General features: G+C 48.7%; 1 protein-coding gene and 1 pseudogene across 2 annotated transcripts; both read left to right on the top strand.

The window, feature by feature from the left end:
- Positions 1-10526: 10526 nt before the first annotated feature.
- On the top strand, positions 10527-14866 carry LOC308271081 (alpha-1-antitrypsin-like; annotated as a pseudogene). Its single transcript has 3 exons — positions 10527-10565; positions 13042-13502; positions 14635-14866. The product of its transcript is annotated as an alpha-1-antitrypsin-like (transcript).
- Positions 14867-26621: 11755 nt separating this feature from the next.
- LOC308271080 (uncharacterized protein) lies at positions 26622-60652 on the top strand (the record flags this gene model as incomplete). The annotated part of the gene is made up of 13 exons (XM_080707219.1): positions 26622-27252; positions 28422-28692; positions 29798-29945; positions 30702-30886; positions 39381-40021; positions 41123-41393; positions 41911-42058; positions 42912-43079; positions 43515-43606; positions 43897-43914; positions 44029-44156; positions 51755-51806; positions 60496-60652. 13 exons carry the CDS (start codon positions 26622-26624, stop codon positions 60650-60652), a joined length of 2910 nt encoding a protein of 969 aa, XP_080563345.1.
- Positions 60653-71334: the final 10682 nt, after the last annotated feature.

Here is a 71334-nt window from a genome sequence, read left to right as displayed (position 1 = left end):
AGACTTATTACTTTTAAAACTAAAAGAAACTTTTTAAAACAGAAATTTTATGATGTGAGCAGGCTTTAGCATGAAGTGGCTTCAGTAAATTTCAGTGTCTTATCATATTAGTCAGGATAGCTTATGTGGTGCTTCAGTAACAACTTTCATGACCTTAGTGGCTGCACAATACCATTTCTCTCTCATGTGAGTCAGCCATGGGATACAACCACTCTTAGGCTTCTGTGCTTCAGCACATCCTGTGTGAAGAGACACCGTGGGCTGTGGGCGGAGGTCTCTATTTTTATGACTTCTCATCCCTGCACAAGGCCCCCCTATGGAGGACTGTGGGGTTAGACATACCGAAGACTCACTCAGGCCTCCCACTGCATCAGTACAGATGGGATACACAGAATTTCTTCTAGCCTCTCTTGGGCCAAAACATGGACCTGCCAACAAGTTGGCCAGGAAGTGTTGCCTCCTCTATGCCCAGAAGGAAAGGAGAACCAGTGTAATATCTCCCACACCCAACTCAAGCCCTCCCTCTTGCAGAATTACTACTCAGTCATCTGGCTTCCAGAACATTCCAAGAATAAGATGCCGGTGCTCTGATATGAGTATCGATAGTTTCTTCACTAGAGTCAATTGACAGTCTTTGGGATCTGCAAGACCATCACTTAAAATGGTCTAGTCCTCTCGGTGCTTCCCAGTATAAGCATTTGACGTGCACATTCCTATAATTGCTTTCAGGTGAGAAGACATCAAGATGTTACCAGTGTCCTAGGCCAGAATCCTGATTCCAGGTTCCCCAACAGCTCCAAACACCAAACAGAGAAGGTCATGGTAAAAAGCAGAAAAGGCACTTCAGTCAGTATGGACCTTCCGGAATGGCAAAGAGACCTGGTGTCTCGGCCCTGTCCTCGGGTGCTGGCAGGAACTTTGGGTTTAGATAGAGGAAGAATCGGGGCAGAAATCAAGCTGTGCACATCGAGTGGCCCCGGTCACACCACGGGCTGGCTGATCACTCTCTCCGCCCTGGTTGTGCAGGAGGTGGCTCTGGAGAAGTCCTTCTGGCTCAGAGGGCCGATTCCCACGTGCTGCTCAGGGCATCTATCAGACCTGTGATCCTGAGAGGAGGCTAGGCACCAGCCAGGGCCTTGAAACAGTAGGCTGAGAATCTTACCTTGGTCTTCAAGGGGAACAAGACAGGTTAGGTAAATTCAGGGCTGATACACCTTGTATTACTTGTGCTTAGATGTACACTCTTTAAATGATTAACACGCCTACGTGCAGAGCTGAGCAGGGACGTGGCCCAAAGATTTAGGTCATAAAGCAGACAGCTGCAAAATGAAGGGCGAGAGGCCGAGCTTCACCCCACATTCAGTCACCCACAGGGCATCTGCAGGTCTAGGTAAGGACTCACTGCTTTTAGCAAGGGCAGCCTCTTTGTTGTAAAGCTGCCTGTTGTCGGGGCGATTCTGAAATTGGCTATCGCCACTTTACTGTGTCAGCACCTGGACCAGATGTGGGAAGTTTAAGAGAAGTGTGTGTCTTTATCCTCCTTGGCTTCCTTTTCTACTGCTCCTATGGAAGCTGGCCTATGTCCCTTGCCACAAAGGCAGGGTAGGTGTGATTTCAAGGCATTTAAATGCCAAATGCTGAGAGAGAGAGAGAGAGAGAGAGAGAGAGAGAGAGAGAGAGAGAGAGTGTGTGTGTGTGTGTGTGTGTGTGTGTGTGTGTGTGTGTGTGAAATTTACTATAATGACTCACAGCTCATTATAGGTTGTGACTAACCCATGGAATGAAACAAAGGAGAAATGGATATTTCAAATGTTCACATAAATCCTAAGACAGAAGTGATCTTCCTGGCCGTCGTGGGAAAATTCCCTGGCAAAGATGTGTGAGAGATTTATTAATCACACTTTTTTGCATACAAATGACAAGTATAAACTGGCTTTCTGCCAGGTTCCTCACTCACGCCAAAGCAAAGCAAAAAGAAAAGAAGTTTCTGCAAAGATTCATTTTCTCTTACCCACCAGCCTCGAATCCTTGGAACTACAATCTCATATGGACGGGGGCACCAATGCTGGCAGCAGGAAAGTGACCTGCACACACTGAACCAAGTGCTCCTGCCTCTGGCTCTGTCCCCAGATCCCAGGATCTGATCAAAATCCCCACTGTCCAATGGGTGTCAGGAGTCTCAGAGTGCTTCATGCAAAAAAGGGGCACCCCCAGAGCCAGGTGTGGTGCACGATTGCAATCCCAGTACTTGGAAGCTGACACAGGAGGATCGCGCAGGTTTGAAGCCAGCCTCAGCTACTTAGTGAGGCTCTCAGCAACCTAGTGGGCCCTGTTTCCAAATAAAATATAAACTAGGTCTGAGCGTGCAGCTCGGAGGTAGAAGGCTCCTGGGTACCACCAAGAAAAAAAAGAGAAAGGGGCACCCCAAAGTCTTGTGTGGGAAGTAGTGGTGTGTGTGTGTGTGTGTGTGTGTGTGTGTGTGTGTTTATATGCATGCACAAAGGAACTGCTGTTAACCCCCAAGTGTCTCTCCTCTCCTAGAGGCCAGAGGGCTCCAGCCATGGGGGATAGGCACCTCTCTCTGCATGTGTACTTCTTATCCCATCCATGCAGCTTCCCGTAGCTGAGCCTGAGCTCAGCAGAGCCTTCCCTGCTTGCTTCTTCCCATGTAGCCCCATGGGGGGCACAGGTGGCGGGATTAGGGCAGAGAAGCCTGGAAAACACACATCCTCACTGTTTACTCTGCAAGGAGGCACTGCTGACCTGTGTATTTACCTGGCTTGCCCAACACTCCGCAAGCAGGTGAAGAGCTGAATGCCAGGCCCCGAGAGCAGGTTCAGTACAGTAGAAATCATTGATTTTTTAATAAATTCCTAGAGTCATTTTGTTTTTTCGTTCCTAGCCACTCCACTGCATTATTTCGCTAGCATTATTTAATTTCGATTTGCCTGCTCTTAAAAGGAGATGCACAGTTCCAAAGAGGGAAGAAAAGGGTGAAAGGGTGGTGGTGGTGGTGGTGTGTGTGTGTGTGTGTGTGTGTGTGTGTGTGTGTCACTGAGCCAGGCATTCACGGCTGGCACCCCATGTAATCCTCTGTACAGCCTGATTTCAGGATTTCCACCTCCATTTCACAGATAAAAGATGATGTCCTTGGTCCCAGTTCTGGGATTTGCAGTGTTTGTCAGACTATGTCTCCCCGCTATTCCTGGAAGCCTTCCGAGGCGGCAGGACCAGGGGAAGGTGCAGATGAGATGGGGCATGCCCATGATTCCAGTGACTTGGGAGGCTGAGCCAGGAGGATCACAGGTTCAAAGCCAGCCTGGGCAAATTTTTGAGACCATATCTCTAACTAGCTAACTAAATAAATACATAAATACATAAGCCTAGGTGTGGTGGCATACACCTGCAATCCAGTACTTGGGGGGCTGAGACAGGAGTATTACAGGTCCGAGGTCAGCTTCCAATAACACAGTAAGATACTTTTTCAAAATAAAAAATAAAAAGGGATGGGGTATAACCCACTGGTAGGACATCCCTGGGTTCAATCCCCAGTACCATTGAAAAAAAAATTTAAATAAACAAAAGTGAATGGGGGTATAGCTCAACAGTAGAGTGCCCCCGGTCCAATCCACGGCACTGCCACAAAACAAAACAAAAGTTGCTTATATCCTATAACAAGTAAAATGAATCTCAGTAATATGCCTTTGAACTAAAAAGAAGACAGAAACAGAAAGCCACAGAGTTATATGCCGTCCTAGAGAAGTCAAGACCAATCTTTGCAGAGCATTTGAAAACAGAAGTTACCGTCCAGCAGACTGACAGAGGGACACCAGGGACTTCCTGGGTTTGTCCTGTTTTGCTGAGTGATGGTTACCTAGAAGCACGCACATGGAAACATTTATTGAGCTGTGCATTTAGGATTTATGCTTCTATTTCACGTGCATAACACCTCAGTACAAAGAAATCAATAAAAAGTAAAGGCAGAGGAGAGACAGACGTGAACATAGCAGGTGGGAGTGTGGAGGAAAGGAGGACGAGGGCCCTCATGGAGGCATCTCCTGCAGCCTCCCAAGCCTCACCTGCAAAGAGGAGTGATAGATCCCCTCTCCCTGGATTTTGGGGAAGAACAGTGTACACAAATTGCCTAATGGGGTGCCTGTCACAAGGCCACCATCAGAAAATGGTCAGCACCTGGGGAGGGAGGCCAAGGTGAGAGGCCCTGGTACCATCCAGGGGGTGCCCAGGAGAGGCAGGGATCTGATGCAGTCTCCTTCCCATGGGTGGCATTTCATCTTTACAGGGAAGTCCTGGATTTTTCTACGTGGAGGTCAGTCAGAGGTGGTGGTGGAGAAGCAGTCTTGAGTGTGGAGGAGACCCAGGCTTGGCCACCCCAGGCTGGCAACCTGGCCTCTGCCTTCTTTCCAGGCCTTCTGGCTCAATTAACAGAGCAACTGCTTGTTTGTGTGTTTGTTTGTTTGTGTGTGTGTTATCAAGATTGTGTCTCTCTGTGTTTCCCAGGCTGGCCACAAGCTCATGACATGATCCTCCTGCCTCAGCTTTCCAAGTAGCTGAGACTGTGTGCATACCCAGGTAGATTGTGTTTATTTCCATCTAAGAAGTCACCTTCCCTGCACAAAAGTGTTCTAGCTTTGCACACTTTTACCCTGACAAGACACCTTAACCATCTGATCAAAGAAACCCTCCATTTCCTCTCTGCTTGATCAGCAAGTGCTCAGATGGCGAAAGCAGAGGTCCTGCACCCAGGGAAACTGAGGTCTGGTGAAGCAGCCAAGCTTCAGGGTTATAGGCCCTTGTCCTGCAGTCACACCGCTGGGCTTGAGTGTCCTCTCTATCCCTCCCCAGCCCCGTGATAACTTAAGGTAACTTCTAGACATTTATGAGCCTTGCTTGCTTCATCTGCAAGATGGGGACCACAGAGGGATGGACCTCATTGGCTTGCTGTGAGGACAGCGAGTTCATCTGTGGAAAGTGCTCTCAACAGCATTGGGCAGGTACTATCTGCCCAATATTCTCCAGCTGTTATGATCATGTTATGAAGGGGTGGGTGCAAGGTGTTTTGGAAGCAGAGAATGAGGAGAAAGAGAGAGAGGGAGGTGGGAGAGAGGTATGCATGTCAGCCTGGTGCAAGCTCTGTGCTCAGGGTCCTCATCTGCTCTGGGCAGGGATAACCTAAAATCAAGAGGTTGCAGAGTGGTCATAAAGAGCGTGACATCACGTTGGGAACTGAATTTGCCATGGAGAACTTCTGAAATCTACCAATAACTTGAAAAATACTAGATTAGCCAGTGAGCCTCTTGACATATACACTTAAGCAGACTTGCAAAAATTGTGACCACCTGGTTCAAATCAGCTTCTGGCCATTGAATCCAGTGGGTCACTTGCCTTTCCCAAAGAACCCCCCTTTTGATGATAAAATATTTGGTTCTGCTTAACCCTGGTGGAGCATGAGCCCCGCTTCTAAACCTAGCGTGTTTTCCCAATTTGCACACCAAAATAAAGCTATGTCTGTTTTATTTTAGCATCGTTTATGATTTTTTTGGTTCCTGGAATATAAGATGGTGCCCTCCACATACCACATAAAGTTAACACAGAGTTAACACACAGCCTGGCACACAGTAAGTGCCCAGGAGGTAGCAGGCATAGCACAAGAGGTCACCATAGGGGTCAGTTTGAAGATTATTTTTTATTGTTAAGTGGCAGCAGCAGTCTCAGTAAAACAGAGCAAACAGAAATGCTCAAAGTCAGCATGAGAAAGTCAACAGGGTGGACTCGACCATTTGCAGTCCAGGTCTGAGTTGGGCAAGTTCTGAGAACCTTGGCTCTCTGCTGTCTGAGCCGCCCACGCAGGGCTGGTGATTCTGAATAACAAGTTCCAAAGGCCACTGGCTGTCTCGGTCGATGCAAGGGTGAGCCCTGCACACCCAGACCTACCTGTGGCTCCAGAAAGACAGTTGCCCCCCCACCCCCCCACCCCCCGCATCTTGACAGAGGACAATGGCAATGGTCCTGAGTGTGGTATCACTGCCTGAGGTGTATGTTTTGAAGCCTCAGCAGGGATTGCTGCAAAGAGAAAAGAGATCAGTTAAAAGGTTTCTTTTGACCTCAAAATGACAAGTTTGTCTATTAAGAAGAAAATCCCAATTATAGTTAAAAAGGACGGGTGGAATCTGTTAAAAGCTGCAAGTCGATAATAATGACCACCATAGTTCAGAACTTAAAGTCTAGAAGAGGTTAGTCACAATAAATCATAGTTTCACTCATTTTAGCCTGGAGGCAAAGCTCTGGGTCTGTGTGTTACGCCTTTTGCTGACTACGTCGCCATTCATGGTGTACACATTCGACTTGCTTTTCTCTGAGTGAGAATACAAAGTGGAAACAAGAAGCCATGCGTAGCCAAATAGTTCCAGAAACAAGCAGAAATCGTCCCCACGGAGGCAGCAGCCCGGGGGTTTTGCACAAAATGAAAAAACTCGGCTAGGATGTTGTAAGTTGGTTGGCTTGGAAGATGCCAGTAGGAAGCAAAGAAAAGAGTTCCAACTCATCGCCCAGAATATAAATCCCGGAATGTCCACGTTTAAATTAGTTCTAAGAAGAAGATGCAAAGCTCAACTGTACTAAAAGAGCAGGTTCACTGCTAAATACTCCACTAGCAGCCTCACAACAATCCGGTTCTGCTGGTTTCAGGCACCCCACATCCTCTGCCAGGCACAGGTACTCAGAAATATGCTAAATATACCTGAGCCTGTGCCATCAGTGAGCAAACTGAGCCCGGATTTCCCAAGAGGTGTTGCGGCAGTGTTTCTGGCTAAACGGAAACTTGAATGTGAGAAGTTGTCCTTGGGAGAGTGTTGCTTCCCTATCCTGGGGCCAAACATGGTGGCCACTCTCCTAAGCAGATCCCGGGATGCCTCTGGAAGGTTCTGCGGGCCCAGACACGGATCCGCAGGTACCATGGTGGTTAACATTGATTTGGGGCCCCTCATGAGCCTTCAGGACTCACAGTCCTGGAGGAGAGGACTATTCTTAGTCCTGTTTCACACATGAGGAAACCGAGACACCGAGAGGTGAAGTAGCTTCTTTGCATCCCACAGTGAGTGGCAGAGGGAAGGCTGGTACCCACATGCTCAGCTTCCAGCCCAAGACCCACTCACTCACACTGTTCCCCACAGAGGGATCCAGTGCCTGGAAGCCCACATACAGTGGGGCGAGTGTGTGCGTGGAGCGGGCAGCCACAGGCCGGTTGCACACTCCAGGAACTCTGCCAATGGCTCAGCTCCCTGAGGTCCACTCCTGTCCCCCAGGCAACCTCCCATCCTCGGTCCACTTGGCCCAGAGCCCCTTGTATGCACACATCCTGCCCCAATCCCTTCCCTGCCTCAGACCTCACGCAGGCCTCAGGGTTCAGCCCACACCACAGGGCTCCCATCTGTGGAGGCCCCGCCTGTAGAGGGCGGATTCCCCAGGTGTCCCTTACAACCAGCCTGCAGGATCTCCCCATGAGTCAAGGCAGGAAAAACTAACTGCAAGACGGGAGAAACGAGACCTGTCCGGCCTCTTCAGTGTTAACAATGTTTTCTTGGTGCTCATGCTCAGCAACCGTGAAACTTTAATCAAGATTGTGAGGTCCATAAGAAATGTTCTCAGATAATTTCCCCATCGTACGTTCACTCCCAGGGCATCAGTTCTGATGATGAAATAGATAATTCCAGAAGTAACCAGTATCCGGCACTTTCCCCTGTGTGGTCCAGGATTTGTGGAGCAGTCTCCTCGAGAAGGGCCAGGTCACCCCAGTCCTTCCTTCCATGATGGGTGTCCTAAGCAGAGCAAGGGCTGAGCACGGAGCCCTTGACCGGAAGGGCAGGACCCCCAGATCCCAGCCCCGGCTTGTTATTCCAGCTGCTTCCTCGTGGGCCTGGTCTTCATCCCCCTCCAAATGCCCCTGGGATGCCCTCTGCACCCTGCCAGGGCCTGTGACACCAACCTTCCCCATACACACTGACTGTTCCAGGCTCCCGGGCTCCGCTGGGCACTTCAAAGTGGATCATCCCCTCCCCTCTGTGCTGGCCCCGGAAACCTGCTAAGAGGCTGGTGCCGAGCTCTGTGCCAGGAAGGCGAGGCCCGCAGTTCTAGTGAAGCCTCTCGGCCAGTGAGACTGTTACAGAGGTGCAGGGGACTGGTCCTCTAATGAGTCAATGCGGATGCCACAGCCTGCTCAGACCCAGCAAGTAGAGTAGGTGACACGCAGGTCTGCCTGGGTCTGGCATTCACCTGGCACAGGGCAGGGCACCTCCTGCCCCAGCTCCTCGTCCTTCCCAGACCTGGTGCCTACACCATGCAGAGCTTCCTTCCTCCAGGCCCAGAGGCCGGGAGCTCAGGCCCTGGGCTACAGCCTGGAGCCGCGCAGCTTCCAGGAGCAGCCAATCTGCAGGTGCAGGGGCATGGCCCGCAGCACTGCCAGCCCAGAATCCCAGGTAGAGGGGCAGTGACCTCCCATGGACTCCAGGTGACTGCCTGCTGGAGGCAGCAGGGTTAGCTGACTTTGAATGTGGCATTGTGCAGAGGGGAAACGGAGGCCCAGGAAGGGGAAAGTGTGCCCAGGGAGCATAGAGGGCAGGTCTCACCTCAGGCTCATCCCACTGCTCCAGGTGGCTTGGATACAAAGTGGGCATTCCCTGGGGGAGTGTCTCTGAAGCTGGTGAGGGAAAACCAGGGCCCTGACGCCAGGTGATGGGGAAGGGAGGGCTGGGGGCCCTGAGCTCATCTTCCCACTTCCTGTAAGGGGTGGGGGCATGCTCACTCCCCCACAGGGTCACTGAGAGTGCTGACGGAGAGGATGCCTGCAGAGAATCTCCCAACACCCCCCACCATGACACCCAGAGACCACTGACGGGGGCGCCGTCATAAAGGGCTGTCTGCGCTCCAAGATCCTGCTGCCTCTCGTCCTCCAAGCAGCCCAACAACAAGGTAGGTACCACCGAGGTCCCATTTATAGACCGCAGGTGGCCTTTGGATAAGACTGGTCTTCCAAAAGCCAGTAGCAGAAAAAGCCTGGGGTGCTGACCCCTCAAACCCACCCCAATGCACCAGGCATGTCAAGGCACCTGGCCCAATAAATGGTAGATGTTGCTGCTAGAGGTGGGGGCAGCCTTTGAGAATTCCCCAGTGGGGCCGTCTGACACATGCCACGGCCCCTTCTTAGACACAGGATGCTGAGGTCCAGGAGGCCGGCCCAGTGACTTCCCGTGGGATGGAGCTGAAGCCAGTGTGCTGCCCAGCAGAGCACACAGTGTATGGGCAGTGGACTTAGCCCCTGTCTGTTTGCTCCTATGATAACTAGGATGACCTTGATTAATATTCACTAACAGTCTTCCCCCTCGGTCCTCTGCATCCATTACTTAAATAGCACCAAGGATAGGGCTCTGTCTTCTTGGCCTGGGTCTCTACCACAGGCCCTGGGACAGTGAGTGCTAAGCACGCCTTTCCCTGGGGGAATCCCCAAAGGGTCCCCCATGTCCCAGGCAGGCAGCAGGCCTAGGGCCCAGGGTTTACAGGGTGGAGAGAGTCAGCTGCAACTGGGCCCCTGTGGTCATAGTAAAAGCAGCCACAAAGGCCCTTCCTGTCCCAATTCCCGGCCACTACCTCCTGGTGATCATCCAGCCCTCATAGGCAGAAGGCGCAGAAGGTATCTTGCTCTGCATCCTCAGAAGCAGGGGCAGCCATGCCAGCACTGGCACTCTGGTCCTGTCCCCACAGCTCCAGCGTCCATCCAGGAGCTGTCCTGCCATCACCCCTGGTCAGTCTCCCACCACCCACTGCGGGGTGAGTTTCTCCCCTTCTCCAGAAGCAGAGGTCAGGCCAGAAAGGGGCAGGAGGCACCGTGCTCACACCCTTCCTCCTCTCCAGATCTGCCCTGGATGAGAACTGAGCCAGGTCTCGCCTGGAGGTGCCATGTGGGCCTAGCAACATCAGTGGCGTCTGAGTGCTACCTGCGCATGCTGGGCGATGAGCGTCAGTGTGCCCAGGGCCCCTCTGCACAGGGCATCGTCACCCTCACCGGAAGTTGAGCCGACAGACCTGAGTGACAGCTCCAAGCCCATCTTCTATAAGCTGTGTGCATGAGCCAACACACTGAAGTGTCTCAGCCGCCCTCTGAGGTGGTTGTTATGGTTACTCCCATTGTATAGATGAGGAAACAGGGAACAGAGAGCTTGATAACGTGCTCCAAGTTACACACCACCCAGGAGTCTCACTGACTCCAGACCCTCTGCTCCTGCTCCTGGCCCAACCCTGACACCTTTTTCCTGGGTCTGCGCCCTGGTTCAGGAGCAGGAAGCCTGGACCAGTCTTCAGGCCTCGCTGATGCTTTGTGCTCTTGGACAATTGCTCAGCCTCTCTGCTCTGTTGGGCAAAATCATAGATAACCTTTGCTCTGTCCTCACCCACCCCACTCAGCTTGATCGCTGGAGTGTTGAAGGATTCCAGCTTTCTGTCACTGGTGTTTGGAGATGGGGGCCAGGAGCATGACCAGGACCAAAGCAGGCCAGGTACCACAGCATGCCTGTGGGAGGCCTGCAGCAAGAGGGAGCGGGGATTCTTGAGAGCTCACTGAGCACCAAGTACCTGGTGCATGTTTAATTTGCACAACAGCCCCATGAACAAAGTGTTCCTGTCATCTCCAGGCAAGGAGGTGATAACCTCCAGGGAGACTGACTTCCAAGGTTACAGAGAGCCAGCGGGCCTCCAGCAACCTGGCCACAGAGCCACTAATTCCAGCCAGAGCGATGCTGCCTGACTTCATTTAGCCAGCCCACCTCTGAGGTGTTCTGTTTCAAGTCTTATGCCTTCTATTTTATAGAAATAGAGAAGGCTTAAAAGAAGCAGTATGTGTAGGACCATATTCTAATTTTATGATTCAATTGATTCAGTGATTTTTGGTAAGTTGCTTAACTTGTTTGGGCCTTAATTCTTCCATCTATAAAATGAGACCAACCATTTCTACTTCATAGGGTAAGCTCTGAGGTAAGATTAGAGAAGACAAGGTATACAAAACCCAAGAGTGGGTTGTAAGTCTATAATCCCAGTGCTTGGGAGGCGGAGACAGGAGGATCACAGTTTTGAGGCCAGCCCCAGCAACTTAGTAAGACCCTATTTCAAATTAAAAAGTAAAAATGGCTGGGCATATAGCTCAAAGGTAGAACATCTCTGGGGAGAGAGAGAGAGAGAGAGAGAGAGAGAGAGAGAGAGAGAGAGAGAGAGAGAGAGAGAGAGAGAGAGAGAGAGAGAGAAGAGCAAGAGTGAATGACCCAACATTCATGCACAGAGGACCCTTTCACTGGTCTCTCCCAACCCTACCTGGGCAGCTGGGAAGAGCACAGCCTTTGGAAAGCACTTGTTCAAACACTTGCTCAGGGCCTAGTGCAGTGCAGAGCAGTGGCCCTGTCTAAGCCAGAAGCCACCACCTCTGGCCCTGAGGACACTTACTGTTTCCTGTCTCCACCCTGTAGAGATCCCCATTACCCCTCATCCTTGAGCCCTGGGAAGATGGGGAATTTTCATAAACCACCAGAGGCTGCACAAAATTCCAGTTGGGAAGAAAAAAAGAACTCTAAGGAAGGTAGAAATATAGACATCTAAACTTAGCACCATCTTCAGCTCTAACACCCTGGCTAGTTAAAGAAAAATATAAACACAAATTATGCAATGTGTGCTTTGCTCTCTTGGCTCATTAGACATGAAGGCCAGAACGAAAAATAAGTGGTAGAGAAAGCCCAGTTGTGTGCTTTATTTTGTTGTCTTGGGAAAAAGTATTTTAAAAGGTTATGGCAGCAAATGAAACTTAACCTTCCTTATTCCCAACTCTCCCCCCTTTAGGTTTTATATCCCAAGTTCAAGACCACCCTTCTCTCTATGTTCTATTAAGATGGTGATCTTAGCTATGGGACAGATAGTTGACTATGTGGCCTCAGGCACCTTCTCCACAGTCAAGAAGTTAGTTTCCTCATCTATAAAGAGAGCAGAGTATACTTCAGGGGCTGTAGACTAACTAGTGGTTCCTGGCCTGGGTTTGTCTGAGTAGTGGGAGCTCAGTGGGGTTCGGGTAACCCCAACTCCTCCACTGCACTGTGGGAACATGACTAATGGTAGAATGGCAGGTGAGCTAACTGTAGGGACATCTGTCCAGGCTTGTGACTGACATCACAGAATAAAACTTCTAAGGGTTCATCTTGCTGTCATGTTGGTTGGGGACACCATGTTCTCATGTGTCATGTGCAAAACACTCCTCCTGCCTGTCGCAGATGCCTGGCAGTCATGAGGTTGAGTGGAAGCCCTCCCAGGGCTATTTTAGCTCATGGTGGTTCTGACCCTGAGCTTACCCAATTTTCCTGGTAAATCTTGGGTAAGTCCCCACTCTTCCTGTACCTCTGCTCCTCTTAGTAGAAGGGGGCAGAGCAACGCTGGCTCGTTGCAGTCCCAGGTGGAGCTGGCGTGAGCAGGGACTGCGTTCCAGACTGCTTGGTGTGTACTCTGGTTCTGCAACCCTACATGCTTGTGGACCTTGGAGTCGTAACTTCCCTGGGCTTTGGCTGCCTCTGAAGTAATAGAGGATAGTGATAGTCTCTCTTACCAGGCTGTGACAAGATGGAGATAATACATGGGAAAACCCAAGACCATAGATTTCATATTGTTGATGCTTTTCTGATTCTTTTCAATCAGAAATTCTTTCCTCATTGTTTTCAATATCAGTGATGTAGAAAGTGCTTGGTATCAGTTGGGTACCTGTCAGATATTTAATAATCCACAGTGGCTTTTGCAGGGTGTCTGTCAGTCAGTGGCCAATGAGAGTCCTCATTGTGTCTAACTCAGAAATTGTGTCCCCTTCTGTCTCATAGGACAATGCCATCTTCCACCTCATGAGGTGTCCTGCTGTTGCCTGTGCTGCCTGGTCTCCCGCTCCCTGGCCAAAGATGCACAGGAGACCAACATAGCCAAGCTTGACAAGGAACACCCATTTGATTACAGATTGCACTGAACCTGGCCGATTTTGCCTTCGGCTTATACTGGGTGGTGACCTGTCAGTCCAATAGCACCAACATCTTCTCCTCTGTGAGCATCACCATGGTCTTGGCCATGGTCTCTCTGGAGACCAAGGGTGACACCCATGCCCAGATCCTAGAGGGCCTGAAGTTCAACCTCACAGAAACATCTGAGGCCACATCCACAAAGGCTTCCAGCTTCTCCTCCATGCCCTCAACAGGCCTGACAACCAGTTCCAACAGTCAGCAGGCAATAGCCTATTTGTCAACAAGAAACTGAAGCTCATGGCTCAGAATCTTTCTCTGTCAACTTTGCTTACTACAAAGCAGCCAATAAATAGATCAACAGCTACGTGAAGAAGGGAACCCAAGGAAAATTTGTGGATCTGGTGAAAGACTTGAACAGCAACACAGTTCTTGCCCTGGTGAATTATATCTTCTTTAAAGGTAAGGCTGCACTACCAGCCTGAGCTGGTTCCCATGGAAACTATGAAAGCACCAGATCATGGATGTTCAGAGTCTCTCTTGTCCTGATGCTCATTGGAAATTGCTGGGAAGGAGGGCATAAGATATGAAATGTTTTTCTAACCAGAGATTAAGAAATGAAAATTGTAACAGATGGTATGGAGGGAGTAGTGTCTTGTGGAACATACTTTGGATCACTTCAGAGTCGGGGAAGAGTGTCTACTTTGCAGTATGCAAGACCTGGGTTCATCTGTATCCACCACTCCTTAGCCTTGATCTTGGATAAGCCATCTCACTCCTTTGGGATGTGACTGTCCCATCTTCTTATGAACAAAACAATATCATTATGTTCTGAATTTGAAAGGATTAGTCAAGTTACACAGAACAAGGGACCATGTGTGGATCTTAGTAGCTGATCACAAACCTTGATCCTCAGCCTTCACACACCATGGGCCCCCAGCTCTAAGGCCTCTTACACTGCCCCAGATAAACAGTGTGAGGGAGGATGGTGAGAGTCCAGGCCAAAGGCAGTGTCCTCCCAACCCTGGCTCCCTTGTTCCTAGAAAGAGTCCTGCAGGGGAGAGCACCCAGGCCACAGGTCAGCACAACTGGAGTACAGCTCTGCTGTGACCCAGGGGAAATCTGGAGTCCCCCCAGCTCTATGACTTCCTCCTGTTCAATAGAAAAAGTGTCACGAGTCCCTGAGGCAAGTGTCTATCTTGAAGGTTGGTGCTGTTCTACCTCAGAGGAGAGCTGTGCTGCACTGCAAATTAACAAGAGGCATGGGGGAATACCAAAACATGACCAGGGCAAAAAAAATTTTAATTTATAATCCCTATGCTTCCTTTAAATAAACATATTCCAAATAATAACACTTGTTAGACACAGTCAATGTGCATCTCAGCCTCTGATCCAGAGGCTCTGGCTCTTCTGTGGTTGAGGTCATCCCGCGCTGCCCTCTCTGCAGCCTGGGAGGTTGGGAGACCTTCTTTTGCACAAAAAGAAGCTGAGGCCCAGAGGGAAGTGGCACCCCAGGAGTATCGGTGCTCCTCCCCTCTGCCTCTTACCTGAACCCCATTCCTCTCCTGCCACTATCCACTTTCCCTCTCTGCATGGAAATGGGAGAAACCTTTTGATCCTGAGAAAACCATGGAGGAGGACTTCCACGTGAATAAAAAGATGACAGGGAGGGTGCCCATAATGACCCACCTGGGCATGTTTAACATTTTCCACTGCAGCACACTGCCCAGCTGGGTGCTGCTCATGGACTACCTGGGAAATGCCACTGCCATATTCTCCTGCCTGACAAGGGGAAGCTGCAGCACCTGCATCCTGGGTGTAACTGACAAATCTTTGCTGGTTATAGTAAGTATAATTTATGTAATCTACATTTTTATTGATTGTGTCCCACCACAAAAGAGACTCAAAGCCTACAGCTATTTAGTCTCTTGCCTTAAACTTGTCTGAAACTTCTCTGAGTACCCATACAGCATCTGTGTACACTTAGGGTCAAAGGACCCTCCTGGTCTAGGTATGATCTCACACTGGGCCCCATGAAGACCCTGCACACATTTAACCTCGAAAAGCAATGATGAATGAAACAACTAGCTGAACCAGTGCACAAGTTCCTTCCAAGAAACTTATCAAGGATGAGAATAAATTCGAGCCACAGTACTACCATATGTCTGTCTGAGCATGAGATAACCCAGTTTTTTCAGTGTATAGTCTAATCCCCACACAGGTCAGGTTTCCAAGGAAGAACTCCCCACTGGTGTCTCTCTAGTGAGATGTGCTATAAGGCTGGCTGGCTTGGAGGAGGGTTGAATAGCCTGGGAAGTTTCTATAGGACTCAGGGAAGAATATTTGGTCATCTTGGTGTTGGTATTTAACTCAAGGAATAAGAGAACCAAAGTCTTACAAGTCCCATTGGGAGTGTTTTTGTTTTCCTTAAAAAGATCTAAAAGGCGCCTTAAACCAGCCTCAGCCAAACTCTACCCCAAAGGAAAATGAGCAATTTATGCTTGTGGCTGGCCAGAGGCACATGAGCAACATTTGTCTTGCCAGCAGTCTTTGCAGAATATTTAACTAATTCCTGCTACATGTTCATGTCTCCAAACCCAGTTTCTATTTCTAGAGTCTGTCTTAGATTTTTATCTCTTATTGTAGTTACCTTGGCTGGGTTATGTTTAGCTTTTCTTAAAGTTGTAGGAGAAAGGGTTTCTGTTAGCATGGCTGTGGGTCTATTTGGCCTAATGAGCTATAATCTGAACTAGCCTATGAGATTTCTTCCAAGAATATCTGATCCTAGCCCATAAACCCTGGTGGTTATTACTGGTTCCTGGAATATTGTATAGGAGTATTTAATAATTAATGTCACAGGATTACACTGATTGATTTTTCAAGCTTGGAGAGGTTTTGCCTGGATAATGTAAATCTTATTTTTAGAGTCCTCTGTGATGATGGGGTCACCTGTTCTATATCAGTTATCTTTCCTTGGGGATTGGTGGTTCACCAGTCATTGCCCCAATAAAGACAGGGCCTAGTCTCAGTATAACTTGAACTCGATTCTGGGCAGATATGTTTGTCATCCTGGGAGAGTTGTCCCTGGTTTTCTAGGACACCACAAGATATAATTTGAAAGGAATCAAATATGACAATAAAAGATTTGTCAGTTTTGGTTACATTAATGATGAAAATTACAGAGACTCACTATAACAACTCTATTAGTCCTACCCCCAGGATGAGAACTGCCAATTGCTTTTTTGTTTGTTTATTTTAGCAATGCAAAGTCAAATTGGGCAGACACTTTAGTCTTAAAAATTAAGACTACCATAAATTCCACTAATAAAGTCAGTCTTAAATTACTTATGACATAAAACTTAAGAGTTCAATTTTTGTGGCATGAGATGTGATGCTCCTCAGTCTTCTGTTGTGCCTTGGTCTGTTCACTTCTAGGAGTAACTGGAGCAGGAAGTAGTCTTTTTCAGGATCAACTTGTTTGCCTCTCCAGGAATGTGTGTGTGTGTGTGTGTGTGTGTGTGTGTGTGTGTGTGTGTGAGCAGTTTACTGGGTCAGCTTTGGGACTGTTGGCTCTGGGACTGCTGGCTTCAGGCAGCTGTGATGAACCCAGGAAGAAATATTCTCAACTTTTACTGTTATTAGAGTGACAAGAACAGTGAAACGTCTTTTTCATTTTGCCTTGAGAGAAGCCTGATTTTAGCCTTTGACTAAAACTAAGGTTTTAGGCTGATAAGAATGTACTGGGGTAGCCAAACTGATTGATGTTTTGCCTCATATCTATGTATGCATTTTTAACATTTGGGAAGCATAAATATAACATTACAGTTGCACAGGAGTTAACTTTCACTTTTCAAGTAAAATTTAGAATCTATGGCTTAATAAGATAACCATAGAAAACAGAAGAAAACACAGGAAATTATCTTAATAGAACCTCACTGTAAAACTTTTAAATAATTTTTAATTATAACCATCTTTATCACACATACAATATGTGTCTTTTTATAAGTTTTAACTAGCACAAACATTCTGTGATGTACTCAAACCTTCTAATTTTACCCTAGTCTTTCCTTTCCCATTTGGGACATTTTAGAATAAACTTTAGTTCATCGTACAGAATCTTTTCTTATTCCTAAAATATTATTTTTTTATCCTTCCATACTAAATTTCTCATACTTACTAAATTTCTCATACCTTCTTTACATCTCTCTCATTTACATATTGGTTCCTTTCTTCCTTGATTTTTTTCTTAACTTTATATTTTGAAACAATTTTACAATTTTTAAAAGTTGAGATAAAATTATGTTCTTCAAATAAAAATAATGAAGTCAACATTGTATTTTACAACAAAATAAGAAACAAATCAAGATCATCTATTTAAGTCTTACAATCGTCTGGACTTTAAAGAGCTACAATTTGTCTATTCAGATGTTTACCTTTCAGCTTGGACTGACTAAAATAACAAACATCCAAACAACCTTGAATAGCAAAATATCTTAGTAAAAACAGAAAAACAGGAGACAGGAGAAGGGCAAAAGAGAATGCAGAAGTTTAAGGTTTTTTTTTTTTTTTTTTTTTTTTTTTTTTTTTTTTGAGCTTTCCTGGAGGAACAAAATGGTCCTACCAACAAAAGGGGTAGAATTTTAAATGAGACCAAAGATAAGGCTTGAACCCAAGTTATCTTGTTTTCTTGACATTTTTTTCAGCACAGTTTTTTGGCTGTCTTTATTTTGCCCTAACTCTGTGGCTTATATGTGGAGTGCAGTCCCAGGTGATGTCCAGGGTAGCTGTCATGTCCTGGGTGACTTCTGTGACAAAGGCTAGTCCATAGTTTGCTCTGAAGTCTGGCCTGCCTGAGTGGACTTGTGTCAGCAAATATACACAATCATGTATCGGTGGATAATTGCTGTGTGGGTTCAAGGTATGTGCCACAAGAGTTCTCATACAGTAAGCCTTGGCATCCTGTAAGCCTGGTGTTGGTTGCTGGGCCAGAACTCCAGTTGCTGTTTTCTTTTTTTCCCCCTGAGATTAACAAAGCAAAAGGCTTTTAGCAGTTACCTTTTGAGTTGTTGAAAGACCTGTTGTTCTTTTTCCTTCTTTGTGGGTTACTAAAGAATATTTGCTGAGATAGCAAAGTTTGGAATCCAAATACAACAGAACCCTACCACCCTCAAAAATTCCCAGAGGTCCCACTGATTGACAGGCACAGAGACAGCTTTGAAGACACCCCCACTTTACCTGCTCCCAATAGCCTTTTTAGCAGACAGACCAGGGCCTCTCCAAAACATAGTGGGGGAGTTTTTAAAGTCTTGGGACAATTGAGTCCAGGCGTATCAGTCTTTGATTCCAGTTTTGGATGTTTCCATTTAAAGGCAGTTTTTGGCTTTCAGGACTCAAACAGACACTGAAGAAAAACATCTTTCAAGTATAGGCATGCAAACCAGGATGCAGTGGCTGGGAGCAAACTTAGAAGATTTGGGGTGATTGTGGCATGGTTGATAACCCACAAGTCCTGTACTGGTCAGTAGTCCTGGGTTCCTGGATTTTTGACTGGCAAAAGAGGAGTGTTCTTCTGGAATTGGCAGGATGTGATAAAACCATTTTATTGAAGTCTCTTTAAATGGGGTTGAATTTTCTTCAGAGCCAGTGTGGAGACTGGGTGCAGCCACAGTCACTGGTCAGGCATGAGGGCCTACAGCTTAGCTATTTCAGGTGGATTGTCTTTGGCTCATATGGTGGTCCACCGGGGTTCAATGTCTGGGCTGATGGGACCCCTCTTTTTGCCCCTCAAGCAGTTTTTATTCTTTTTTTTTTCAGGGAATTTGCAGGAAGCAAATTAGCTGAGAGGTGGCTCTGACAACTTCATTTCACTCTCCTTTGGAAAGGTGATGATCACTTTGAGTTTGCTGATGAAGTCACAATCTAGCAATAAAACTGGGCAGTCTTATCTCTAGAGTACACCTGCAGGGAAGATGAAAAATGTCTGCTGGAAAGATGTTTCTGTTGCTTTAATTATGTTGACATGTTGGTTAGTGGTGGGAAAAGGTATTGGAGTGGTTACCATTCTACCATTCTACTGTTCTACCCTGGTATTCACAGTGAACTGGAAATTGTGCCCCCTTTCCACACACACTGCCATTTGGACCCATGGGCCTTTTGGAGACTTTGAGGCCCAATCCAAAACAGCCCAGTCAACTGTCAGGAGAGGAGATGGAAAGAGGTCTGATGGTTCCTCATGGGTACATGACCTCTCTTAAGGCATTTATTTATTTAGTGTTTGATTCCTTGCAGAATGCACATTGGTTATAGCAGAGAAGAGACCTCCTTTCTTTGGGTGGCCCTGGGCATTAGGAATGAGGGGGCTCCTGACCTGTTGGTTGGACTAAAGGCAGTCAGCTAGGGCCTGCTTATTTTTAGTTGTTTGTTTGTTTGTTTTGAACAGAACTCATCTACGGCTCTCTCAGATGTTGTTGGTGGGGCTGGCATAGGAGAATGGTGGATTCAAGGTCCTGCTTTCCAGACTAGATGGCTGTCATGTCTGGGAGACATATGGTAGTTACAGGTCTGATTTTTCTGAGGGACTTTTCAAAATGGGCAGTGGTTGAGCTTTACCTGGTTGCTGCCTTCGATTTTCTAACTGACCATTAGAGCCCTATATTTTAGTAACTAAGGTCTGGGAGATGGAACTTAAAGCCATGGGAAGGAAAGGGAAAGTTCTAAACCAACTACAGAAAATTATCAATGTAAGAGAAAAGATTTGAATGTTCTGGGGTACCTGTGACTTGGTCCCAAATGCATCAAATAATGCCTAGATCTAATGAGTCTTTTGACAGCTAATCCTCTCCAAAAGTTGGCAATTTCATCTTGCAAAGGGTTTACATCCTTTATGAGTTAGTTTGGATTTATAATAACCTGTATAAGCCTCTCTTTTTCTGAACATGTGGCCTACAGGAGTGGGCTTACTCTGTTTCTCTCTTATTTCTACCTAGAGATTATGGACTAGTGCCAGGATACCTAAAACAGATAATAGACAAACAGACAACAAACAACACTTGCTTTATCTGTGCCCAGCCATCCTCCTCACAGAAGTACTTCAGCCATCCCTTGGCATAGGCAGAGTGATATACATGCTCATTCTGGTCAGAACAAGGACCTTTTAGGGTCTTTGCTGGACTATCACTTAGCCGATACAGGATGGCTCTAGATCCAGGCAATGGACTCAGCACTCACTTTGGCCCTGTGGAATCCAAACAGAATTCTGATCCCAATGTCCGTCTCATTCACACACCCTCACTCACCATTCACACCAACCAAAATCCTGAATTGAATTCTGGTTTTGTGTCCCTCCAACACTACTTGAGGAATTTTCTAAAAGGGGGTGATCAGTGCTCTCTTTGGCTAATCTTATCATGGGACCTGACCAGACTGAACCCGGAGGCAAGCTACCATGATTCAAATATTTAGACATTAGTGCTGGTTGGAAAATGACCCATTTCTTCTCTGGCCTAAGGCCTCAGTGGCTGTTAGCCACATAGTCAGCCACCTCCAGGAGAAGCCTCCTGCATGGTGGCAAGAGGGCTTCTGGCTCAGGGGACCAATGTTTGTGATGGGGTAGCCGGATCCCACAACACAGACTGGAGGAAGCAAAATGCCCTGTATGCTGTCTCCTGGTCCATACCTTTCTGAAATTGTCTCCTAGCTGGCTCGCCAAAATGTTGCAGGAAAATTAGGTCCCTGAAGTCAGGATACAGAGACCAGAGTTGGAAGCAGGTTTCTTTATTCACTACTGAAGTCTCGAAAGCTAAGCTTTTGGTTCTTGTATGCCCAGTGCTCTTTTATAAATTTGGTTACTTATTTTTGGGAGATGAAGGGTATGTAAGAGACGTGTGTTTCCTAGCATAAGCATGATGACATAAGCAGACCAAGCAATTAATCATTATGTCATTTTTCTTTTCATAATTGTTTTGTTTATATTTGAGAAAGCCTGTTCTGGACAATACTCTGAGCTATCCAGACTGACGCTGCCTTGTTTATGTCTGGGCTATCTTATCTTTTGAACTGTCTGGCTTGCTTACATCTGTGAATAAGCTTTATTCTTTTCCCTTTTTAGTTTTAAGGACAAAGTCAAGGGTCCTATCTCAATTACAGCAGGTTGGGATGTAAGGGCCCTGATCTTGGCCCTGCCAAGCTCCTGTGGATCAGACACTCTGGGGAACACTTTCTCAGCTTTTGCTCATTTAATCCCTCAAGGTAATCCTGCCATGCTGGGAACAGATCTGCTGTGCTTTCATTTACTCAATCTATGCAGGAGGAAACCGGAGATAAGGAAGGCCACCTGTCTCCTACAGAGTCATCTAGCTAGCAGTAGCAAAACTGACCTCCTGAGCTCTACTGGTTCCTCTAACCACACCACCTCACTCCATCATCCCTTTAGTGGAGCAAGCTAGCCTCATACAGACATGATTCTTCCTAAGGCATAAGAATCGCTGGCAGCCAGTCATTCATGCCTAGGATGCCCCCACAAGGAAAGCCTGCCACTGTCCATCATGAAAGCAGCTGGTCTGCTGGAGCCCATTCTACCCGCAGAGTGCTTCAGCTGCTTACTTCCCCTAGAAGCAGGTGCATAGCTCTATTCCTGCCCTAAGTTGGCATTCTGTGGGTTGTGGGAAGTTCCCAAGAGTCCCAGAAGGGGAAGAAGCTGGAAGAGCTGAGGGCCCTCACCTTTGAGAGAAGCATTTTTATCTCACAGAACTGCCTCTCATTAAGTGAGTCAGGACTCTGGGTAATCCAGGTGTAGTTGCACACATCTTAACCCTAGTACTTGGGAGGCTGAGACAGGAGGATCACAGGTTGGGAGAAAGCACACAGTAATTTAGCAAGATCCTGTTTCAAAATAAAAAATAATTCTGGGCATGGTGGCACACACCTGTAATTCAGTACTTGGGAGGTTGAGATAGAAAGATCACAGGTTCAAGGCCAGCCTTGTCATCTTGGCATGACTTTCAGCAACCTAGTAAGACTCTGTTTCAAAAATGAAATATAAAAAAGTTCTCTGTTGTGGCTCAGAGGTAGAATGCCCTTGGTTCTATCCCCAGTAACCCCACCCCCAGTAAAAGCTTAAAATCTCTAGAGAGGAGGTGCCTGAGGCAGCCTAGCTCTTCTCGCAGACATACTCTCTGGCCTGTCTCTGTTCCGCGGGCACTCCCGGCAGCTTACAGTGTCCCCCTTGGTCATTCCCCATTTTTCCATCTGGGAGAGCGAGAGGGTTTTTGTAAAGCTGTTTTGGTGACTTTGGAGGAGCAGCTGTGTTACTTTGATCCTCAGTTTTCCCACCTGTCAAGTAGGCCTATGACCCCCTCTGCCAAACCCTCCAGAACACCAGGCATTTTGAGGCACCTGGCCTAGTGAATGGTAGATGTTGCTCCCAGGAGCAGAGGGCAGCCCCTGAGAATTCCTCAGTGAGGCTGTCTGGGGAACTACCCCAGAGCCCCTCCGTAGACACAGGCTGCCAAAGTCTATAAAGCTGGCACGATGACTCCCCTGAGGATGGAGCGGAGGCCAGTGTGCTGCCCGGCAGAGCACACAAGGACTTTGTCCCTGTCTGTTTGCTCCTCTGATAACTAGGATTACCTTGGTTAATATTCACTAGCAGCCTCCCCACCTCGCCCCTCTGCGTCCACTGTTTAAATAACACTGAGCACAGGGCTCTGTCTCCTCTGCCTCGGTCTCCACCACCGGCCCTGGGACAGTGAGTGGTAAGTACGCCTTTCCTTGTAGGGAGCCTCTGGAGGGACCTCAGGGTCCCTGCATGGCCCAGGCAGGCAGCAGGCCTAGGGCTCAGAGATTACGGGGTAGAAAGAGTCAGCTGCAACTGGGCCTCCTGCGGTCATAGTAAAAGCAGCCATGAAGGTCCTTTCTGTCCCTAAGCAACCCAGTTCTTGGCCACTACTTCCTGGTGATCAACCAGCCCTTATAGGGAGAAGGTGCAAAGGGTATCTTACTCTGCATCCTCAGGAGGCAGGGGCAGCTGTGCCAGCACTGGCACTCTGGTCCTGTCCCTACAGCTCCAGCGTCCATCCAGGGGCCGTTCTGCCATCACCTCTGGTCAGCCTCCCACAACCCACTGCAGGGTGAGTTTCTCCCCTTCTCCAGAAGCAAAAGTCAGGCCAGAAAAGGGCAGGACAGGGCCCAGCTTGATTGCAGTCCCTTTCAAAATCTCCACCAGACTGCAGTCAGCCTCCCTCCTCTCCAGATCTGCCCTAGATGAGAACTGGGCCAGGTCTCTCTTGGAGAACTGGGCTTAACAATGTCAGTGCCGTCTGAACGCTACCTGCACATGCTGGGCGATGAGCGTCAGTGTGCACAGGACACCGTCACCATCACCGGGGGTTGAGCTGACAGACCTGAGTGACAGCTCCAAGCCCATCTTCTATAAGCTGTGTGCATGAGCCAACACACTGAAGTGTCTCAGCCGCCCTCTGAGGTGGTTGCTATGGTTACTCCCATTGTATAGATGAGGAAACAGGGAACAGAGAGCTTGATAACGTGCTCCAAGTTACACACCACCCAGGAGTCTCACTGACTCCAGACCCTCTGCTCCTGCTCCTGGCCCAACCCTGACACCTTTTTCCTGGGTCTGCGCCCTGGTTCAGGAGCAGGAAGCCTGGACCAGTCTTCAGGCCTCGCTGATGCTTTGTGCTCTTGAACAATTGCTCAGCCTCTCTGCTCTGTTGGGCAAAATCATAGATAACCTTTGCTCTGTCCTCACCCACCCCACTCAGCTTGATCGCTGGAGTGTTGAAGGATTCCAGCTTTCTGTCACTGGTGTTTGGAGATGGGGGCCAGGAGCATGACCAGGACCAAAGCAGGCCAGGTACCACAGCATGCCTGTGGGAGGCCTGCAGCAAGAGGGAGCGGGGATTCTTGAGAGCTCACTGAGCACCAAGTACCTGGTGCATGTTTAATTTGCACAACAGCCCCATGAACAAAGTGTTCCTGTCATCTCCAGGCAAGGAGGTGATAACCTCCAGGGAGACTGACTTCCAAGGTCACAGAGAGCCAGCGGGCCTCCAGCAACCTGGCCACAGAGCCACTAATTCCAGCAGAGCGATGCTGCCTGACTTCATTTAGCCAGCCCACCTCTGAGGTGTTCTGTTTCAAGTCTTTCTATTTTATTCATCGAGAAGGTTTAAAAGAATCAAGACTAGGACTAAATTCTGTTTCTATGAACAACTGATTCTGTGATTTTTTAGTAAGTTGCTTAACTTGTTTGGGATTCTATTTTTCCATCTGTAAAATTAGATTAGAGAAGACAAGGTATATAAAACCCAAGGACTAGGACTGGTGGTACACACCTGTAATCCCAGTTATTGAGAGGCTGGGATAGGAGGCTTGCAGTTTTTTGGCCAGCCTCAGCAACTTAGCAAGTTTTAAATTAAAATAATTCAAATTGAAAAATATAAAAGGCTTGGGTATAGCGCTATTAAATATCCAACATTCAGCACCAAAAGAGAGGAACACACACACACACACACACACACACACACACACACACACAAATACACACACACATGCACACACACACAGAGGGAAGGATGTAGGGAGGAAAAGGGGAAACAGAGAGAGAGAGAGAGAGAGAGAGAGACAGAGACAGAGACAGAGACAGAGACAGAGACAGAGAGACAGAGGACCCCTTCATTAGGTCTCTCCCAACCCCAAACCCACCATGGGCAGCTGGGGAGATGTGGGCTTTGGACAGCACTTGCTCAAGGCCCAGTACACAGCAGCGGTCCTGCCCAAGCCAGAAGCCACCACCTCTGGCCCTGAGGCCACTTACTGGGTTTCCCGTCCCCACCCTGTAGAGATCCCGTCACCCCTGATCCTGGAGCCCTGGGAAGATGGGGAATTTCCATAAACCACCAAGGGCTGCACCAAAATCCAGTTGGAAAAGAAAAGAGAATCTAAGGGAAGTGGAAATATAGAAAAGTAATTTTAGCACCGTCTTCAGCGCTAACACCCCGGCTAGTTAAAGAAAAATATAAACACGCATTATGCAATATGTGCTTTGCTCCTTTTGGGTTATTTAGAGACACAAAGATCATGAAAAAAATAGCTGGTAAAAAAAATAGCCCAGTTTTGTGCTTCTTTTTTTTTTTTTTTTTTTTTTTTTTTTTGCAAAGAAACTTAAAAGGTCAAGACAGCAGGTAAAACTCTAACTTCCTTATGCCCAGATTCCCCTACCTCAGATTTTGTATACGAATTCAAGGACGCCCTTCTCTCTGTGTTCTATTAAGGTGGTGATCTTAGTTATGGAACTGATAGTTGGCTATGTGACCGCAGGCACCTTTTCCACAGTTCAGGCCTCAGTTTCCCCATTTGTTAAGACAGCAGAGTAGACTTCGAGGACTGCAGACTAGAGGCTCCTGGCCTGGGCTTGTCTGAGGTAGAGGAAGCTAGTGGGGTTCTGCCCCTCACTATTGCCTCATTCCCAGCCACAAAACACGTAGCCTTCACCTGCCTATCACCCAAGGCCTGGATTTTACACCACCTGCCAGCCGCTTCCTGGAGAAACCATCGTCTCAAAGCCCTTCAGTGTGGGGTTTGTGTCTAGACTCTGAATTCTCTCAAGAACACCACTTTATCTAGCAGGTAAAACAAGGACCAGGAAGTTGAAATGACTTGTCCTAGATTACCCAGCCAGTGGGCAGCAGAACCAGGGTTAGACTCAGGGCTGCCTGAAGCTCAAAGAGAGCTCTTTCTCACCTCCATGCCTCTCACACATACACCCAGAGCCCCACTTTATGGGACAGACAAGCAACCCCAACTCCCCAGGATGGGGGCTGAGTGGTGTGAGGATGGCCAGCGAGCTGACTGCAAGGACATCAGCCCATGCCTGTGGCTGAGATAGCAGAAACAGAGTGTAAAACACACAAGACAACTAGCTGTCATGTGGGATGGGGACACGTGTTCTTGTGTGTCTTGTGTAAGAGGCTCTTCCTATGTGCCACAGATGCTCAGCCATGGTCCTCCAGGGCTGTTCCAGCTCACAGTGATTCCGATCCTGAGCTTACCCAATTTCCTTGGCGACTGTGGGCAAGTTCCAGCTCTTCCTGTGACTCCGTTCCTCTTAGGAGAAGGGGGCTGGGCAGTGCTGGCTCACTGTGGCTGGCATGAGCTCAGGCTGCATCCCAGGGATGCCCTGAGTGTGCTCTGGTTCTGTGCCTCTCTTTGTTTGCTGATCTTGGATGTGTGCCTTGACCTCTCTGGCACTAATGGAGGGCAGTGATAGTTGCCCCCCCACACACTATGACAAGACAGAGTTAATACATGGAGGAACTCAAAATAGTAAATGGGGCCATATCTGTTTTTGTTGTCTTTCTGATTCTTTTCAGTCAGAAATTCTTTTCAATCAGAAATTCTTTTCTCTTTGTTTTCAATGCCAATGATGTAGGATGTGCTTGGTACCAGTTGGATATATATCAGGTGTCTAATAGACCACAGTGGCTTTTGCATGGTGTCAATTGGTGGCCAATGTTAGTCCTCATGGTGCCTTAGACCTTGTGTCCCCTTCTGTCTCGCAGGACAATGCCATCCTCCATCTCGTGGGGCATCCTGCTTCTGGCAGGCCTGTGCTGCCTGGTCCCCTGCTCCCTGGCCGAGGATGCTCAGGAGACCGACGCATCCAAGCATGACCAGGAGCACCTGGCCTCCCACAAGATCTCCCAAAACCTGGCTGATTTTGCCTTCAGCCTGTACCGGACAGTGGCCCATCAGTCCAACACCACCAACATCTTCTTGTCCCCCGTGAGCATTGCCACGGCCTTGGCCATGGTCTCGCTGGGGACCAAAGGTGATACCCACACCCAGATCCTGGAGGGGCTGAAGTTCAACCTCACAGAAATGCCTGAGGCCCACATCCATGAAGGCTTCCAGAATCTCCTCCATGTCCTCAACAGGCCCGACAACGAGCTCCAGTTGTCCACCGGCAACGGCCTGTTTGTTGACGAGAAACTGAAGCTGGTGGCTAAGTTTTTAGAGGATGTCAAGACCCTGTACCACTCGGCAGCCTTCTCTGTCAACTTTGGTGACTCTGAAGGTGCCAAGAAGCAGATCAACAGCTACGTGGAGAAAGGAACCCAAGGGAAAATTGTGGATCTGGTGAAAGAGTTGGACAGTGACACAGTTTTAGCCCTGGTCAATTACATTTTCTTTAAAGGTAAGGCTGTGCAACCAGCTTGAGCTGGTTCCCATGGAAACTCTGAAAGCACCAGCTCTTGGATGTTGCCTAGCAGGGCCCTCTGACTACAATATGCAGCTCAGCCTGCATTCCCCCATGTCACCTGCACGGGCACTGAAGTGTTTCCCATCATCACTTAAGTGTAGAGACAATGGGCCGAACAGTCAAAATGGTAGAGCTCTGCAGGATTAGTCAGTCCTTAATGTCCTGATGCTTACTGGAAATTCCAGGGACGGAGGGGAGGGCATAGGATATGGAATGTTTTCCTAACCAGAAATACAGGAATATTAATTGCCACAGATATTAAAGGGGGAGTAGTGTTTAGCGGAAGAGTGTCTACTTTGCAGTGCATAAGTCAAGGGTTCAAATCCTGCCTCCACCACTTCTCAATCCTGACCTCGGACAAACTGTCTCACCCCTTTGGAATATAACTGCTTTATGCTGTTACAAACAAAATGGTACAATGGTCAGAATTTGAAAGGATTAGTCAATTTACACAGAACATGGGATAGTGAGTGGATCATAGTAGCTGATGAACTAATCTGGATCTCAACCTTCCTTTTTGCCCAGGAGTGATCAGAAGACAGCCCCTCATCCCCCTGCCTCACACACCATGGGTCCCCAGGTCAAAGGCAGATTAGGCCACCCCAGGAAACAGCCTGCGTAGGGAAGACAGTGGGAGTCAAGTTCAAGGGCAGCTTCCTCCTACATGGCTCCCCAGCCCTTAAAAGAGTAAGGAAAACAGTGTGCCCAGGCCACAGTAAGCACAACGGAGGTGTCAGGGGCTCCAGAGATACCTACCCTCTGCACCTACGCATGGAGAATTGATACCAAATTGGTATCCAGGAGAAGGGATACCAAAACATAACAGGAACCAAGATATTTTATGTATAATCCCCAAGTCACCATTAAATAAACACATAGTCCAAATAAAAACACTAGACTGCAGAGATCTCAGCCTCTGATCCCTTCTGAAGTTGAGGTCAACCCGTGCTGCCCTCTCTGCAGCCTGGGAGGTTGGGGGGACCTCCTTTTGCACAGGAGGAAGCTGAGGCCCAGTGACACTCCAGGAGGATCAGGGCTCCTCCCCCTGCCTCTTACCTGAACCCCATCCCACTTTGGCCACTGTCCACCTTCCCTCTCTGCAGGCAAATGGGAGAAACCATTTGATCCTGAGCAAACCACGGAGGAGGACTTCCACGTGAATGAGAAGACCACGGTGAGGGTGCCCATGATGACCCGTGTGGGCATGTTTAAAATCTTCCACTGCAGCACGGTGTCCAGCTGGGTGCTGCTCATGGACTACATGGGCAATGCCACGGCCATCTTCCTCCTGCCCGACGAGGGGAAGCTGCAGCACCTGGAGGACACGCTCACCACCAACATCATTGCCAAGTTCCTGCGGAACAAGGACGTCAGGTGACTGCCCAGTCCAGGAGCTGCCTGGCCTCAGAACAGCCCAGTGACTGGGAGGGAGGACTCCATCACCTGGGAAGCAACAGCCAGGTGCTGTGAAGAGACAGTGGCCAGAGGGAGGAAGCACAGATCCTGTTTGGGGAGGACTTCCTTTCTCAGAATGTCCATAGTCCCTTCCCAATATCCAGGGCCCTACGCAGGGACAGCAGTACACAAACATGCTGTCAAGATCGAAGACAAAGGCATGGGTTTCCAGGCTATGGCAGCAGTAGAGGGAGGGGTGAGGTCCAGAGGCATCCATCCATGGTGCTCAGGGGAAGATCCTGCAGGGAAAGGCCCAGAAGAAGAAAGAGTCAGCACAGAACAGTCTGCCGTGCTCTGTCAGTTCTAAGTGTGGCTAGTCAGGTCCCAGGCACCAATTGAGCTCACACATTGGCACAGAGCAGCACACACTTGTAATTGTAGTGACCTGGGACCTCGCAGCACAGAATAGGACACACACCATAAAGAGATGTGAACAAACACAGGTATAAGGTTAACCCATGAACAGAAGTGCTCCTGCCCCTGCCCACGCAGCCGGTGCTCCTGAGGTACCTGAAACAGAGCACGAGGCCAGGCTGGAACAGCACCTGGTCACCTAGGCCAAGGCCCTCCTGTCACCTGAGCACAGGCTCTACTTCAGTCTTGCCCTGTTTTCAGGAAGGACTTGAGCTGGGCCTGCAGCCTGGTGAGCTCTGAGCAGATATCACCAAGCCCTGCTGCTGTGACCAGGTTTCCCTGGGGAGGGCCTGGCTGCAGCAGAGGGATCAGGACAGCTGAAGGGCAGGATGAGACCTGCTTCGAGCAGGACAGCTGTGTGCCTAGAGGGGTCACCAGAGGAGAGGTAGGGCCAGGGCTGCCGGGGAAAATAGCACCTTCAATACCAACCTTCCCACTCCAGATGTGGAGGAATCTGAGTCCAACAAGCCAAGGCGACTTCTCCTCCTGCTGTGGGTGGGGACAGGGCACTAGTGAGAGTAGCATCCAGGAGAGGAAACGCTAACATATGCTGGATCCCAGCAACCTCAGAAATGGTGAAAACTCCTTCATTTTCTTCCCATTTTTCCAGGTCTGCAAGTTTATCTTTCCCCAAACTCTCCATTTCTGGAACCTATGATCTGAAATCTATCCTGAACACACTGGGCATCACCACGGTCTTCAGCAACGGGGCCGACATGTCAGGGGTCACAGAAGATGTGTCCTTGAAACTCTCCAAGGTGAGTCCACCCCAGGATGGTGTGGGCTCAGGTGTCTGCAGGGGTGCAGTGCCCAGAGCTGAAACATGAGCTGAGGAAGGGTCCAGGGAACCAGCAAGGTGCCAGATGAGCTCCTCCAGGGTGCTGTGGTCCACCAGGATGCATGAGGTCCAAGGACAGAGCTGGACAGTGGATTCCTGTGCTTCTGGCCCTGCAGAAACCTCTCCTCAGGGGCCTCACTAACCTCTGAGTCCTTGGGCCTCCATTGACTCATATTTATGCAAAGAGGCTTAGGTTTAGTGACTGCAGAAAATGTTTTATAATCTTCTATCCATGAGACTTACAGCTACTGGTGACTTTTCCCCCAATTCTGAATGAATTCAGCCAGAAGCCCCACATTCAGGGAAATTCAGGGTAACAAGAATGACCTCCATTCTGCATGTGTTGTACCCCCTTGGGGTCAGGGCAATGTCTTTGTCCTACAGAGTTCACAACCTCACCCTGGGAAAGGGAGACCTGTGGAGGAGACGTCAAGTGCACCTGGCCACCCCTCCTGAGGAGGCGATGGCATCAGGAAGGGAGCAGGAAGGGGGTGGCTGCGTCTGGCAGAGGCAGAGTCTGGGAAAAGGGCTGCATGGCCAGCAGGAAGTGATCCATACAGGGGCAGCAAGGCTCTCTTGAGGTCCTGAGGGGTAGGACTCCCACCTGGGTGATGCTGCAGCTGAGGGGTGGGGATGGGGAACCACCCAAGAACCGGCTCTGCTTCTCCCTGTCCAGGCCCTGCACAAGGCTGTGCTGACCATCGACGAGAAGGGGACAGAGGCTGCTGGAGCCACATTTTTGGAAGCTATGCCCATGTCCCTGCCCCCCACCGTGAAATACGACAGGCCCTTTATGGTCGTAATCTATGATCGATACACTAAGAGCCCCCTCTTTGTGGGAAAGGTGGTGGATCCCACACAAGAATAACTGCTCTCAGGCTTTGGCCCCTCCTGTCCTGGCCAGACCATGCCCCCCATGACATTAAACAAGGCTGGCCTGGTGCACACCCGAGTTTGGCCTGCGATCCCTCACTCCCTGGCATCTGTCCTCCTTTGCGTCCTGGGGTCTCTGAGGGCTCCAGGCCTCAGACTCTTTCTCCAACTGTGGCCACATCTGTACGAGGCCTGTGTGTTGTGGCCTGTGCTGACAAGGCTGACTCTGGCTGAGACTTGGCCCTGTGGATGCTGGGCCTTTAGTGCCCCAAACTCCAATCCTGTCTGGGAATCCTGAGGGCGGTGCTGTGGCTCAAGACTATCTCAAGTCCCCAGGTCCCTGCCAAACCCTCCTCACACTGCCCTCGGTGAGTCCCTCCTCTACAGGACTGGTCACACCCACCCAACACCACCCCTCCTGTGCTCCCAGAATTGCGCTCAAACCCTGGAACCCGGAAGCACCTCTTGCCATAAAGGGAGAGAATCATGTCTCTCTCATCCCACTTTGTCACCTCGCCAGGCCTGGCCCCTACATCTCACAGGGTGTTTCCTGAGAATGCTTGCAGGAGGTTGTTTGTGGAGCCCTTTCTCCACGGGGTGACCAGTACATTGACATAGTCCTCGTCACCACCTCTGCCCAGGAGCCTTACACACAGCTCCCCACAGAAGAAGGGCATCTCCCCAGTGAGCAGGAGGGTCCCGAGTCTTGGACTCTATATCTCCTTCTCAAACACACCAGCAAAACTGGCCCTGATATTGAGGTATTAAAGGGGCAAAGAAGACATGACCTGACAGCAGGGAATGGGTTTTATTTAGGAATAAAACCTGGAAGGAGGCATCTGACTGGAGAGAGAGCCCGCGAGAGTCAAAAGCCAGCCTCTTACAGGTCAGGGGCTTTTTAGGGGGCAAGGAAGAGGTGATAACAGGAGTTGTGTAACCCACTGGTTGGTGGGCTAGTGGCCAGGTCATCTTGGGGAAGAGCAGTGGTCATTTCTCTTTCTTTGTTCCTTTGTTCTTGGTCCTCTTCTGGCATGACCACATGACCAGACCTCACAGTGCCCACACCCAAGGCCACATACTTGCTGTCCCCTTCTCTTCCCTACTCATGTATTTGTGGTGCTAGGGTAGTTAGGGTAGCTCTAAAGGATTCCTCAGTTATGGGGGCTACTGGAGGGAAGAGCACCTAGGAGAACCCAAGTCCCTCTCTGCCCTCCCCTACCCAAGCTCTCACGGGGCCATGAGCCATGGCCCTTCCTCCCATGTCCTCTCATGGTCTTCCAGGGACAGCCATAGGTCCTTGGACATGGTGCTAGTCTGCCCCAAGAACAGCCCTGGTCATTAGAGTATGAGGCTCATTCTCCAAGCCCCTGCTGAAGTGCTACTGAACCAGGAGCCCACTGGGCCCCGCAGATGGGCCTGCTGCCTGAGCTCTCCCAGATCTTGTCCTGAGCATGTGCCGTCCATCTCAGGGTAACCTAAGAAACACAGTCCCCATTCATGGCATGGATAGAAACACAATGCACGAGTCTGGATCCTAAAACATTGTCATCATCTTTCAAGTCTAAATGGTCACATCTGTGCAAATCTCAGGCTGCCTTCTACCAGCAGATTCCAATTGCTTGAGGCTCCCCACTGGCAGCCCCAGCCTCCACACGGGACATCATTTATCGCCAGGAGCGATGACATGCCTGAGGGTCTTAGGACCCGGCCTGCGTGAGGTTGTCAGACCGCTCTGAGCCGCCCTTCCTCATCACTGATAGCACAACTGCACTGCAGTCTGCCTGAGAGTCTAGTCAGGTACTGACTCTGAGTCCACAGAACTGTGATTGCTGCAGGTGGGGACTTAAGGCCTGGCTGTTGGCCCTGCTGAGCTGCTATGGATCAGACACCCTGGGAGCACATTCCCAGCTTTTGTTCATGTAATCCTCACAGCAGCCCTGCTGTGCTGGGAGCAGACCTGCCTGCTATCACTCACCCAAGCTAGGGAAGGCAGAGGCCACCTGTCTCTTACAGAGTCAACTAGCTAGCAAAGGCAAACCAGCCTCCTGAGCTCTACCTGTTCCTCCAACCACACCACCTCACTACATGCTCTCTGTAATGAAGCACTCTGGACTCGTGCAGACATGAGTCCTCCTAAGGCCTAGGAATCACTGGCAGCAGCTGGCTCATGCCCAGGCTGCTGTCCCCAGTTGAAGCAGCCGATCTGCCGGAGCTCACTCCATCCACCAGATGCTTCAGTGGCCTGCAGCTTCTAGAAACAAGTGCATAGCTGTACCCCTGTCCCAAACCATCGTTCTTTGGGCTGCCTGAGGTTTTCGAGTTCAGGGAGGGAAACCAGCCAGAGAAGCTGAGAGACTTCACCTTTGAGAGCAGCATTTTACCTCCAAGAACAGTCTATTACTAAGGGGAGTCAGGACTCTGGGCAAACCAGTTTAGCAGGGTTTGGTGGCAGAGGCCTGTAATCCTAGTCTTTAAGAAACTGAGACAGGAGGATCAAGTGTTTGCCTGTGGCCTAAGCAACTTAAGGAAAACCTGTTTCATAATAAAAAATAAATAAAATAGGCCCAGATTTAATAGTGCAACTGCTTTTAATTCTAAGATTACTTTCAGCACTAAATTTTCAGCTTGAAGATGCTAAGAAATAGGCAACGAAGGGGAATTCCAGCACTGCCTCCTGCCTAGCACTGACCCTGAGCACTCTATTGAATCCCCTTTTGCCTGGGTTTCTTCAGTTGCAAGATGAGAAAATGCAAACTACCTGTCAGGCCTCTTCAGTGTACAGTGTCTTCTTAGTGTTCACACTTAGCCAACCACGAAACTTGAATGGAGATTGTGGGTTTCATAAAAAATGTTCTGGGGGCACCCTGGGTAGCTCCTCCTGTTTATGGTGAGTATGGCAGAAAACTCAAGAAATGAGCTCAATGAATTATTGATGTGTGCACATTAATTATCAACCAGCCTGATCTAGGTGTCAGACAACCTGGAGGCGTTCAGGGGATCGGGAGGAACTGATGTGGACATTCTCCTAAGAGTGGGCACACCAGGGCCAGGGCCAGACCAGAGACGCTCCTAAGAGTGGGCACACCAGGGCCAGGGCCAGACCAGAGACGCTGGTGCACCTCCTGGAGGGGTGCAGATTCGTAGTGCCCTGACTGAGGGCCCCTGCAGGTGGCAGGCAACTGCAGACTTGAGCCTAGACCTCAGCCAGCAGGCAGATTCTAAATCAAAGATGATTTCAGGAGGGACCTGTGTGCACGGCCCTAGGGTCAAATTTTGTACCACCTCCTTGTAAAAACTTTATAATAGTTTCTATGTCATATGTTACCTGTTCTAAGCAAGGAGGACCCTCCCCCCGCCCTGCCAAGTAAGAAGATTTGCTGGACAGGGAGAAGCACTGGGAGAGGAGGTGGCAGGATCCTCCCTGAGCCTTGAGGGCCTCCCTTGGAGGAACACGTGACTTCCCCCCACCTCACCAGCCCCCGCAGCCCTTTCTTCCTCCAGCCAGGGACACAGTTGCTGTTTCTCTCTGAGATCACAAAAAAGGACTAAAAGAAACTGCTGAAAATCCAGCAATAAAAGCTCCTCCCAATGGAGAGAAAGGGATAGTTTTGAGTATCATCCCCGGTCCTATGGCTCCCAGCTTTCTCCATTCTTTATAGTTCAGGAAGGACTGTTCTGGAGGTGATTTCCCAACAGGGGAGGCGCATTATTCGTGGGAAAGTTCAGCTCAGAGAGACAAGTTGGTGGCTGGGAAATCTCAGGGCTACTGGCCAGGTGGACTGGTGTTCATTGCTAGGGGAAGGTGTGGCCCTGGCTCAATGCTATGCCTTTGTCCTGGCAGACAAGTCATGCCCCTGAGCCTCGCTGCTCTCCCTGGCAGAGTAAGAAGAGAATCTCTGTCTTTACCTTGAGAGCACACACTCTCACTCCATGTTGCCATGCCAGGCCACCAAGTCAGCCAGTGGCCTGTTCTGGTGTGTGTGTGGCCTAGAGAGACAGGGCTTCAAGGGTCCATACATGTGCCCGCCCCTGAGTCTGTGTGTGTGTGTGTATGTGTGTTTGTGTATAACTATATAAAATTTTACATATATTTATGTCTGTTAGTGTGTTTCTTTGAGTGTGTGTATGTGTTATATGTGTGGAAATTGTTAGACTAAAAACAGAGTCATTTGTGTAAAACCTGGCCAAATGGAACTAGGGGGAGGGGGGGTCTCTGGGGCTCTCAGGAGCTGTTTGCCTGATAACAAGAAATATTAGATTTTTTTTAGCATTACTGGGGTTGGAACCCAGGAGCATTCTACCTTCTAGTGATACCTCCAGCCTTGTTTTTATATGCTTTATTTTGAAATGGGGTCTCACTGAGTTGCAAAGGGCCTCACTAAGTAGCTGAGGCTGTCTAAAAACTGCAGTCCTTCTGTCTCAGCCTCCCAAATGCTGGGATTACAAAGCATGCACCATCATGCTGGGCTAGAAGAAATTTTTGAAGCTGCAACATATTACAAGAGTCATCAGGGACAGAGGCCTCTTGTGTGGGGACACTCACCTGTGACCCCAGTACACTCTGGCCCAGTGCTGACTGCTGCAATGACCCTGTGAGCAGCGCTCACTTGATTAAAAAACACTGACGTATGCTTTTCCCACGGCTCCCTCTCTGGCCCCGAATGTGCTCACAGTGGCCAGTGAGTGCAGATTCCCCCTTCCAACATCCAACCTACCTCCGAAAATTTCATTTTCCTCAGTGTTCCCATCAGATTCTCTAAGCCACAATCTAAACACCTGACCATGTAACTTAGGGAAAAGAAGATTTATTTTCTTAAGGTTTCGGGTCCAGTCCACGTAAGGCCAGGTACCGCGGATCTCAGCACATGGCAGTGGGACGCAGAGAGAAAAAGAGCACATAGGCTGTGCGCTTCACATCATGGAGGCCGGAAGCAAGAGGAACCACATTTAGTCTCCACAGCCGCATCCCAGGGATCTACCCCTCCAGCCACACCCAGATAAATCCCACTGCTGGGATCACAACATTCACGTCTCAACTCCATCGACTCCAAACATTAAGAAATGAGCTCTTAGGGGACATTTCATATCTAACAGTAACACTCAGAGAGGCTCTCCAGCAGTTAGGTCAACACAAGGAACAGATGCGAATGGTAGTTAAGTATGTGAGTCAGGGTGCTTCTTAGGTCTCCAGAGAGCCCCTCCTTATGGGACTGTCGAGAGTGAGTTCCCATGGCACTTAGCTGCTTTCTTTCTTCTATGTCAATACAGATCACCTTCTAAGCTGGAAAGAACCCCGTGTGCCACCATCACCACCAGCTCCCGCCTTGACACTCCCCAGGGCAGGGTGCAAGAAGGCCAATAATGCCAGGCAGGCAAGGATAATTGAGTGTCACCCTGGACCAGGCGCACTGCTGAGCTCTGGACATGAAACATTCACTGTCCCTTTGAAGGCTCTCGGAGGTGGGACCAGTGATGCGTCCCACCTGTACGCCAGGATGTTGTCTCGCTGAAGTCAAGACGGAGATCACAGACAGCCAGGGCGGCACTCAGAGAAAGATTTTATTTAGCAAGAAGCAACACTGAAAGCCTAAGCAAGCAAAAGCAAAACACCCTCAACAAAGAGGGGCACCTCGAGCCGCCTCCATCTCTGCTCAGGGTTTTTATCCAGTTCTAGCCCTCTGACCATTTCCCCCCACACCTGGGTTTACTTTTTTTTAATTTAACTTATTTTTTCCCCGGAGCTCCAGCTTGGATTTCCTCCTGCACATGTCTCCTTTCATCACAAGGTGACTTATGGATGGCTTTGGAATGTGCTTTGCCCACACACCTCTCCCTCTGTGCCTATGTCTTACTAACTCCTCACTGGGATTCATGGCCACCGGGCTCCTCCCACCTGCCCTTTCTGAAGACCTGGCACCAGCTGGTTCTGCTGGATCAAACCAGATCGGAGAGGACAGCGAGGCCGCAGCTGGCAGCAGCTTGCAGGCAGACACATGACCAGGCTCTAAGGCACCCCAGGCTCATTGCTAGCACAGGAGCTTCCTGGTCACACAAGAACTCAATGTCCCCATACCCCCTGCAGTGCTCACTCTACAAGGGTGAGGGGCAGGGAGTCCAGCCCACAAGCCTCCTGTGGCCTCCAAGGGTTCTTCCCAGAGAGTCCTGTTCCACCAGCCTCCTCCTGAGCCTCCTGAGAGCCTCGGTGTTCCCTGGCCCTGCCCTGGTTCTCCTGGTGAGAAATCCTATTCCCCCAAAGAGCAGTGTGTGTGTCAACTCTTCAGGTAACACGGTTGCCCTCCTGTCCCTCCTCCCTCTTTCTTATCTGGGTTTCTGGCTTTGGCTCCCATCCACTGGCCCCTTACTGCTGAAGGCTGCGAGTTTGCAAAACCCACCATCTCTTCTACCTCTTCCCCCAGAAGCCACCCTCTCAGGTCACCCCTGGGTGTAAATCTTGATATCTGCATTTGATTTATTTAATTCCTCAACATCTCCATTTGTATAAGCTCCTTCCTTCCTTCCTTCCTTCCTCCCTTCCTTCCTTCCTTCCTTCCTTCCTTCCTTCCTTCCTTCTTTCCTGTTATGCTGAGTATGAACCCTGGGGTCTGGTGCATGCTAAGGAAGTTCTCTACCAGATAGTTGCACCCCACTTGCCACCCTGTTGAAGGTGAGGTTCAGAGAGGTTTCGGTCTTTGTGGTGAGTCACACTGACTCTAGTGGCCGAAGCCACTTAGGCTTCCAGGGGTTTCCACAAGGGTCACTCAGCAATATCTGGAGTGTTTTATTGTCATACCTGGGGGTTTTGATTGGAAGTTGGGGCCACAAATGTCTAATATTTCTAAGATGCTGCTAAACAAGCAGAAACCTCACCCCCCCACACACACAGGAATGCACACACTGCCACAACCAGGAACCCTGCACTCCAATGGCCCAGGTGCTGGCCTCAGAGGACGCCATGCTACAGGCTCTGCCCACACAGCCCCAGATCAGAGGTGCTGTGTGATTTTGAGGGAGTCATTGAACCACTCTGAGCCTCCCTTCCCCATCCTGTAGAATGGAGAGAACAAGACACATCTTGAAGCCAGAGGGGGTGCTGATGTCCACTTCAATTCTCAGGGCAATCTCCTGGACAGTTACCAGGACAGGAATGTTGCAGGACTCAGACATAAGTTAAATCCATGTTCAAGGGGCCAATAAGTGCAGGCTCTTCAGTTGGGAGAAGACAAGTGTGTGGAATGGTGGAGCCCAGGCAGACATCAGGCAGGCTGCAGATCACACGTTCCGGCTGTGTGTCTTGTCCCAAGGTCCTGCCCTTTCTGAGCTTAAGCTTCTTTGTCCATTAAATAATGGGGAACAATAACTTTTCTGATGCATGGAAGTCCTTCCTGAACCCGGTCCAACCCACCTGCTGGGTAACCTTGGGAAGCTCCCTTATGAGCCTCCCCTCAGTTTCCTCTTTGCAGAAGACTGACAGTATCATTGCATTCAAGATCACGGCATCTTCAGGTGAAGTTGGCGGGCCCGTGGGCTCAGGATGCAGCCTGCCTGGTGCAGGATTCTGTTCTATTCCTCCACTCACTGGCCGACCTGGACCACGTGCGCTAACTCCTCTGGGCTTTGGCTCCTATCCATCCATGGAAGGTAGTAGCCGTCCCCTCACAGGACTGTGACATGAAGCCAGGAGCTGCTACCTGAGCTCAGTTCAGTGTTTGGTAGAAGGCTAGCACCATCTATGTTTTATTATTTTTCTGTTTTTTTCCCCAATGATAATGTCTTAGTATATTGTGAATAACACAACACCGTAGACTGGGTAAATTATAATGAAAAGGGGTTCACAGCTCTGGCCCCTCTCTTGACACGGCCTTCTTGCAGGCAGAGTCCTGAGTCAGCGTGGGGCATCCTGTGGAGAGAGGCGGAGAGCTCAGGTGTGTGACTCTTCAGGTCTCTCATAAAGCCTTGAGGAGTCACTCACGGGGCTGCACCTTGGTGACCTTATCTAATCCTGAAAGGCCCACCCCGGCACAGCATCATTAGATTACACTCCTACTGTCTTAATGGATGTCTCAAGGGGGATGGAACTCCAATGAGTCTCAGAGGCAACATGCCCTAACCATCACTCGGACAATGATGATGTAGATAGTGCCGGACTCGGGCTGGGCACACTGCAGATGTTAAATAAACCACGGTGATCCAGGCATGGTGGTGCACATCTGTAATCCCAGAATTTGGGAGCCTGAGAGAGGACGATCCAGGCGGGAGGCCAGTCTCAACAATGTAGCGAGACGCTGCTCAGCAACTTAGACCCCATTTCAAAATGAAAGAGGAGTATACCTCAGAGGTAAAACGCCCCTAGATTTCGTCTCCAGTACCATTAACTAATGAATTAGTTAATTTCAAAAACTGTAGTGCTTTTACAGAAAATCAATCATTGATCAGTCTCCAGGGGCTGTACTCAGGGCATGACCCTCCCTCCTTTGTCTTACAGGACCATGTTATCCTCCATCTCCCGGGGCTTCCTCTTGCTGGCAGGTGTGTGCTGCCTGGTCTCTGGCTTCCAGACAAAAGATGCCCAGGAGCTGTATGCCTCTGTCCATGATCATGAGCACCAGGAGCATCTAGCCTGCTACAATATCTCCTATAAAGTCATTGACTTTGCATTTACCTTCTACCGAGGGCTGGTCAACTCGTCACAAACCAACATCTTATTCTCCCCAGTGGGCATCACTGCCGCCATTGCGATGCTCTCCCTGGGCGCCAGGGGTGACACTCACACCCAGATGCTGGAGGGCCTGAGCTTCAACCTCACAGAGATCCCTGAGGCCAAGATCCACGAGTGCTTCCAGCATCTCCCTCGCACCTTCCGGCATCTGGACCAGCAGCTCCAGCTGACCACAGGCAGCAGCCTGTTCATCAGTGAGCGTCTCAGGCTGGAGGATAAGTTTGTGCAAGATATTAAGAAGCTGTACCACTCAGAAGCCATTGCCATCAACTTCGGGAACACCAGTGGTGCTCTGAAAAAGATCAACGATCACGTGGAGCAGGAGTCCCAAGGGAGAGTAGTGGATATGGTCAAAGATCTGGAGAAAGACGCAGCTCTGGCTCTGGTGAATTACATCGCCTTCCATGGTAAGGGGATTGCCAGCCTTGGCTGGTTCCAGAGAAACCACCACAACAGGTGCTCAGTCTTCCATCTCTTCAACTTCCTTGACCATGCAGCCTGAAACAGGGCAGGCATGTCCATCTGGCTTCTGCAGTCCTCCACTGGGACACCACTCAGTCATTTCCCTGAGCCAGTGAGACTGGAGAAGAATGAGTTAAATCCGGGAGTCTTTAGTTTCTCTGCAGGGCTAGTCAGAACCTTTATTGTCCCATTGCTCATTGGAAATCCCTGCAAGGGAAGGGCATGGAATATGAAATGTTTCCTTTTCTAGATAGCAAGAAATATAAATTATGACAGATAGTGTGGAGGGTTTCATTGAACATACTTTGAACCCTTCTAGAGCCATGGAAGAGTATCTGCTTTGCAGTGTGCAAGATCTGGGCTCAAATCCTGCCTCCATCATGCATTAGCTTTAACACTGAACAAGTGGTCAGAAGGTCAGGGCCTCCACCCCCACCCCATGGGCCCCCAGGTTCTTAGACAGCTTCTTAGACCACCCCAGGGAAAAAGACTGGAGGGGGCACTAGGAGTCCAGGCCAGGACAGCCTCCCCCCCCCCTTGGCTCCCTGGCTCCTTGGCAGAGCCCTGCAGGGCAGAGCAGCCAGGCCACAGAGGACAACTGAGGAGCAGCTCTGCTGTGACCTAGGCAGGGGTCCTCCCCTCCAAGCCCTGTGGCTCCTCCTGTCCAATGAGAAAACGGTGTCAGGGAACCTGTCACTGCCTTTCTTGATGGTGCGGTACTATTCTACATTGTGCCCCTGCATTGTGCATTCAAGCCTTGGACAAAGACATAGGTGTGCTTAGAATGGTGGCTCTCAATATAGACTGAACCACTTGTGTGCAAGGGACAGAAAGCCTCCAATGAAGAGCTGTTCAGTGAGACTTAAGGGCTTCTGATCGTCCCTTTAATGTTCATAAGCATCTCCAGGCCACCCTCCAATAAACATAAAATGCAAATAGAGATGCTGCTTTTTGGAATCAGGCTTTCACAAATCAGTTTGGGTATATCAACATTCTAAACCTCACCCTAGCTAGCCCTGGCTGATGTAGCTCTTCTCTCTCTCCAGGCAAATGGAATGAGGAATTCCAAGCCAAGCGTGATATCGTAGAAAACTTCCATGTGGACGAGAATACAACCATTGAGGTGCCCATGTTCAACTTCCTGGGCATTTTTTTCCTGTACCGGGAAGAGGAGCTGTCCAGCTGGGTGCTGGTACAGTATTACCTGGGTGATATTACCACCTTCTCCATCCTGCCAGACCCCGGGAAGATGCAGCAGCTGGAGGAGAAACTGACCCACAAGCACTTTGAAAATATCCTCAGACACATTGGCATGAGGTGATTCCCAGTCCAGCAAATATACAGGAGCTTCCCAACCCTTGAGCCAGGCAGGACTGAGGCATCCCTTGGGCCACAGCTACGGTGCATGATCTCAGGCATCCAGAAAGACCAGCGCCCAATTGCATTAGTGCTGGCCAGGCTCAGTGAAAGGCCAGTGGCCAGAGGAGGGCAGGCTCAGACCTCGTCCTAAAGGACGTCTCTTCATTCCCTGCACAGTGGCCCTGTCCCTCAGCCAGTGCCCGGGGTGGGACAGCAATGGCCCTACAGGCTGGGTCAGTGCTCAGGACAAAGGCACGGGACTCCAGGCTCCAGGAGGGCCTGTCCTTGTTCACGTTCCCCACACCAGAAGTGCAGGAAGCTGAGTCCAAGAGCGCAGGCGCTTCCCCTCCTTCCATGGGTGGGGACAGGGCGCTAGTGGGCGAAGCAGCCAGGAGAAGAAATGCTCTCACGTTGTGCGCCCCAGCAGAACCCCAGAAATGCTGGAAACTCCTTCCTTTGTTCCCTCTCTCTCCAGGCCCGCCAATTTGCACTTCCCCAAAATGTCCATCTCTGGGACCCACGATCTGAACTCTGTCCTGCGCACCCTGGGCATCACCAAGGTCTTCAGCGACGAGGGTGACCTATCGGGGGTCACGAAGGGGGCTCCTCTGAAGCTCTCCAAGGTGAGGCCACCCAGGGATGGCATTCCTCCAGACCCCAGGATGGAGGCCCAGGTGTCTGCAGAGTGTGAGGTGCTCAGCTGGGGTGTGAGGCTGCAGGGTGTGAGGTGCTCAGCTGGGGTGTGAGGCTGAGGAAGGGTCCAGGGACCCAGCAAGGTGCAGGCCGAGCTCCTCCTGGGGTGCTGTGGGTCACTAGGACACACAGGGTCCAAGGACAGAGCTGGAAGGTGGCTTCCTGTGTTGCTGGCCCTGCAGGGACCCCCTCCCCCCTAGATGGCCCTGGCCCTCCATTTCATCCTTTCCCAGCCTCTCTGAGCCCTTGAGCCTTAGTTTAATCATACTTAGACAAAGAGGCTTAGGTGTGGTAACTGTAGAGAATGTTCTGGAAATTTGTCTGTGAGCTTTCCAGCTACTGGTGAACCCCCAATTCTGAATTATGAGTGAATTCAACCAGAGGTCACTTGTTCAAAGTAAAGGGGAACAGGAACAACCTCGACATAGGTGGCGTACTCTGGGGGTCTGGGGGGTGCTGAGGAAGCCACCAGAGTCGTGTTCCCTGGAGGTCATAATCTTGCCCTAGGAAAGGGAGCGATGTGGAGGGGACATCGAGGGCAGATGGTTCTCCTCCTGAAGCTGTATCTCAGGGCAGGAGAAATGGAGTCAGGGAGGAGGTGAGCAGAGAACAGCCACATCAGGCAGAGGCTGAAGCTGGGAAAGGACCATGTGGCAGGGGTGGGCAGAACTGTCCAGGCAGAGGGAGGCCCTCATGAGACCCCGAGGGCTGAGGCTCCCCCCTGGCACTGCTGAAGCTTGGAGGGGGCACCTCCTCAGAACGCCCTCCCCTTGTTGCCCCCAGACTGTGCACAAGGCTATGCTGACCTTTGATGAGATGGAGACCCGAGCCCCAAAGACCGCCAGTGTGGATGAGAGCGCCTGGATCAAAGTCCCCAGCATCCATTTCAACAGGCCTTTTCTCATCATCGTCAAGGACGAATACACCAACTTTCTTCTGTTTGTGGGCAAAGTAGTGAATCCCACACAGTAATTGTACTCAGGGAAGTCCCTCCCTCCAGGACATGCCCCTCCCTGGATGACAGTAAACAAGGCTGGCGTGGTGCACACCTGAGCGTGGCCCGCAATCCTCACTCCCTGGCGTCTGTTGTCCTTTGCATCCTGGGGTCTCTGAGGGCTCCAGAGGCCACAGCTTCTCTCAGCAACTGAAGCAACATCTACAAAGGTCTGTGCGGTGCAACCCAGGCAGACCAGGTTGACTCTGGCCGAGACCCACCCCTGTGAACCCTTCTCCTTCTGTGCCACAAACTCCAGTCCTGTCTGAAAATCCTGAGGGGGTCATGTTGTTCCACACAACTCAAAGCCCCAAGACCCACCAACCATCCACAAGTGCCCTGGAGACCCTCTCTACTCTGCCCCCTGGCCTTGGTGAGTCCCTTTTCTGCAGAGTTGGCCACACGACCTAACGCCGCCCCTCCTGGTGCTCCCAGAGCTGCCAGCTCACACCCTGGCAACCAGCAGCATCTCCTGCCATGGACAGTAGAGGGTCATGTCCTCTTCTCATGTCAACTTATCACCTCACCAGGCCTGGCCCCTACATCTCACAGGGTGTTTCCTAAGAATGCTTGCAGGAGGTTGTTTGTGGAGCCCTTTCTCCATGGTGTATACCAGGACACTGCCCTGATGCTGTTCTTGTCACTCCACCCCTGTTCAGGAGCCTCCCCTTGACACAGCATGAGAGTCCTGAGTCTCGGTCTCTGTCTCCTCTCAACTCACCAGCACAATAGACTCCGGTGTCCCCTAATCCTATGTCCCCTTCTCCTCCCTAGACATATGGCCATGGTGCAGTGGGTGGCTGGCTCCAAAATGTCCTAACGAGAAATTTTCAGCTGTGGGGTGAAAGGATAACACCTATCAATTCTCATGGCCCATACCTGACCCCCCTGGTTGGGCTCTGCCAGGAGCCACATGGCCCTCCCCCATGTCCTCAGAGCCTCCCCCATGGCCTCAGAGCCTTCCCCGTGGTCTTCCAAGGACAACTCCAGGCTTGTTGGCCTGTTATTAGTCTATTCCAAGAGCAGCCCTGGTAGTAAGGGCCACACATCTCTGTCCCATCCCCCAAACTTCTGCTGAAGTTCTGCTAAGCCAGGACCCCACTGGGCCCCCATGGACAGGCCTGCTGCCTGGACTTTCAATTTTCTTGTCCTGTGAATGCTAATCTTGCCATCTGCACCTATCCACTCACAGGATAAAGGTGGACATACAGTGGTGGGTTGAATCATGAAATTATTGTATTTAGTTCAAAATGGTGCAGTATCTGAAAGCACACATGATTTACTCTAATCAATGGATGCCAGACTATTTCCCAAATAAGAACATGTGCTCTTGAGGTGACTCACATAGAGCTTTGCAGCTTCCTCAAATTCTGCTGATGTCTCAGTCAGCATTCTTGCTGTTGTGATCCAAAATACCCAACCACCATTCTTTCTCCAATGGATGAAGGAAGGTTTATTTGCTCACCGTTCTGGAGATTTCAGTGATTCAATTCATGTAAGGCCAGGTCTGCAGAGCTTAGGACATGGCACTAAGAAGCAGAGAGAGGGAGGGAGCAAGGGCTCTGCTCTCACATCATGGAGGCCAGAAATAAGAACGCAAGCAAGGGGATTCAAAGACACAAGCATAGTCCCAAGGCCAACCCCCCAGTAACCCACCTCCTGTAGCCACACCCCACCTGCCTAGGTTACCATCCAATAAATTCGTTGCAATGAATTCATCCATTGGTGAGATTACAACTTTCAAGACTTAATTATATCACCTCTGAGCATGAATAAAGGAGCTCTTCAGGGGACATTCTATATCTAGACATAAGATTTGGACAGCTGGATAACCTGCATTACTTAGAATGATTCCAGACTGAGGGTATGAAGACCTGGATTTGGATCCAGGCTCAGCCTCATGCTGGTGTTGGGACTTCAGTGAAATCACCAACATTCTTTGAGCTTCAGCATCCTCATCTTAGATAATAATAACTATTGGAAGCTAGGTGTAGTGGCATATATCTATAATCCCGGTACTTATGAGCCAGAAACAGAGTTGAAGGACAACCTCTTCAACTTAGTGAGATCCTGTTTCAAAACTTAAAAAAAAAAAATTAAAACTTGGGCTAGGAGTACAGCTTGAAAGTTGAATGCCCCTAGAGTCAATCCCTAGTACCACACACAAATAAAACCTACTTGGAACAGCATGATGTCAAACCACATGGTGAAAACAGCATTTCCATTATAGCAGAACATGCACCAAAGTAAGGATAAAGTTTCTCCCACTGTGAGCTCGCCTTGTGAACCACGCACCCAGAAGCTGCTGCGCAAATGGTTTCTGATTTGGTCCTCAGGGCAGCCTTGTGGTGCTGGGGCTGCAGCTGTGATGCTCTGATACATTCACTCTGAAGACAGGGAGATTGAGGCTCAGAGAAGTTGCACTCATGCTCAGGATTACTTGCTATTAAGGGACTAAGCTGGTTTTGAATGTCTACCCAAGTTCACCATCTCTTTCCTCAATTCCTTCCCTCTGGACTGAAACAGAATAAAACTCCCCCTTGGATCATGATAGATACTCATGAGCTAGTATTTTGCATCAAAAGATAAAATCATGAGGTACTGGACCCCCTGTATCAGATTCCAGGCACCCCAGGGCATCCTGAGCCTCATTAGCCCTCCCCATGACTGCAGCCTTGGGTGAGCTAACATCCCAGATCTCAAACTCCACTCATTATCTCAGCAAATTCCCTCATCTCCTTTTCTCTCTCTTCTTTTTCACCCCACTTTACTTAATTGGATGCTGCTAAGAATCTTTATACATTGGCCTGTGTCAGACAGAACTGAACTGGGTTCAGAGATTAATTGAATCTGTTAACTGGATTGGATTCAGTTAAGGACCTAGCAAAAGTATTCTTAATCTTTTACTTTGGCTTTTGAACCCAGGGTTTTTCATGGTGACATAGCACCTACAGTGTCATGAGAGAAACAGCCCTGTGTCCTCTAGGAGTGTTGATCTGAATGGGTCAGACAGAACTGGACCTGATCCAGGTCTAAGAGAGTCAGCCTTAGCAAGGAGTTACAGCCTTAGTTACAGCAGCCACATAAGGAAGGCTTAATTTTAATAAAAGTGCTTATTTGAAGAAATAAGCAATATGCACTAGAAAAAAAGGACTCAAAGATCCCACAGAACCAACCTAGATCTCCATCAACAGATGAGTGGATTGCAAAATTATGGGAAATACACACAATGGAATTCTATTCAGCTATAAAGAAAAATAAAATAATAGCATTTGCAAGAAGATGGAAGGAACTGGAGAACATTATGTTAAGTGAGATTAGTCAAGCACAGAAAGAGAAGGGACATATGTTCTCTCTAATATGTTCAAGTTAGGGAGCAGTGGTAATACCAGAAGGACTCCAGATGATGGAGGGGAAATCTCAGCAAAGCTTGAATGGAAGGATAGGAGAGGAAGAAAGCTGAGGTTGTTCAATGGAGGAGCTACATACGAATATGTGTAATAGCATAAATACAACATGATTAACCTGGACACTCTCTATTGGGGGGGAGGGAAGGGGAGGGGGAAGGGCATGAAGCACAATGTAAAGGTACACTACTCTCAATATGTTCCACTTATAAAAAGTAAAAACAAATTTAAAAAAATAAAAATAAGGCCGGGCGTGGTGGCGCACGCTTGTAATCCCCGCGCTTGGGAGGCAGAGACAGGAGGATCGCGCAGGTTCAAAGCCAGCCACGCGCGCTGGCTTAGGAGACCCTGTTTCCAAATAAAAAAGTATAAAAAATAGGTCTGGGAGTGTAGCCCGGAGGTAGAAGGGCTTCCAGGAACCCCAGTACCACCAAAAAAAAAAAAATTAAAAAAATAAATAAATAAAATAAAAATAAAATAAAATAATCACATTCCAAAAAAAGAAAAGAAAAAGTAGTAACATGCATTTGTAATCAGCAGCTGGAGGCATGTGAAAGACTAAGCAGATCCAAATTAGTTTCCTTTACAGATTCTTCTCAAAAACACAAGCGCTTAAGAGACCAGAGACATGACTATTCTTAGACTGATTAATCCTAATTTCTGTCTCCCTCCTCTGTCTCTACCTGTTTACTGAATTTATTAACTCTTTTGATCAATTAATTGTTTAGTCTTTAAGAGCCAAGAGAATTTGTTGAAAATATCTTCCTAGGGTATTTCTGCATTAAAGGGATTCAGCTGTTATATAGTCTTGAAGATAAAAGAAGGAAGTAGTCTTAGATTTCAAAGATTATTTAGAACATGTTGAACATTCTTAGTCAAAATGGCAACAGGGTATTTCCCCTCAAGGACTGAAACAGAATCAACTTGGAGCCTACAAATAGACACAGTAGTCAAATCATAAGCCAATTGTTACAAAGTAGTAGTTTAGCCTGATTGGCAGTTTAACAATAAATTTATTAAATTTAATTTAATAAATTGAATCTATTTAATCCCAGTCCAACTCAGAATCTTTCAGTACGTAGATTAACATTTTATGAAATTCTTCTTTATTCCTCTAGTCTTCATCAGGAACACTGCAATTATTAACCTCTTTTCTACCTCTGCAAAATGTTGGTAAGGACCACAACTGACTGACAGTAGTATCAAAATGATAATTACATGTTGATAATTGCAAAGTACTCTTTGGTATTACCAGGAGTTATTATTTTTCTGTCCATGAAAATTCAGAGAGAAAATATCAGGCAGGGTTTGCTGTTACAACCCAAAGTGCATAACAAGCCTTACTTTTGTTCAAAGTGTTCCTCCTGGCCACCCAGGCTTAACTGAGTCTTACCTACAACCTTTTTTCATTTTTTCATTTTTTATGCAGGTTATCAGGTGACATTTCAATACAGGTTTATAATGTTCAATGATCAGATCAGCATTAATTGGCGTATCCTGCAGTTCAGACATTTACCACCTCACTGTAATGAGAACACTCAAAATCCTCTCCACTAGCTATTCTGAAATATGTACTCAATTATTGTCCACCTATTATCCTGCAGTGCTAGTGAACATTAGAAGTTATTGCTCCTATCCAACTGACCCTATACCTGTAACTAATTCTGTCTCCATTCTCCATTCCCCAAACTCTTTCTAGACTTCAGATATCACCATTCCACTCTCTACTTCTATGATATCAACCTTTTTAGCTTCTGCATATAACTGAGAACATGCAGTATGTGTCTTTCTGTTCCTGGCTTACTAACATAATGTCCTCTAGACTCAATCATGCTGCACAAAGGACAGGATATTGCACTTGCATACATAAAACTCACATTTTCTTTATCCGATCATCTGTGGACCGACGCCTAAGTTGATTCCACATGTGCACAGTGCTGATATGAACACAAGTGTGCAGGCGTCTTTTTGAGGCACTCATTTTCCTTCCTTTGGATACATTCCCACTGGTGGAATTGCTGGATCACATTATGGTTCTAGTTTTTTGATGGACCTCCATGCTCTTTTCCAGAATGATTTTCCTAATTGACATTCCCAACGACAATGTAAAAGAGTTCTCCTTTTGGATCACAAGTTCAAGGCCAGCATTTGTGACTTGGCCTGACGCCATTTAAAAAACAAAACAAAACAAAACCCAGAGGGGTGTGTAGCTCAGTGGTAGAGTGCCCCCTGGACTCCATCGTTGGTACCCTACATATACATACTGAAGAGTCGGCGCAGGAAAGACCCAAGGCCAGCCGTCGGAGATAAGCAAGCAAGCAAGCAAACAAAAGCTTTATTAAGACAGCCCAGCTCCATTTTATATCAGGCAGCTGGGGATTTTTGAAAAGGAGGGGGCTTCTGCTCACAGCGGAAGATCGCACAAAGTACGGGGCGTTTACTGATTGGGGGGCTCATACCCCAGTGAGTGTGTTATCGGGGGACTGGTTGTTGGGCATCCCATGGCCCCCCTTTGGCTGGCTATGAGGTAGTCAGCACAATCTGGAAGAGAAGCCAGAGAGACACCATCTTTGGCATGACTGGGCTCCTTATCCTAACATTCCTCCCGTTTTGGCTATTTGTGGAGGAAAGACATTGGAATGAGGAGAAATTCCTGGGGGGAATAAGGGGGCAGCCAAACATGATCTCAAAGGGAGATAAAAGGGAGGGTTTTTTTGGTAAGGCTCGAATGCATAAAAGTGCCAGGGGAAGTAATTTTATACAATCTAAATGTGTTTCCAGAGACAGCTTTGGGAGAATTTCTTTAAGAGTGTGATTAGAGCGTTTTATTTTTGCTGATGTTTGAGGACGGTATGGGCAGTGAAAATGCCATGGCAGAGATAAAGCTTGGGCTACAGATTGAGTTATCTGGGAAGTGAACTCAGGGCCATTATCAGATTGTAAAGAGGAAGGCATGCCAAAGCAGGGGATAATTTGAGAAATTAGGAGATCAGAGACTGTAGAGGCCCTTTTAATGGAGGTTGGGAAGGCCTCCGATCCATCCTGAGAAAGTGTCAACAAAAATGAGAAGGTATTTGAATCTCTTAACCCTGGGCATATTGGTATAATCTACTTGCCAGTCAGCAGCTGGAGTATGTCCCCTTGCCTGGTGGCCAGAAAGGCCTGAGGTCTAAGGGGAGTGTTTGGGTTTGTTCTTTGGCAGATGATACAATTGAATATAATCTGATGAAGGAATTTTTTGTCCTTGGGTGTGAGAACAAAGAATGATTGTAGGAATAACTCAATGCTTTGTGGATTTGAATGAAATAGGGAATGTAGATACTGCAGAAGGTCAGAATGGGAATGGTCAGAATCAAAGGAGGAGTCTGAATTTTTAGGGACTGGCGAAGATATGGCATCAGCATCGTGTAATAACAGTATGAAGGGAAGGGGTTGATACGTTTTTTGGGCCACCTCCCGTGCCACCTGGTAAGCCCTAGAATTTCCCTGGGTTATTGGGGATGAGTCAGTCTGATGAGACTTGCAGTGAACAATACCTAACTGCTGTGGGAGGATAGAAGCTGGGAGGAGTTTGGCTATCAGTTTAGAATTAATAATGGATGATCCCTTAGAATTGAGAAGACCTCACATTCCTTCCAAATTACAGCATGTGAAACTAGGATATGGTAAGCATATTTGAAGTCTGTGTACAGGGTGAGAGTTTTCTGTGCCGCTAATGTACAGGCTCTGATAGCCACCATTAGCTCGGCCTGTTGGTTGGTGGTATTAACAGGAAGAGGTTGGGCCTCAATTGTCTCCATGGAGGAGACTATGGCATAGTTTGCCCACTGTATCCCATCCAGAAGGAATGAGCTCTCATCAATGAACCAAATAGAATCAGGATCTGTTAATGATGAGGTTGAGGACAAGGGAGAAAGGCTTCCAGAATATCACAACAATTATGTATAGGAGAAGGATAGTTAGTTGTGGCTTCTGGTAGTAAGGAGGCAGGATTTATAGGTGGGCAGGCCTCAAAAGAAAGGGACAGATATTGGAGGAATGAGACTAAGAGAGGTAAGATTCTGGAGGGAGGTAAAGTCTGTAGGCCTTTATAGGCGAGCAAGTCTCAAAGATGATGTGGAGATAAAATGGTTAAGGGTGTTCTGAAAGTAAGTTTGTGGGCTTCCTTTTGTAGAAAGTGGCCTGCTGCTAGGGCACGAAGACAAGATGCCCAACCCTTGACTGTGGAATCTAGTTGTTTGGACAGGTTCCCTTCTTGAATTTACATTTTGAAATGATTCTGCATAATTTTTAACAGAATAGGTCTCTATAGAAGAGAACTCTATGAGAGACAAAGCAAGCAGAGAACTAAGCCCTGTATCAAAAAAATCAATATTTTGTCTGACACCTCAAGAGCTACCCAGGCTTTCTCTTGCTGGTTAGAGGGATCATCAGAGGGGTCTTGCCAAGCCTAGGGCATCCTCAGTCTTCAGTCTTCGAGGGCAGCCACAATGGGAACAGATTAACTCACTTCTTTTCAGAGGTGAGGGCAACATGCTTTCCAGTATTTTTCTCTTTACAGAGATGGCACAGCCCAGATGCAGATGGACTCCTTTCAGGAGTGGAGGAAATCAGGCACCTCTGTACTGGCAGGCACCAAGCCATTAGCCCCTTTCACTTTCTGTATGAGAAGCCTTTGGTATCTCTGAGGGGGCAAAGACTTATTACCCAATGCAGGGCTATTAAATAGGCTTGTCCCTGTGTCTACATTTGTCTCATCTGATGCTTAATAACCAGCCAATAGATTAAACCATCATTTAAACAAAATAAATTCTCAGAATGATATTACAATTTAAACATCTATTACCAGAAAGCCAATGGTAGTTGTTTTAGCCTGAAGAAAACAAAGTATATTAATCTTTAGTGACAATTTTGAAATTTTTAATAAACTTAAACCTTTAAAAATTTAAGCCACATGAACTAAGCTGACAGCCAAGAGCTTCAGCCAGTGTTGACCTTGGTCAGCTAAAAGTTGGCTGTTATCCCAGCTGAATTCTAAATGTTAAAAGACAAACAGTGGCACTTTTAAAGTTTATGCCAAGTGAGGCTATAGGCTTGAGTGATATAATGGGATTTTCTGATATAGATATCAGGGTTGGATGTGTAGGAGCCTAGCTTGGTGTGAATCTGGGACAAATCTGCCATGGAGAAGGGGATGTGAACTCTGATTATGCCCTTGGTCCCAGCCACCTCACGGAGAGGAGCCATGACCGAAGACACAGGGGTGGCCAAGGGAGAGTGAGATTGAGCATGAGATCTTGTTAACGGGGGAAAGCAGAACACAGAGAAAGAGATAAGCGCGCTGGAGGAATTTGTGGTGAGGGGGGGTTTGTAGGAAGACAGGCGGCTGAGAAAAAGATGCTTGTGCTGAAAGCGCACGCCTATAATATCTGACTCAGGGAGAATATCAGAGGAAGGTTTTTTAGAGGGAATTTCAGTGGGTTTGCAGGCTAATAGAACTTGCTGGGAGATACAGGAAGAACAAAGATCAGGGTAAGAGTGTAGATCTCCTTCCACCCTTTTGCATGCTTACAGTAATTAAACAAATCACGGAGGAGTAGAGGGTCAAGGGATCCCTCAGGGGAGTCAATGGTTGTTATTGTCCAGAAAGTAATGAGGCCAATTTAGGTTTAATGTCTGGAATAAGAGACAGACAGCTTAAATCATTAAGTAGACACCTTAAAGGGGCAGTATCCGGGAAGGAAGAAGAGGCCTTCATGGTGAAAGGTTTTGAAAGAGGTTAAAAGAGAGAGAGTTAGGTAAGGATAAGAGAGAGAGAGAAGAGAGAGAGAGAGAGAGAGAGAGAGAGAGAGAGAGAGAGAGAGAGAGAGAGAGAACAGAGAGTTACGGTGTTTGAGGAGGTGTGAGTGAGAGAGAACAGAAAGTCCTGGACTGGTTAAGGAATAAAGGACCCAAATGGGCGTCCCCAGATGGCTGATTACTCCCGGAACCCAGTAGGGTCGGATAGGCTGAAGACGTCCTCAGGTCATCACCCGAGAACAGTTTGCCTAGGCCGGAGCCGAAGGTCATGGGACACCTAGTGCCAGAATTTTTGGACGGTCGATAGTCGGACTTTATCAGTCGGATGGTAGTCAGTCGGACTTTATCAGTTGGACAAACGGTATCAGAATGTTATCAGAATGGAGAGTGTTAGGAGGAGGAAGGGACAAGAGTGGAAAAAATAGCAGGGCCTGTTCTTCCTTCCTGTTATCCTGTCACTAAAGGAAGCAGTAGACTATCATGGGAGTCCACCGTAGCCTTGAAGGCCATGGTGGGGTGCAGTCTCCACCCAAGCCTGGCATCAGGGCAGAGCCAGACAATTATGGTCAGATACCCTGCTATAGCCAGACTCAGGCAGATAGCCTAAGGGGGACTTACCCAGCTGAAGCAAGTGACAGAGATGGTCGGGATGGCCGGTGGTGGTGGGTGTGGAGAGCGAGCGCCCAAAGAGGAGGATGAGGCCGGCCGGCCGCGGGAGAGCCAGGAGGAGGGAGTCCTCTAGATAGAGGGGTCTCCCTCCCGGGTTTCGGCACCAATGAAGGGTCGGTGCAGGAAAGACCCAAGGCCAGCCATCGGAGATAATCAAACAAGCAAGCAAGCATGCAAGCAAGCAAGCAAAAGCTTTATTTAGACAGCCCAACTCCCTTTTATTTCAGGCATCTGGGGGTTTTTGAAAAGGAGGGGGCTTCTGCTCACAGCGGAAGATCGCACAAAGTACGGGGCGCTTACTGATTGGTGGCTCATACCCCAGTGAGTGTGTTATCGAGGGACTGGTTGTTGGGCATCCTATGGCCCCCCTTTGGCTGGCTATGAGGTAGTCAGCACAATCCGAAAGAGAAGCCGGAGAGACGCCATCTTTGGCATGACTGGGCTGCTTATCCTAACACATACACACACAGACACACAAACGCACGCAGACACAAACACATACACAGATTTCTCCTTTCTCCACATCCTCTCCAGCATTTGCTTTTTTTTTTTTTACTATAGTTATTCCAACAGAGGTGATGATATGGTATCTCACTGTGGTTTTCCATGATGACTGGTGATGTTAAACTTTTTTTATAACCATTTATATGTTTTCTTTTGAGAACTGTGGTTCAGATTCTTTGCCCATTTTTTCACATTTAACTTTTCATTGGTGCATTGTAGTCATACATCACTCATTTAGCCCCTTTTAATGTAATTTCTGGTTGGGTGAATCGTCTCCCATTCTGTTGGTTGTCTCTGCACTCTCTCAAGTGCTTCCCTTGCTGTCTAGAGGCTTTTTGTTTTGTGTTTAGTCCTATTTATCAGTTTTTGTTTCTGTTGTCTGTTTTTCTAGTGATGTGCTAGTGATGCACAGTCTTTGCCCAGACCATGTCCTAAACCACTTTCCCTGTTTTCTTCTAGTAGTTTCATAGTCATAGTTCTGGGTCTTATATTCAAGCCTTTGATCCATTTTTTTAGTTACTTCATATATATATATTTAGAGAAAGATATCCAATCTCATTCTTCTGCATATAGATATAAACCTTCCCCAATGGTATTTATTGAAGAGACTGTCATTTTGCCATATATGGTATCTTTGTTAATAATAGTTGGAGGGAAACACACCAATAAATGTTGGGTACATGTATAGATACATCACTTTGAAGCTCATTACAATATATAGTTAAATTGTACCAATAAAAATTTGGGTTGTAAATACATGGTTAATGGATTTATTTATTTCTAGGCTGTCTATTTGATTTCACCACTGATGTGTTGTTTTTCATGCCAGTACTATGATGTTTTGATTCCTACAGCTCTTTACTAAGTTTTGGAGCCAGGAATTGTGATGCTTTCAGCTTTGATTTTCTTTCCCTCAAGGTTTCTTCAGCTATTAGGGTCTCTATTGGCTCTATACAAATTCTAGGTGATTTTTCTTTCTATTTCTGTGAAGAATATTACTGGCATTCTGATAGGCATTGAATTGAATTTGTGGGCATTTCAACAATATTAATTCTTCCAATCCAATAATATGATACATCTTCCTAATGGTGTCATTTTCAATTTATTTCATTAATGATTTAGAGTTCATTGCTGTGACCAAAGCACCTTAGAAACATAGCTTAGAGGAGGAAATCTCCATTCGGTTCACAATATCAGAGGTTCAGTCCATGGGCAGCTGGCTCCAAGGCAGAAATCTGTGAGGCAGGACAGTGTGGTGGAGGAAAGCTGAACTCATCTCATGGCTGCTAGAATCAGAGACAGTCACCAGAAATAGAACAGCCAATGGCAGAGAGAAAAAGAGTGAGAGATAGGGAGTGGCCAAGGATGTCCCCCCGGCCACACCCCCAGTGACCCATTCCCTACAGATATGCGTGACCTGCCTATAGTTACCACCCAGTAAATCCATTCACACTATTAATCCACCAGTTGATTTATTCAGTGATGGGATTAGAGCCCTGGTTTAATTACTTCAGCTCTGAACATTTTTTTTTGCATTACTAACACATGAGCTTTTCCAGGGAATATTCTATATCCAAACAGTAGGTTAATGCAAAAACAAACAAACAAAAAAACCCAAAACAAAACAAAAAACAAGAACAATGACAACCACAGAAAATGCTTCCATTTATGCCAGTACATTTTCATTTTGCAGCAAGAAATTCCTGTGCCAGTCAGATTTCTGTTACTGTGAGAAAGTACCCAAGCTAAACAACTTATAAGAAGAAAACATTTATTTTTTGCCCCATTTATTTCTGTCCTTTTGTTCATGGCCACTTGGCCCTGATTCTTGGGGCTGGCAGTAGCATAGTACATCATGGCTAGACCATGTGGTGGAGGAGGCTACTCAACCATGGTGGCCAGAAACAAAACAAGAGGCAGGAAAGGGCAGGGTCCCAATATCACTTTCAAGGGCACACCCAATAACCTGACTTCCTCCCCTAGGCTCCACCTCTTAAAGGTCCCCTCCTCTCCCAATTTAGCTATAGCTGGGCTTAGCACACAGCCTTTGGGGCACATTTAAGAACCAAACCCTAACATGCCCTAAGGTCCCAAAAGGAGGATGGAAAGTTATTCTTTGTGTGTGTGTGTGTGGGTCTGGGGATGGAACCCAGGGGCATTTGACCTCTGAGCTACACCCCCTACCCTATTTTTATTCTTTATTTTGAAACCGGGTCTCACTGAGTTGCAGAGGGCCTCACTAAGTAGCTGAGGCTGTCTGCAAGCCGCGATCCTCCTGTCTCAGCCTCCCGAATGCTGGGATTACAAGTGTGCGCCACCACGCCTGGCTTTTAAAGTTATTCTTGATACCATCAGTACTTTTTGTTCACCATAAGCTCATAGAAGTAGTAGTCTGACCCTTCTAATCAATAGTCTAATTGCTAACAAGTATGAAAAACCTCTTAGGGATGCCTGCATAAGGTATATTGTGTTCCCAGACATCAGATACTTGATACCTTGGAACTGTCTATGTAGGTGCAAGTTCAACTGGTTTAACTGATGATTTTTCACTGGATGAAAGCCGGCAGGGTCTTTTGCTGATGGGCGTGGCCCTGCGCTCTTAACAGCCTGCAATAGAGGGCCCCAGGCCTCTGCGAGCAGTATCCCGCTCAGTGACATTAGGTGGCGCTCTTTCCCGACTCTGAGGGTGTCTGTGGAGACAGGCCCTGCTCTGTTCCTCCTCTTTATTGGTTAGTGTCTTGCCAACTGTCCTGGCTCTCTCCAGCCATTTGGAATAGCTTTCCCTGACCATTCCTAGGACACTTGCCTTAATCAGAGCTCAAGTAGTTAATATCTGAAATTAATACTGTTTGAAACACATGAGGGCAAATTGGTTTCCACCAAGGACAGATTCCTAGCGGTTCCTGGGGTGGTAATAGAGGGCCATTAGTAGAAATTAAAGAATGTGTAATTGGAGCCAACATGCCTCTAATCCTGTTAAGTAGCTAGTTAAACATAACCAATAGGGTAGGTTGGGGCCTACTTAAAGCAGAGACAAGAGAAGGCTAAGCCCCCCCATGCCTCACTTAGACCCCCCCCCCCTTGGGGGAAGAGGGCAGAGACAGCACAAACTTAGAAAGTGCACACAGAGCACTAAGGTGACCCCCCCAACTACATGTGCACTGGGGGGAAAGGTTCAGAGACTGACCAAACAAATCTCACGCATGGAAGACTCTGACTAAATAAATCTCACGCATGGAAGACTCTGCCGCTTTCTGACTCCACACCCCCAGCTCTGGAGCCTTATATTTTTTGCCCCACATCAATTTTAACCCTGGAAAAGAGCCTGTTGTAAATGCCTTCCTCACATGCGCCACCACTTCTCCAGTTAAAGCTCTTATAGTTCCCCTCTGGTACTTTCTGTCTAAAAGTTTTCCATGGAAAGAAAAGAAAAAAAAGCAAGACCCGAGGTGTCACTGTCAGTATCTATGAAGATAAATCTCCCACCCCGTAACAAGCCCAGTACTTGGGAGGCCTGAACACCAGTGGCCTCTGGGCCTCTGGCCACAGTTCTTCTCTGCGACAGGTTTTGCGTGACACCCGCACTTGTGCACTGCCGGCCTCGTGATAATGCTGGGACCTCGGGGCATCTAACTCCACAGCTCCAGAGACATCAGCCCTGCAGGAGCTCTGCCCCCTGCCCTTCTAGGCTTTCCTCTGAAACCTCAGGGGAAACATCCACAGCCCAAAACTCGTGTGTTACCCATGCCTGCAAAACCAGTGTCGCCTAGGTGATGCTTCGGTCTGCCCTCATCACAGATGGCGCATGGATGCACCAGAAGCCCGGCCGTGCTGTGCGTGGAGCCCTTTGCCAGCCATCAAGAGCAAGCAAAGCCCCAGGCGGTCCAGGCACGCAAGGTGCCCGGGCTTCTTTCTGAGATAATCCTGCCCTGAAAGGTCTTGAGACAATTGTACATTTCTCAACCTGGAGCCCATCGTGGGGGTGACAGAGACGTGGAAATTTTGTAGCGTTCTGAAGATATCTTTCCATCACCCCGAAGCTAATCTCTCCAGCAATTGCGTTCTCCTCACAGCACCTTTATCTACTTTTTCCTGTCTCTCCCAGCCAAGCTGAGTTTTCCCAATCTTTTCTCTGCTCCTTTTTGATGCCGACTCTCACTGTAAAACTGTGAGCAGTCAGTAATGCCCCTGCCACAGAATGAATGATTTGCTGTTTTGAAATGTCCACCTCCAAATAAACTAATTCAGATGGGTGCAGTGGTGCACACCTGTAATCCCAGTGCTTGAGAGGCTGAGACAGGAGAATCACAGGGTAGAGGCTAGCCTTGGCAACTTAGCAAAACAAAAGGAAGGAAGGAAGGAGAGAGGGAAGGAGGGAAGGAAGGAAGGAAGGAAAGAAGGAAGGAAGGAAGGAAGGAAGGAAGGAAGGAAGGAAGGAAGGAAAGGGGCTGGAGGTATAGCTTGGATATAGAATGCCCCTGGGTTCAATCCCCAGAACCAAAAATACATACATACATACACTAATCCATCACAGTTTTCTTTCTCTTTTTTTTCTCTTATTTAAGTACTAGGAATGGATTCCAGAGCCTTACATATAGCAGAAAAGTGCTCTGCCTCATTGGCCTACCCACTGAGCTACATCAGCCCCATTTGTTTGTTTGTTTGTTGAGACAGAGTCTTGCTAAGTTGCCATCCTCCTGCCCCAGGAGAAGTAGCTGAGATCCGGCTACACACCACTTCGCCCAGCTGTCGTCCTTTACCTTCAAGCTAGGCATTCTACCAAGTCTCAGGGCATGAATTCAGTACATTCATATTTTTTTTTAAACCACAGTATAGTATGAGGGGGACCTTTTGTCCAATTCCCAGGAAAACCCTCATTTCCACTGAGACCTCCCAGCATGGCCTATTCTGTCCACATTTCTGTCAGTATTCTGATCTTCTGAGTCTGCATCGGAATCTCCTGGAATGTGCTGCCTACGGAGGAAGCCTTGCTCCAGCCTGTTCTGCCAAACTCCACTGTCTCCCCACACACCCGTTCCAAAGGGTCTTCCCCATATCTCCAGGCATACCTAAGAGTAACAAGCCCATTCCTCAATACCAACTTTTTAATAGTCAGCTTTGCACTACTACAACAAGACTCTGGAGCCAACCAACTTGGAGCAGGCACCAAACTAGGCTCTTGAAGTCTATGAGACCCTTGTGACATCTCCAGTTCTCTGTGAGGTTGTGCTTCAGACTGGACGAGGCTGAGTGGCCAAGAGGCTGCTTCCACCAGCCCTTCCTCATATCTGGGCACCAGCAGGTTCTGCTGGACCAAGCCTGATAAGAGAACAGAGCGGTCTCGGGTGGCAGCAGAACCTTGCAGATACATATCTGGCCAGGCTCCAGAGATGTCCCGGGCTTGTTTCTAGCACAGAAGGTCCCTGGCCACATGGGAACTGCATGTCCCCATGGCCCTTTCCAGGTCTATAAATCCCCTAGGTGAGGGAGAAGGAAGGGCAGCACAGAGAGCATTCATCCAGGGAGCCTCCTGGGGCCTCTGTGGGTTCTGCTCAGTGAGTCCTTCTCTGCCAGCCTCCTCTTGAGCCTCCCTGATTGCCTCAGTATCCCCCACCTCTGCCCCAGATCTCCTGGTGGGATGTCCTGTTAAGAAAGGTGTGTGCATCACTCTTCAGATGAGCTGGCTCCCCTCTGTCCCCTCCTCCTTCATTCTTAACTGGGTTCATAGCTTTCTCTCCCCCCTCTCAGCTTCTCACTATCCTGAAGGCTGTGAGTTTGCAGAACCCACCGCCTCTTCCCCCTCGAGCCCCCCTCTCAGGTCATATCTGGTTGTGAGTCATGTCCGCATTTGTTTTATTTAATCCTCCAACATTCCCATTTTAAAGATGTTTAAATATTTGTTGAGAGTCACAAAACTGCCAGGCACAAAGCCTGGATTAGAACCCAGGTCTGTTTTCACCTTCCTGTACCCTAAACTCCCATGTTTTGCTGTGAAGACCACATCTCCAGGCCCATCAGAGCTGTGCCCAAGACTGAGACACTGTCAGCGGCCATAACTGACTGCTGGGCCCTCAGCGCATGTGCTGCCAGGGGCCCCAGATTCCTGGGATTCTCTGTGCCCAACTCTGAAAAACAGCTAAGGTGCCAACTTCCAAGGAGACAGTGCTGCAGGAAACCACCCCAGCTGCACACAGAACACCCAATCGCAAGTGAGGGCCCTTTTGGCCCACCTTAAGAGAGACATCTTGAGAACAGAGGGAATGTCTGTGACTACCTCAAGGCCCAGGGCAGTCACCTGGACAGTTCCCAGAACAGGAATGTCATAGGACTCAGACAAAATTCAAATATATCTTCAAGTGGCTTATAAGCGAAGGCTGTCATGGTTGGGAGAAGACAGAGCTGCACCAAGTGTGTGGAATCCAGGGAGCCCAGGCAGGCATCAAGCAGGCTGCGGATCACATGTTCTGGCTGTGTGTGAGGTCCCAAGATCCTGCCCTCTCTGGGTAGCAGCTTCTCTGTGTCTTGAAAAAATGGGAATCAATGGAAGGCCATAGCAACTTTTCTGATGCCAGAAAGTCCTTCCTGAATCCAGTCTAATCCACCTGCTGGGGAACCTTGGGAAACTCCCTCATGAGTCCCGTGCCTCGGTTTCCTCTGTAAAGTGAGGCCCGTGGCACTTGCACCTCGGTCATGGCAGCATCAACGGAGCAGTGGAGAACATGGGCACGGGGCCCGACTGTCTAGAGCGCGCCCCGGTTCTGAAACTTTCTCTGCTCACTAACCTTGGACTTGGGCCTTAACCTCTCTAGGCTTTGGCTTCCTTATTAATAAATGGAGGACACTGGTAATTTCCCCCACCAGATTCTTATGGGAAAGCAAAGTCTTAACGCATGTGTGTGCTCACAGAAGTGCTCAGCAGAGGGACAGCCCCTCGTCCATTTTTCTATTTCTCTGATTCATTGTTGATGGTCATATATGTCTCCATATCTACCAGCAGCCGGATCCTCCAGCTCCGGCTGACCACGGGCAGCAGCCTGTTCATCAGTGAGAGTCACAGGCTGGAGGATAAGTTCATGCAAGGTGTCAAGAAGTTGTACCAGTCAGAAGCCATCGCCATCAACTTCGGGAGCAGGAATCCCAAGGGACAGTAGTGGATTTGGTCACCGATCTGGAGAAAGACGCAGCTCTGGCCCTGGTGAATTACACTGCCTTGCATGGTAAGGGAACTGCCAGCCTCAGCTGGTTCCAGAGAAGACACCCCGATGTGTTCTCAGTCTCCATCTCTTCAACTTCCTTGACCATGCAGACTGGGACAGGGTGGGCATGTCCACCTGGCCTCTTCAGTCTTCCACTGGGAAACCACTCAGTCCTTTCCCTGAGCCAATGAGATCGGGGAAGGATGACTTCAATCCAGTCGTCTTCACTTTCTCTGCAGGACTAGTCAGAGCCTTCAGTGTCCTTATACTGATTGGAAATCCCTGGGAGGGAGGGGCATAGAATACAGAATGTTTTGCTGCTTAGAGACACAGCAATACAAGTGGTAGAGACTGTTGAAGAGAGTGGCATTTCAAGGAAGATAATTTGGAGGTGTTTGGATAGTTTAATGGAAGAGTGTCTGCTCTGGAGCATGGGAGACCCGGGTTCATCCTGTCTCCACCACCAGTTAGCTCTTGGCAATAACAAGCCATTTCACCTCCTGGAGATGTGACTGTCCTATCTTATCATGGACAAGACAATATCCTTGTAGTCAGGATTTGGAAGGAGTAAAGAAGTTACAGGGAACATGCGACTGTGTGTGGCACATAGTAGCTGATTAATTAGCCTTGACCTTTGAGTGGTCAAAATATTAGAATGCCCCGATCCTCAGGTTCTGAGGCAGTGTCCACCACCCCAGCTAAACAGCCTGGGAGGGCAGTGGGAATCCAGTCCAGGGGCAGCCTCTTCCCTGCCATGGCTCCCTTGCTCCTCTGTGAAGCCCTGTAGGGCAGAGCACCCAGACCACAGTCACACAACTGAGGTGTAGCTCCTCTGTGACTCAGGGAAGGTTTGCTCTCCTCCCAGCCCCATAGCTTCCACCTGTCCAGTGAGAAAACAGTGCCAGGGATCCCTGAAGCACATCCCCACACTCTACCGTCTTAAAAGTACAGTGCTGTTCTACAACAGAGGGGAGCTGCCTAGGTCTCTCTACTGCACATATATCGCTGGACAAACATTCAGGGGGGCGAGGGATGTTTGATCTGAATGCAGACTGATTCATCCATCAGTAAGAAACAAGAAGCCTCCAGTAGAGATGTGCTCAGGTTTGAGTTAGCAGCTTCCAGTTTTTATGATGAATCAGACAGGGGTAATAATTTTGCCTCAGTGATAGAACATGCGATTAGCATGCAGAAGGTCCTGAGTTCAATCCTTAGCATCTAAAGAAAAAAAGAAATTCCTGGTGCAACTACTGAATCAACATAAAATCCAAGCAGAAACACTTCCATGTTTTTACAGTTTGTAAACTTATTGCCATTCAGCTCTTCAGCAGCCTGATGATTTCATTTTAATTGCATTTTTCAGGTTAATAAGCTAGGCTCAGAAAAGAGCATCTCACAAAAGGGTTTCAGGGTGCCTTCCCTCTGACCTGAGTCCAGCCCCTTTCTCTCAGGGCATATTGAATACAGAATTCCAGGCTGACCTCACTGGGAAAGGAGACGTCTACATGCATAATAAGATCATCGTCACGGTGCCCATGATCAATCACCTGGGTAGGTTTTACCTGCAAGAGAATGAGGAGCTGTCCTGTGGGTGCTGCAGCGCCAAGACGTGGGTGACATCATAGCCTTCTCAATCCTTCTCTACCTAGGAAAGTTGTGGCAGCTAGAGCAGAGACGACCCACAAGCACCTGGGAAACATCCAGAGAACATTTGACATATGGTGAGTCCCACCCAGGAACTGCCCAGACCTCAGAGCCACATCAGGACAGAGGGACTTCAGCGCTGGTCTGTGGCTGGGGAGGGTACACCGTCCCTTGGGCCAGAGCTACCATGCATGACTTGTGCTTCCAGAGCTCAATCCTGCTCAATTCTTGCAGCTTTGATTGGGTTCTGTGAACTGACAGTCCTCAGCACGAGGAGGCAGAGAGCTTATTTTAGAGGTTCCTGTCTTCAGCATGCATGCTGTCTCCTCCATGTGTCCAACACCCGGGGCAGGGAATGTCACATTGTTATGGCATAGCCGAGATTGAGGGATGAACTGAGGCAAAAGCCTTGAAAAATGCAAGGATAGCCTGTCCCTGTATGATGCCAACCTAAACAACCTAAACATGAATCAGAGATATTCTCCAGAGAACTGAGATGCAAGTTGCTGTGGGTTGGGCCTGGGTAAAGAGGTCTCTATCCTGGACCTGCACCTTACCTTGAATTTTGTCTAAAAAAAAAAAGGAAAAATTCAGCTCAGTAGACACAAGAATCAGGATGTAATGGCATGTAACAGATGTTATAGCATGTATTGCAGTAATGGAAGGAGAAAGGGAAAGGCAGCAGGATTCTCATGCAGTGGAGAGGTTCTGAAAGGGTGCCTGTGACACATGCTCACAATGGGCATGGCTACAGCTGCAGTTCATGCAGTTCTTGCTACTGTTCCTGTGCCACAGCTGAAGGTGTTGCTACTTTGTTGTTGCTGTTGGTCAGCTCTGAAGCTACAAGACTTAGAGCTCTTCTTCCCTGGTGCTGCAGTTCCAGGGCTGCTCTTGCTGCGGCTGCTGCTATTGCTATTGCTACTGTCCTGGAAGATCTCTCTCTGCTCTTCTCCTTCTACTGACCACTGCTACTCTGCTTGCTTTGCTCTGGGAAGGCTAGTTTACATAGTCTGACAGCTCTTCTGATTTGTTCTCAGATCTGGACCCTGAATGGCCCATTTTTAATCTCTTACATCTGGACCCTAAATGGTTCATTTTCAACCTCTCCCTGATCAGTCTTAAGCTAGAAGTCAGGCAGGGTTGTCAGCCCTGGCTCTTACCTCTGCTGACCACCCTTTATCAGAATAAGGAGTTTGCTTAGAAATAGAAGAACATTGCAATGCAATTATACTGGACATATTAAACTCCAGGCTTATTCAAGGAGGTTGAGGAAAGAGGATTTTTTATATGTTTATTGGTGCATTGCAATTATACATCATAGTGATATTTAAAGTGATAAATAAACAGTAAACACAGTGCTTGGGGAGGAAAAGGGAAGGTTTTTTTTTTCCTCTTTTGTGGGTCTGGGGATGGAACCCAGGGGCATTCGACCTCCGAGCTACACCTCCTGCCCTATTTTTTATGCTTTATTTTGAAATAGGGTCTCATTAAGTTTCAGAGGGCCTCACTCAGTAGCTGAGGCTGTCCTTGGACCATGATCCTCCCATCTCAGCCTCCCAAATGCTGGGATTACAAGCATGTGCCACCATGCCCAGCTGGAAAGTTTTAAAAGGCGAAAGAGGAGAAATTTACATCAGCTACTTGGGTGCAGAATTTGGTCTTAGAGACCTGAGACAAGAACGGGCTTTGAAGAATCTTTTGCTGGAAAAGGGTCCCATAGTAAGCACCTCAGCTGAATTTCTGCAGTCCTAAAATTGTTAAAGATAAACTTTGTTTAAAAATCTGTGCATATTTTGGATGCCTCTAAGCATAGGAGAAGGAATATTTTGTGTCATTCAAAAATTCCTGAAAAGACACTAATTTCTGACAAGCAGGCATGAGGCTTTCCCTTCATTACTTTCTGGCTCAAATTTTTTCTGGGTCTAAAAATTTTTTTCTGGGTCTTTGTATCATAAACTTTCAAAGCACACAGGGCCAAAGCATAGAGTCAAGATAGAGAAGCAAGGAGCTAGCTGGAAGTTCCAGGGCACGGTTTGTGCATACTCCCTCACTCCGCCACTCCTCAGTGCGGCTCGGCAGGTCCAGAAGCCAACAGGGCTCAAGTGTGTGGTACAGAACAGCACACATGTGCCACATAGTGAGCTTGGGCCTTGTGGCACAGCAGAGGATGCACACCATAAACAGGTGTGAACATGCACAGGTGTAGGGTAAGCTGTGAACAGAAGTACTACTGCCGCTTCCCACACATTGCTCCTGGGCACCCAGGCAGAGCCCAAAACCAGGTTGAGACTAGACCTGTTCACCAGACCTCAGGGCCAGTCTCTCACCTAAGCGCAGGCCTCACTCTAGTCTCACCCTGTCCCCAGGAAGAACTTGAACTGAGCCTGCTGCCTGGTGAGCTCAGGCATCCCTCCTTCACTGAGCGGATGTGCATGAGACACTGGAGTGGCCTGGAGGGCTTCCCAGAGGAGGGGGCAGGACCAGGGCTGCCGGGGAGGACAGCAGCATCGGTGTCAACCTTCCCCACACCAAGGATGAAGCTGAAGCCAACAAGCCCGGGTGACTTCCTCTTCTGCTGTGGGTGGGTCAGGGCACTTGTGGGAGAAGCAACCAGGACAGGAAACACTCTCAGCTGCTGAGAACCAGAGAAATGCTGCAAAACTCAATTGTTTCTCCATCATACCAGGTTTGCCAATCTGTATTTTCCTAAACTATCCATTTCTGGAATCTACAATCTGAAGCCTGTCCTGAGCATCCTGGGCATCACCATGGTTTCCAGCAACAGGGTTGAACTGTCGGGGGTCACAGAGGAGGTTCCCCTGAAGCTCTCCAAGGTACAGCCACCCTTGGTTGGTGTGGGTCAGCTGTCTGTAGGGGTTTGGAGGCCAGAGCTGAGACATGCACTGGGGTAGGGTCCAGGCACCCAACAAGGTGCAGGCCGAGCCCCTCCCAGGGTGCAGTGGTTCTCTGGAATGGGATAAAGTCAGAGAACAGAGCCAGAGGAGGGAGAATAGGAGGCGGGTGCTGTGCCTGGGGCATCGTAGGTGTTACCAGCAGACAAGGCAGAGAACCTGCCTGGTCCTGGGTGACTGCATCTGATTGGTTACCCAGATAAGAAATAAACAAAAAGTATATATATATATATATATATATATATATATATATATATATATATATTTTTTTTTTTTTAAAGGAATTTAATGTAGTTTGGACCAAACAAAGGAGAAATAGCTAGCCTGTTTCTGCTGCTCCTATAGAAGAAGTTACAATTTCTAGAAACAACTGGCCAATAAATCTACAAACAGACTTAGCTAGGGGGTCCTAGTCTGAAATGTGTGCAGATTTTGGTCTCCTTGATGCCCACCTGGGCCTGGAGGTAGTTTCTGGTTTCCATTGCCAGTGTGAGGAAGGTTGGAAGCAAAACCAGTTTGTAGCTTTTGATGTCAAAGGGGCTTTGTTATATGGCCCCCTCCCCGGTTTAGCTCATTCCCCCATCTTGAAGGAATCAAGGTACCATGTTGTCATCTGGTTGATAGTTTAGGGCTGGATCCATGTGCAGGTCCAACCCCACCATCTGGGACTTCCAAAGCATTAGCAGGCACATGATCTGTCCTCAAGGGGGCAGTCTGGACTGTTTAATAGTGCCATCTAAGGGAAGGACTTTAGGGCTAGTTGGTGAAAAAGTTCTCTCTATACGCCCCAGGCTATTTTTTTCAGTACTGGCATTCTACCTTAGAGCAACACCCCCAGACATACTTTTTATTCTTTATTTTGAAACAGGGTCTCACTGAGTTGCAAAGGGCCTCACTAAGTAGCTGAGGCTATCCGTGAACCACGATCCTCCTGTCTCAGCCTCCCAAATGCTGGGATTGCAAGCATGTGCCCAGGCTATTTATTTTGGTGGGGTTTGATAAGTAACTCCACACAAAATTTCCCCTTCTCTGAATGACTTCTGCTGAAGATACTGCTCTGAGGCTTGGGCCCCTCTCCAGTCTCTTCCCTGAATGACACTGCAACTAACTGGACCTAGCCAACCCTGGTGTGTGTCCTGGAATCCCTCACTCCCTGGTCGTGGTCTCTCTTTATGTCTCCTTCTCCCACTCTGGCACCTCCCCAGGTCTGGATCTTCCACCCCCCAGTGTGTTTCCAGCACACCACTGGGGTAGATTGCTTAGACAGCCCTTTCCCCATGGGGTAGACCAGGTCTGGTGCTGTCCTTGTCATTCCACCCCTGCCCAGGAGCCTCACACGGGTGCTTTTAGGAGCAGGCCCATCTCCCCAGTGAGGAGAGTCCTGGGTCTTGGTCTCTGTCTCCTCCTCAAACTCACCAGGACCATCATGACCCAAGCCACTTCACCCATGTCGTCTTCTCATTAGACATGGGCCACAGTGCTGTGCATGGTCCTGGAAAGTTGTGACAAGGTTTCCTTGGCTATGGCAGAGGATGGACAGCACCCACAGACCCACCCTTGGGTGGTATCTCACTGGGCTGCTGCACTTGGCTCTTTTTCTGTGGTGTCTTCCAGGGACAACCACAGGTCTGGGGCCACAGCGGGAGGGTATCCTAGGAACAGCTCTTGTTGTCAGAGCCACGTGGCTCCTCCCCATCCTCCAATGCCTCGTTGAAGGCTGTAGCAGCTAGAAGCCCATGGGGACCCAGCAGATGGGCCTGTTGCCTGGACGCTACAGGGAGCTTCTTGTCCTATGGTTGTACCTCCCATCCCAGGTTTATCTAGGAATCTCCTGCTACTACATGAACATAATACACAAAGTTAAATCATAAGACTGTTCTATTTCAGTTCAAAATTGTCATATCATACAATTTTACCTTTCAAAGTTCAAATCAACTCCTTTTTATAAATGTGTTGTCTTGAGGTCATTCCTTTATGGGCCTTCAATCTCCACAAACTGATTCCGTCATAAGAAAATTCTCTGTCACTTATGGGGATGCTGGGCCTGGGAGTTTGAGGACCTGGATTCCAGCTCAGACTCGGCCATGGTAGCAGAACATTTGCCAATGTAAGGGACAATGTTCCCTGAGTTTCTGGGCTCAGGAATAGCATCCTGGGCGATGCTATGCAAACACTTTCTGCACCGTGCAGATCAGGTAGGTAATCAAGCAACCATTCTAATGAGGAAAGGGAGGCTCAAGGAGGTGGCTGTCCTGCTTGTTGTCACATAGTGAGTTCATGACTCAGCCGGTTTTAGGGACCTTCCCTATGCCTTTCAAGTTCACCACCTTGCTCTACCATTCCTCCCCACTGGGCTTATGCAGAATGAAACTCCCCCTGGTACCTTGAGGAAACGTGGTGGCCCATGCCTCAAGTCCAGGATGTTTGTGCAAGACAAACATTCCCTCACCCAATGAAGAGGGGCCCACCTGCTCGAGCTCAGTATGCCCCATATTTCAGCAGCTCAATGGCCAAAGCAAAAGCCCTGCGAGACACCCCATGGTCCCCAATTTGTCATTCTGTGGAAGAATGGGAACAGACACCAAGGTGGCCACTGTCCTGAGAGTTGAGGGGAGAAAAAGGGAATGAAGGAGTTAGGCACCACTGTGGTTTGAAGGTCCCACTCAAACTCGTGTTCAAACACCATCCCCAATGTTGGGGATCCACAGGTGGCTCCAGGAGAAACCTTGAAGCCGTGACAAGGTTATTAGGCTCTGCCTTCACAAGTGGGTTTATTCATTCCTGGATTAAAGCGAGTGAGTCTGAAGCCCACGGGCTCTGTCTGTTACACAGGCCCTTCCGACCATGGGATCATCGAGTCTCCACAGAGAGCTCTCAACAGCAAGCCCTTTACTAGATGTAGAGCCTTGACCTTGAATCTCCCAGCCTCCAAAACTGTGAGCTGAATAACCCTGTATTCCTTACTCAATCTGCCATATTGTGACGACCCCAAGTGGACCAAGTAATGCACGCACCTCAGAAATTATCTCTTTCCTTATAGGGGGAGTGTAAAATCAGCCAGGATTCCTACCCAACCCTAATCTATCCCAGTTGGGAGAGAACCAGTTTAAGCTACCTGCAAATCTCCAGGGTGGGGAGAAGAAAAATGGTGAATTAGAGAAAACTACCATATCATAGCTGTTCCCCAAGACTAAATCAAAACCACAGCGCCACAGTGGCACATGGAGGTAGGAGGCTGTGGGAAAACACCTGTAGGCAACTCGGAGCTCTAATCATTAGGGGAAAGTAAGAGAAATCGACATTTATAGAATACCAAGGGGATTCATAGACCATGGCAGCACCAGATACACAGTGTTCTCAGTGTGGGAGGAGACGCTCCTCTCACAGGGGCCAAAGAAGTTCTCTCCGTGAGATTAAGAAAAACAGGTGCTGCTGGTTAGCAAATTTGCACGCTGAGCAGAAAATATGCTCAGGTACTATGAAGTGAGCCAGTGCAGGAGACAATCCTGGAAGTTTACAGCAGACTTCATGAAAGAGGGAGGCCACAAGGGCTTAAAGATTCTGAACATCGTAAGATTAGAGACCCTGCAGTTGACCTTTCTTTTGCTTTTTTTCTTCAAATTTTTATACATTTTTTTTATTGTCCCAGTGTGCCTTCTTGTCCAGTACCCAAGACTCAGCAGCAATTTAGGCATTACTTTTCACTGGGCCAGTGGGTGCCCACACTAAAAGCCAACCTGGGCGCAGAAGAGAGACTGGACTAGAGGCTTCAGGGCAGCTCTGGGTGGCAATGGGAGCTGTAGCCCTGGGCACCTGCCAAGCAGAGAAGAGTGCAGAACGCTTTCATTTAAAACTGACAATCTGAATTCTGTATGTAAAGGGCATGGTTGACGGGGACAGGAACTGGGATAGATGAGGGCTGGGTAGGAAGCAGTGGCCCCTGACATCCGACCAAGGGACCACACCACCTCTTCCATTGCCAGAGGACCCGAAGGATAAGCTGATGCATCTCCCAAACCCCCTCCCCAGGGCACAGACTGAGGCTCTAAGAATAAGGGAGGTGGCAAAACCCACTGAGGGGGTTGGCCAGCAGTCCTGTCAGAGTTGCACAGAAACAGAATGACTTTAGAGGGTAACTTCTGCTCTGAAACAGAGGTTCCCCCAGTAGTTGCTGCCAGGCGATGAGGGGTCAGTGCTCAGCATACAGGCACCCCCCCCAAAAAAAAAGGCTTGGCCAATTTAGGTCAGATCTGAGAACAAACAGCACGTTATTTGGGTCCCACAAACATCCTCCTGGCTGAGATATTCAACTTTGGAACCCTTGAAAGAAATGTCTCCATTTTCAAAACATCAGCAAGAAGGAAACCAAATCCTTTCATGACTGCTGTAATGATAGCTGCCCTCTGTAAGCTGGTTTCCCCCACATGTTTTGTTCTACTTAGAGTTCTAATTTTACTGTTTTGTCTATCATAAAGAGTCTCTCCTAATGCCTCTTTTCTTCCTTTTCATTCCATCCACCTTTCCTTTCTTTTATCCTCTTTTTCTATCCTCATTTTATCTTCTGCTTCTCTGGAGAGCCAGGTGTGTGGTCTGTGTCAGGGGTTTGTATAGCTTAAATTAAGACAAAGCATGTGCGTGTGTGTGTGTGTGTGTGTGTGTGTGCACGTGTGTGTGTGCGTGCGTGTGTGTGTGTGTGTGTGTGTGCATCTTGTGTCTGTCTGCCTCAGTGTGTCTAATTGTGTGTGTGTTCGTGTATAAATTTTTTTTTTTTTGCGGGTCTGGGGATGGAACCCAGGGGCATTTGACCTCCGAGCTACACCCCCTGCCCTAGTTTTTATTCTTTATTTTGAAACCGGGTCTCACTGAGTTTCGGGGGACCTCACTAAGTAGCTGAGGCTGTCCACGAACCGCGATTCTCTGGTCTCTGCCTCCCGAATGCTGGGATTACAAGCGTGAGCCATCACGTCCAGTTCGTGTATACATTTTTGTACCTGTGAGTGGCTTCTGTGTGTCTGAGGGTGTGCGTTACACGGCTCAGATATGGATGTGTGAGGATGAGAGGTTGAAACTCCCTTTATCCTTAAAGCATGCATCCTTCTCTCTATAGTAGAGAGGGTTCCCCCTTTCTCAGTCACACCAGAGATCCTGTATGTGGCACCTTCCCCCCTTTGTATCACCGCAAATAAGCTTCAGAGCCCCCAGAACACACATTGCCACTTCCCAGGGCAGGGTCCTTGGTGGGAGCAAGCCCGCTCACTGCCGTGGGTGGCAGTAACTGAATGATGCCAAGGAGCAGGCACAGAACGAGGCTGAGGCTTTGCCTGTCTCACTTACTCAGGAGAGAAACCCCAGTGTCTGGGATGGGTGGCCACACGGCTCCTTCCACCCACCCTTCAGTCATCCGGAGCCAGCAGGTTCTGCTGGGCTGCACCAGATCAAAGGACAGCCAGGCCTCAGGTTTTGGCAACTTGCAGACAGACACCAGGTCAGATTGCAAAGGCTCCCCGGGCTCTTTTCCAGGACACAGGGTCCCTGGTGGCTTGGAAACCAAGTGATCCCACACCCCTTACACAGTCTTTAAGTCCTGGGGGGTGAGCAGGAGGGACAGCGATTGGGGCACATCCAGCCAGCGAGCCTCCTGTTACTCTGAGGACTCTGCTGGTAAGTGCTCCATCAGCCTCCCCTTGAGCCTCCCTGCCTGCCTCGATATCCCCAGTCCATGCAGGTGAAGCTGAAGCGTGCACAGCTCTGTGCTACAGGCGGGCAGGACTGAGCCCAGGCAGCCGAGCTTCCTTCCTGCTGGGGGAGGCAGTGGAGGTCATAGCCCTGCTCTCTGGAAGACTGCAGGGTGAGCACTAGGCTGGGGGCTGGATAGGGGCTTCTCCTCCCAGGGGCACTCTCCCAGGTGTGGGCTGGACCTGGGCCCCCTGACATCACCTGGTTCCCCCTGTGGAGGGCAGAGGACACACCTGGGCAGCTGCAGCCCCTCCCTTCCAAATGGCCTCTGCCTCTGTCTCCTCACCTGGCACCGGTGGGACTCTAGCTCCAACGGACACCAGGCCTTGGCTTGTGCCTCCTGCA

This window comes from Muscardinus avellanarius (assembly GCF_963383645.1).
Source record: "Muscardinus avellanarius genome assembly, chromosome: 12".
NCBI classification, from domain to species: Eukaryota; Metazoa; Chordata; class Mammalia; order Rodentia; family Gliridae; genus Muscardinus; species Muscardinus avellanarius.
The sequence above is the reverse complement of the archived record's forward strand: the minus strand, read 5'-3'. Positions and strand labels throughout refer to the sequence as shown.